General features: G+C 37.6%; 3 protein-coding genes and 2 pseudogenes across 3 annotated transcripts; all 5 read right to left on the bottom strand.

Annotated features, from left to right (window-relative positions):
* Positions 1-3,609: 3,609 nt before the first annotated feature.
* On the bottom strand, positions 3,610-4,536 carry LOC122438012 (olfactory receptor 140-like). The gene has a single exon (XM_043462471.1). The coding sequence runs from the start codon at positions 4,534-4,536 to the stop codon at positions 3,610-3,612; it is 927 nt and encodes a 308-aa protein (XP_043318406.1).
* Positions 4,537-18,222: 13,686 nt separating this feature from the next.
* On the bottom strand, positions 18,223-19,139 carry LOC122437907 (annotated as a pseudogene).
* A 4,742-nt stretch (positions 19,140-23,881) lies between these two features.
* Positions 23,882-24,799, bottom strand: LOC122438013 (olfactory receptor 4A15-like). Its single transcript, XM_043462472.1, has one exon. It carries the CDS (start codon positions 24,797-24,799, stop codon positions 23,882-23,884), a length of 918 nt encoding a protein of 305 aa, XP_043318407.1.
* A 13,569-nt stretch (positions 24,800-38,368) lies between these two features.
* On the bottom strand, positions 38,369-39,994 carry LOC122437908 (annotated as a pseudogene).
* Positions 39,995-48,506: 8,512 nt separating this feature from the next.
* On the bottom strand, positions 48,507-49,424 carry LOC122438014 (olfactory receptor 4A47-like). Its single transcript, XM_043462473.1, has one exon. It carries the CDS (start codon positions 49,422-49,424, stop codon positions 48,507-48,509), a length of 918 nt encoding a protein of 305 aa, XP_043318408.1.
* Between the last annotated feature and the right edge of the window lie 22,665 nt (positions 49,425-72,089).

A 72,089-nucleotide genomic window follows, 5' to 3' on the forward strand; every position in this document is an offset into this window, starting at 1 on the left:
CCACTGGAATTTAAGTTCCTCATAAGCACAATTTTTGTCTCTATTTTTCAGTCTTATATACCCAGCTCCCATAACTCTTTGGCCCACTGTATGCACTGTCCTGTGTTTTGTGATAAATTAACTAAGTGAAAATCTCCTAAATTAATTGACCATGGATTCATATGTTTTTGCCAGTAATTAATGCTACCATTATGTGATAACAATGGAAAATGCCTGTGGAAAGAGGATCTATTCAGCTCTTCAAGGTGTTCCCCTTTTGTCCAAAGTATCAATCTCCTCGATGATTGGGTTGCTGTTTTTCCTCTAAATGTGTTTTTTACCCAAGGTTCATTTTCTTTGAAATTGAAACATTTCAGTGTTGCTTCTTGAGCCTGTTATATCCCACTTTTCCTGATGCCCACAAAGAGCAATATATCTGCAGAAAAAGATCATTAGATGACTTTTTCCTGGGACGCAAGAAGAATCAAGAAAGTGTATGTAACCTGGGAAATGGAGTCAGAGTGTTAAAGGAAGAAAATGCCAACCTCCAGAAACAAGAGAATACTGCCGTGGTGACAAGGTGGCCAATGATCAGATCCATGTTTGGTATATTCACTTCACGATATCAACTAGTATTGTTATTGTGAGGTACAGAGGAAGCTGAGTCTAAAAGACTTGATATTGTTGCTTAACTCCATTGGATCTAATTTTCTTCTTGATAAAGGAAGTATAAACACCTGTAATGATACTTGTTGGTACAATAATGGATTTAAAGTATGTAAAAAGCCTAGTAAAATGCATTCCTCATAGTTGCCTCAATCAATAAGCTCATTCCCCTCACTTAATGCCTAATATTAATGTTTCACTTAATTAAGAGTCCAGATTAAATCAAAATTTCCTTACAAAACAGATCCAAACACTATTTATGTATTTATGTCATTAAGATTCATGACACATATACTCACTAATTTTTTAAACTATCATAAATAATCAGGTTTATTCTCAGGAGAGACTCTTGGTGATGAGTGCCAAGGAGCATCTAAATAAGTTTTACACTTACTCACAAATCAGTAAAACTCTGTCCACTGAGAATATTAGACTGCCTTGCATTTCCTCCTTCAGTTCTTAACGTCTCTCTTGACAATTTATCATTTGCATCTCATTAATCTTCTCACTTTCCCATTGAGCCCTTGTTATAGCCCCTAATACACACACATTGACCTTTGTTTCCCTCTTCAATTCCTCTGTTTGGTCTTAGACTAAAAGCAATATTTACTCAGAGTGCTGTCCTTATTCCTAGGTACTCATAGGAGTACTCCTCTTCTCCCTATTAGTCACTAAACAAAATGAGCCTGGTATCATCTAGTCTAGATTTTGTTGAAATGCTTCATTCTCACCTGCAATTGTAAATACTCATTTTAATAGATTAGTTGCTGATTATTCCATCTTCCAGGCCTATACTTTGTGGGAAAAATTTCTGTTTCTCATTAACTTGAGACAGCTATGTACAACTTAGTAAACACAGTCTAAGCTGTTGGAACCTTGCTTGGGCATTACTATATAGTCAAACTATAAAAGAAATAGCTTCAGTTGATCACTGAGCTTGATAAAGTGATATTTGTGAGAACAAACAGGCACTGGAGTATTGTAGTCAGAGAAGCTCTATTTATAAGATTTATGTCATAATGTGGAATGACCTGATAATTTCCCACATGCATAGGGGAGCATTGCAGGTATCCCCCACTTTGTGAACCTTCAACTTAGCCACATTGCTTTTATGAAGGCCAACATTAATTAACATTTGTATTCACTGCTGAAAGAAATCTAATGGGGACTTTTGTTTTTACCAAAAAAAAAAAAAAAAAATCTTACTATGTTATCCATTTGCTGTGCTGAGATATATTGCTACATGTGAGATAAGACTGCAGCAAATTTTAAACCATCTTCTTGAAATAAATGAATCATTAAGACTGCAGATAATTTATTATCTATAGAGCTAAATATACCATACGACTGTTTCATTTCATAGAAAGATCGAGTTTTAAAGACCTGGGTTGGAAGTTTGTATCTGAAATTTGTGAAAGAAATCTGCACACATGTAAATCCACGGCTGATTCATGTCAATGTCTGGCAAAAACCTCTACAATATTGTAAAGTAATTAGCCTCCAGCTAATAAAAATAAATGGGGGAAAAAAAGAAATTTGCATCCCAGTGTAATAGCTCCTGACACATTTTATGAATGAAGCACCTGTGATGTGAGTCAGTTAACTTAGTAAACCTCTCTTGGCTTCAATTTGCTTCTCTGTAAAATGTAGATAATGATAAAGGAACAACCACTTTTAAAAAAAATTATTTATTTATTTTACTTTACAACATTATATTGGTTTTGCTGTACATTGACTTGAATCTGCCACGGGTGTACATGTGTTCCCCATCCTGAATTCCCCTCCCAACTCCCTCCCCATCCCATCCCTCTGTGTCATCCCAGTGCACCAGCCCCGAGCATCCTGTATCATGCATCGAGTCTGGAGTGGTGATTTGTCTCACATATGATAATTTACATGTTTCAATGTCATTCTCCCATATCATCCTGCCCTTGCTCTCTCCCACAGAGTCCAAAAGACTGTTTAATACATATGTGTCTCTCTTGCTGTCTTGCATGCAGGGTTGTCGTTACCATCTTTCTAAATACTTTAGTGGGTAGATGAATCATCTGAGGTGAATGTGCCTGATAGATACTACAGGGGCCTTGAAATGTATATATAAAATAGACCTGCAATAGTTTTGGATCCCAATATAGGCCTTTTTGTTTAAATTTGGTAAAAATGTTAACCTTTCTTGTTTCAAATGGCTCATCAAGTCTTGATATGGAAAATGAGTACACTGTATTCAATAAAAACTGTGAGGCATTTAAGCAAATAAGATTAAGAGCAATTTCAGAAATTTTGGCTTAATATTTGTGCCACAAATAATCAAAGATAAATTGTGAATTATTATTTTCTCCTTTGTGGGTGCTTCTCTAACTGACTTTGGTAAATTCATAGCACAGAAAAATAAACCAGCAGCAGTTCTTTCACATACCATCAGTCCTGTCCATCCCCAGGTATCAACCTAAAAATCTATTTCCCTTATTGTCTGCACTATAGGCAAAGCAAATTAAAAAAAGTTCTGAGGTCAAGATCCTATGGAAAAGCCACTTTCATTCAAGTAGCATAAAGATAGTAGCAATAAAATTGAAGAAAATCATAATCTACAATCACCAAACCAGGGATTCATAGTTTTTCTTTCCATTGCCAATTATGAATCTATGAAAAGAAATATTGAAGCCATGATAAGTACATTAAAATTTATCAAAATGCCTCATAAATGCCTAGCCATTTGAAATAGTCAACAAATGCAAGTTTCTAGGTTCTTTTTCTGTCAGTTATCTGCAATTTTTTTTTTTTCTCTCACAATTTACAACAGGTATAACACTTTGTATGGGCTTCTCGGTGGCTCAGTGGTAAAGAATCTGGGCTACAGTTCATAGGGTCACAAAGAGTTAGATATGACTAAAGCGACTTTGCTCACACCCACGCAATATCTGTTCTATGAATGTAAATCATCACTTTGTTGGTATTATGAACAACCTATGTTACATTCCTCTTCAACAAACTACTCATGGCATTTTTCACTTCTATATTTCTCACTGTGTAAATTATAGGATTTAACATGGGAGTGAGGATTGCAAAGAACACAGTTACCAACTTGTCCACAGAGTAAGTGGTCACAGGTCGTGTGTAGCTGAATATACAAGGGACAAAGTAGAGTACCACTACTGTAAAGTGAGCACCACATGTAGAAAGGGCTTTGCGTCGTCCTTCAGAGCCATGGGATTTCAGGGAGCTCAGGATGACTATGTAGGAGATGAGGAGCATGGAAAAAATGAGCAAGCACATGGCCCCACTGTTGGCTGCCACTATAATTCCGATCTTGTAGGTGTTGCCACAGGCAATTTCCAAAAGTGAGAAGAAATCACACATGAAGTGATCAATTACATTGGGACCGCAGAAGGTCAAGTTGACCATGAAAAGAATCTGCACAGCGGCATGCAGGATCCCCCCGATCCAGGACACCACCACCAGGAGCCGGCAGAGCCCCTGTCGCATGATGGCCGTGTAGTGCAGAGGCTTGCAGATGGCCACGTAGCGGTCATAGGCCATGACAATGAGGACGATGACCTCTGTTCCTCCAAGAAAGTGTACCAAAAAAAGCTGAGTCAGACAGCCACCCCAGGAGATGGTTGTCCTTTGGTACAGGAGGTCAATGGTTATTTTGGGAGTGGTGACGGAAGTGAAGGAAGCATCTATGAAGGCCAAATAAGTTAGAAAGAAGTACATGGGAGCAGAAAGTGTGGGGCTGAAGGAGATGGTCATGACAATGAGGATGTTGGCCACCACAGTAAATAGGAAAATAAACAAAAAGACAATGAAGAGTATTTTCTGCAAGTGTGGATTCTGTGTGAGTCCCAAGAGAACAAATTCAGTCACGTTGTTGGGAGGCCTGAGGACATCCATTCAGCAAGTAACACCTTCCTGGGGTCTGAATTACCTAAGAAGAAATAATGTATGATACCTGTCAAACATGAAAGACCTGTGGTCTGAACTTCTTAGAACAAAAACAGCAGTTACTGTAACTACGGAGCATATCTTTGGTATTCTTGCCCCACTACTTGTTTCAAGGGTTTCTTACTTCTTCCATGATATCTTTTTATCTCTTCAAACACCTAGTACCTGAGACCTATAAATGATCTATAGGGCAACTTTCAATTTGTAATTTATTGAGAAAATGTGGTACTATGTACCTGAGATCTGGATTCTTCTTCTGGTTCCAACTGCATTTGACTCTGCAAGTCTTCTGAGTGCCCCATGTTTCCAACCCATCCTCTCTGTCTCTAACATTACAATTGTAATTCTCAGATGGATATTGTGAGGGACCCTTACAAAGGTAAGAGTTATTCTTTCTTCTAGGAGAACTTATATTTGAATCCTCAGCTCTAACCATGGAGAGAAAAACATGGCCAAAAAATATCCAAGCAGGCAGTTTAGGGAAAGGTATATAAGTCCTTGGCAATGCACACTGACCAGAAACACATAAGTGAGGCATGTTTCCTCATTGTCCCTACTTCAGTGCAGTGGACACATGATTTCAGCAATACCTGGAACCTGTCAGGTATTGAGTAAATGCTTGATGAATTGTCATCCTCTATAGGTAAAATAGTCCTGCTTCCTTAGACCATAAACTTGGCAAGAATTCAGGTGTCCTCATCCTCCAGCTTTGTTTATCATTACTTTTTTAATAAACATAAATTAATGTTTGAAAGGAAGCTACACTTTAGCTTAATACTTTCTGATACTTTCTGGCACACATTATGGGGTAAGTATGAAAAGAATAATTCTCTTTAGGAAAGAATATGTTACTGGGTCATATTAAAATCAAGATAATTATATTATTTTAAGCATTAGTTTTTGTTCTGAAAAATTATGTTCCACATATAGTCAAATTCAATAAATTTACAGTTTCAGTAGATCTGGAAGGTAAAAAACAAACAAACAAAAAAAACAACAAAAAAACCTCTTGCATAGGTGTTAACTACAATAGGATCTATTAAGTACAGGAAATCCTTATATTCAAAGTTCTAAAGAAAAAACTAATGTGGAGAAAAAAATAGTTTCTTAAATAAGTTAGATAAATAGATTATATAATTTACATATATATATATATATATATATATATATATATATATATATATACACTAACTCAAACACATCTAAAATCTATTATTTACTGTAAGTCCCTATTACAAGTTGACTCATTTAACAAATACTTTTTGGACACAGACTTTGTATGTTAATGTACATGTGTTCACCTAAAGTTGTAAAATGTACCCCTGTTAAATGCCCTTTAATGCCTGAAATTTTATTGCCAAACAGCAACGCATCCATCCATGACAGAAATGACCTTCCCACGCCTTATGTTTCTGTCACATGCATTATTATGCCTTCTCCTAAATCCCCTTAGCATCCATCAATCATCATTCCTGGTTTGAAGCTACTGCATTACTAAGAAAATGAGAAGTTTGGAGGACATAAATTTCCTAAGGAAAAGACATAAATAAAATAAAATGTATTCTTCAAAAATAAGTCTTTTCCTTTAAAAAATAAGTTGATAAAGAGCTTTATTTTTTAGTAATCCAATATGAAAATTTTATAGTTATGGGAAAGCCAAGTACAGCAGGTTATTGCATTCCCTTATTCCGGGGTGGGATCCTCTAGTGTATCAGAAAGAAGTACAGTGTATATAAAATAAGAATTTGACATAATTAATAAAAGTGATTTAGGGATAACTATGAAAAAATAAAAGGGCTTCTCAAGTGGCTAAGTGGTAAAGAATCCACTTGCTAATGCAGGAGATGCAGGAAGCACGGGTTTGGTCCCTGGGATAAGAAGATGCCCTGGAGGAGGAAATGACAACCCACTACAGTATTCTAGCCTGGAGAATTCCATGGACAGAGGATCCTCTCGAGTTACAGTCCAAGGGGTCAAAAAGAGTCAGACACAACTGAACATTCACATACACCCTGATGAAGAAATAAAAATCACTTTTTCCTTTTTCTTTGGCTCCATGAAACTCTTTCTAGGGATAAACTGTAAAGGAAAACATATTTAAAGTAGGTATATCATTATTTACATATATGTTCAACATAATTATTATGAAGTGTGGAAAATTTAGAAACTACATGGGACTGTTCAACATTTAAAAATCTGATAGCTACAATATAGTGCATCTCTTTGATTAATGTACAGTTTTTAACAGAAGTGTTCTAAAAAATTGTACAACATCATAGGAAATTTCTTATGGAGAAAATTTTGTATCTACATTGGAATTAGATAATTATTCTCATTTAATTAGAGCTAATTTATTGATTATATGGCAATAAGACACATATTTTTCTTCTAGTTTGATAATACTTGAATTGGGTCTACCTTTCTTGACGTTTTGCCTCTAAGATTGGTGAGGATGATTTGCAAAATCCACTTGAACCTGAGAGTCTCTGATTATTTGATTTCCTGGAAAAAAAAAATCTCACCTATGAACATGACTGATGTAGGTCCATCGTATGACATAAGTCTATAGTTCCAGCAGATCCCCAGGCAGTTGTTAGTTCCCCAAGAAAGAGAAATTTGTAAGACTGGAAAGTGTCTACTAGCTCAGCTACAATAAGTATCTTTGTTGATTTATAGCTGATACCTTTGCATGAGACCTTTCTCTTAAACTGTAAAAGTGCTACCACATATCCTTTTTGTAAGCAAATTCTGTGAAGTTTCTTAGCTGTAGCTAATTAAAACCCAGGGGTATTTCATCATCCATAGCAAATCTTGCCTACAAGTCAGTTATTTAATGCAACTTAACTTCAGAGGATAATTGTTACATCACTCATCTTTTAGTTTGATCTCCTCCTTAGGTCTACATGAAGACATAATGCTATGAGAAGAGAACAAAATAAGTTAACCATTTATGAATTTTGAGTTTTAAGCCAGCTTTATCAATCTCCTTTTTCACCCTCAACAAGAGGCTCTTTAGTCCCTCTTCACTTTCTGCCATTAGAATGGTATCTAATGAGGTTGTTGATGTGTCTCGCAATCTTGATTACAGTTCACGATTCACTCAGCCCAGCATTTCACATTATATGCTTTGCATAGAAAATAAGTAAGCAAAAAGACAATATACAGCCTTGAGGTATTCCTTTCTCAATTTTGAACTAGTCTATTGTTCCATGTCTGGTTCTAAATGTTGCTTCTTCAGACAAGTTCAGGTTTCTCAGGAGACAGGTAAGGTGGTCTGGTATTCTCATCACTTTAAGAATTCTCCACAGTTTGTTGTGATACACACAGTCAAAAGCTTTCACATAGTCAATGAAACTGAAATAGATGTTTTTCTGGGATTCCCTTGCTTTTTCTATGATCCAGTGTATGTTGGCAATTTGATTTCTGGTTCTGCTTTTTATAAATCCAAATTGTACTTCTGAAAGTTCACTGTTCACGTACTGTTAAAGCCTACCTTGAAGGATTTTGAGCATTTTGCCTTGCTACCATGTGAAATGAGCACAATTGTACAGAAGTCTGAACATTCTTTGGCATTGTCCTTCTTTGGGATTGAAATGAAAACTGATATTTTTCCAGTCCTGTGGCCACCGTTGTGTTTCACAAATTTGCTGGCATATTGAATGCAGCACTTTCATAGCGTCATCTTTTAGAATTTGAAATAGCTCAGCTGGAATTCTATCACTTCCTTTTTTTTTTTTTTTTGAATTCTATCCCTTCTAACTAGCTTTGTTCCTACTAATGCTTCCTAAGGCCCACTTGGCTTTCACACTCCAGGATGTCTGGCTCTAGGTGAGTGACCACACCATCTGGGTTATCTGGGTCATTAAGATCTTTTTTGTGTAGCTCTTCAGTGTAATATTGCCACTTCTTTATCTTTTCTGATTCTGTTAGATCCTTGTCATTTCTGTCTTTTATTGTGCCCATCTTTGTCCATAAGTATAATTATTAGTAGAGACTTCATTAAATTTTAAACTAATCTGTTTATCCATTTAATCAATAGGCAGTATAGTTTATTTTGTTCCAGTTCTTTCCAAGACCATGATATAAGGCTAGTTAAAACATCCTGCCTGACCTCAAAAAACTGATAAGAGTAATGAAGAGTTAAGTAATAAAGAAATATAATTAGAAAAAAGCATATTATAAAGCATAAAATGGTACACAATTATCTTTCCATCTGGAAACTAACAAAATTGTGCATATAATCAACTTCTTATACAAAATTTAATATTGATTGAAGTTTTAGTAAAAGTTAAAACAATATATCTGTTTTACTTTTATTTATTAGGAAGATTATTTTCTCCATTGTAATGGTAGAAAAATCTTAACCAACCATTGATATTCCAAATAAATATATTTAGTAATGTCATCATTTTAAGGAATTTGTGAAAAGAAACTACAACATCAATTAACTAGTTTGGAAAAGATTTGTATTTTAGAGGGTATACACAGAGTTAATATTTAACATAGATAAATATCTAAGCAATTAACAAAATTATAAATGTAAAATGAATAAAAATATAAACAATTAAAGGAAGATTACATATTGATGGTCCATTAATATTATTGGTCCATTGTAATAATTATTACATATTAATGGTCCATTAACATGTGTAAACATACTAATATGACTATTACATATTAATGGTCAACAAATATGTGATAGGATGCTTTAGCTCACCCATGAACAGAAAAGTAGGAATTTTCCCCACGGTCTTCACAGCTCTACATATTGTGATTTTTGAATACATATTGACCAAATACAAAGTTTAAAAAAATCTCATTTTGATATGCATTCATTCAATCCTTCATTCATATAATTTTATTGATGACATAAAAGATACATTTATGATTGGTCTTTAGATAAATTTAAATGAAGTGTAATTTCTATACAGAATGACATAATTTACATACATATCTATATTACACTAATAAAAATAATAAGTTATTTAGTACATGCAATGTACCATGTTCCAGACACTTTGCTAATACTTTATGCACGTTTTCTAATTTTTTACTCACAATTAGCTATACTGAGACACATTTTTAAGTCTGAGAAAAAGGGAAATATAATTTTCTTAACACTATACAGTTTGTAAGTGGATTTAAACTCAAGAAGCTGCCTTTACAGCTGATATGTGTTTCTTGTGTCTGGCTTTCTCATGAAACTAAATGATTTATTCAACAAAATCCTAGATAGCAGGAAAGTAATAGTAGTATATTCAGGAGAGCTTTTGTTTCATAAGTTTTAAGGAGCAACAATGCCCTGTGTTCCTCAGAAGACCCGTGCCCTGAGCATAGGCATCATCAACAGACTATGTCTCCAGTGAAAGGCTTTTAGAAGATTCTTTCTGGTAGTAAGTCTTCCCAACCCACTGTGTTTTCTTAAAAGATGAGTTGAGATGGAATTATTTGCAGTAGCACTTTCTCTGAAAGGAAATTGCTATCTTTGTGGTGGTGGTGGTTTAGTCACTAAGGCATGTCCGACTCTTGTGACCCCATGGACTGTACCCTGCCAGTCTTCTCTGCCCATGGGATTCTCCAGGCAACAATACTGGGGTGGGTTGCCATTTCCTTCTCCAGGGGATCTTCCCGACATAGGAATCGAACCTGGGTCTCCTGCATTGCAGGCAGATTCTTTACTGATTGAGCTACAGAATTTAATGCTTCCTTGGAATGCTTCCAGAAGGAGGGGCTTGATCTTTAAACAATATTTCATGATTCCACCACCCCATCCTTGAGCAGATTATCAGTATCACCCTCAGAACCAACACGAACCCTGTGGACACAGCTGCTCACAAATAAATGTGTGTGGTTACATGTGTGTTTGTGTGATATGTGTATGTCTGTGTGTGTGTAATCCAACTTAGTTGTTTCATTAAATAATTAGGATCAATAACTCATCAAAACAGAAAGAAAAACACCACATAAAGTCTTTCTCAAAGATGATTACTAGAAAAATAAAGCAAAGGAAATCAGTACAAGAGTAAAAAAAAATGTACATAAAGTGCACACAGAAAACTATATGAAAGGAGGGAAACAGAAAATCTCTCTAAAACTATTCTATACATACTAGATAAGCCTGTTTCTCCTTTTTCTAAGACACATCACTGAAACATAAACACAATGTTATATTTGCTCAACTCATGATCAGGGTAGAGACAAAAAAGTAGACACTTATTTTTTGTTATTTTCCAGAAAAGAATAAATCAAGCTAAAATTTGTTGATAATTCAAAACTCTTCATCCTGAGGCTACAACTGGTTTATATAGACAAAGCAAATGAACTACTGACACATTTTAAATATAATTGTCCCTGTGTTACCAAGTCCAAGCTCAATCTGCTCACTACAGGACAGGTCAATGAACTAGAGATGTTGAGGCAAGGAATATAACTTTGTTTGGAGAGCTGGCTGACCTAGAAGATGGCAATCTAATGTCTCAAAAACAAAAACATTATATTAGCATCTGGATGCCAGGTTCTTTTATAGATCAGAGATGGGAGGAGATGAGGAAACAAAGTAAAAAAGGCCATTAATCTTGCAAATATCTCCTGGAATGACAAGCCTCAGGCAGAAGATGTGTTAAATTTCTTTCTACCATCTACTGATGCACAGGGTTCTGAACAAAGGCATTTTAGCTTAACAGTCAAGCAGAAGGGCAGAATTCTCTGAGTCTGAGCATTATGCGTGATTATAATAACAAAGGAAACTAAACAAGAAGTTAGAATTGGCTTTGCCCTGCAAGATTTGTATATAAATGATCCCGCTGCTTCAATGATTTCATAATAGTCATTCAAATTATTATTCTCATTAAGTTTCTAAAATCACCTCAAAAACTTAGTGTCATATCATCTCTGTGACCTTTAAAGCCCAGTTACCTGATGGTTCCTATATGTAGAAGGCAGAAATTGTGTAACTAAAATTTCTAGGATCATGTCAGGGTAATCTAAAGTATGGTTCCATCCAGCATGTACTGACAAGAAATGTTCTGAACAAAAGAGTTAGGAATCATGACAAACCAGAGTTTCCAGTTAGCAAATCCAAGCATTAGTCAAGTAAATCAGGGCCAAAATGGGAGCAAATCATCCAATCACTTAGTGGGGAGTTATTTTTATAGGACCAGAGTTTTGAAGGATTTTAAATAATTAAAATACTTGTTCTAAATGTCTAGCATTTATATAGGAAACAAACCATGCAGAGGAATTCAAATTTCATCTCAATAGAAAATATTGCCAAGAAGACAGCCAGCTAAGTGTTAGTCACTCAGTCGTGTCTGACTCTTTCCGACCCCATGGATTGTAGCTCGCCAGGGTCCTCTGTCCAGGGGATACTTCAGGCAAGAATACTGAAGTGGATAGCCATGCCCTTCTTCAGGGGATCTTCCTGAACCAGGGATTGGACCCAGGTTTACTGCATTGTAGGCAAATTCTTTACTGACTAAGCCACCATCTAAATAGGTGGTGGTGGCTTAGTTGCTAAGTCATGTCTGACTCTTGCGACCCTATGGATTGTAATCTGCCAGGTTCCTCTGTCCATGGGATTCTTCAGGCAAGAATACTGGAGTGGGTTGCCATTTCCTTTTCCAGGGGATCTTCCCGACCCAGGGATAGAACCCAGGTCTCTTGCATTGCAGGCAGATTATTTACGAACTGAGGTACAAGGAAAGTCCCTAATCTAAATAAAAGACATTGCCAAAAAGACAGCCAACTAAGCTGTTTAAAAAATCATGGAACTGTTGTCTGTGACTTAGCTATATTTGAATTTAATTTGTGAAAAGTTTCTAGTCTATGCCTTAGAAAACACATCATATAGAGATGTTCTACTTTAATAGAACCTGGGCTAAAAGAGCACAGAATGTCATTTCCAACGTGAAGACTTGCATCATCTCAACTGTACCCCTTTGAGTCTGTTTCTCTTCTGATTGAGACACTAATCACTATTCAGTGAACTCCCATCACCCTCTGCAATGATCTGCTTTCCCAGGGGCAGAGCTTCACTGGAGTCTGGTCAAGCTATGCCCCACAAATAGAAATCCAGATCTTGGTATTAACCATCCAATTATTTGTTCAACAAGTAGACTCTCTTCTTGAATAGAAGAATGGCCTCACAATGACTCATTTGCCTGATAACGCAGCTGAAGAAAAATCAATAGGGCTTGTTCTTAGTCACCTAGCTAGTACTAGGGAAGAATTCATCTATCGCTTCATCCAATGCTCTCTATTCTTTCAAGACTATTATTAACATTGTGTCACATCTAACTGCAGGATAGTCATCATTATAAGGGATTTGAAAATGTTCCTTAGCTAGAAAATAAGAACCAAATTGCTTCTCAATGCATAATAAGGAGTAGTATCAAATGACATTCTTTCAATTTAGAAATACGGCTATAGTCTTTATTATTTTTCTATCTTCAGTTCTAGAACATATCAATTTACAATACACTTCACAGATTACAACTGGCTCGCTAACAGTTTAGCACATACTCAGGAATTCTCCTGAGAAGGAGGAGTCTCTCAGCTTTACTGAAAGTGAACCTCACAGTTGATGGATCTATCTAGACAAACCAGGGCAGTATTCCTCAATCTTTTTGTCACTATTGGTTTCTAAAGGTGTTTTTAGACATTCTGTTCCCTTATTTATCTGTCCTTTGAAGATAGTAATCCTACAAACATATTACCTACTTATGTGGGTTATTTATATCCATGTGCTATATGTAAAAACAGTAAGAAATTTTAAAATGGAGAAATAAGTTTTTACTTAAAATTAATGACATAAATACATAAATAATATTTGGATCTATTGTGTAAGGATATTTTGGTTTAATCCCTAGAAACTATTGTTATCTAATTGGGAGAGTTATTGCCCCCATTTCAAATGAACATTTTTAAATAACCTACTTATTTTTAAAAAGGGGAGGGCATAATGCAGTATAAACTCAGGCCAAACTGAAATTCTAGCTGTGTTTCAAACAACTACACAAATCTATATCCAATTCTTCTCTCCTGTATTAAACTCTAATAAAATGCTTTTAATCTTACTCATTATTAACAAAATAATACTTTTAGCTTTGTTGTTTGCTAGCTTATCATCGATCTACTCACCACTGGAATTTCAGTTCTGAACAAATATAGCCCATATTTGCATTACTCAAGCTCTATAAATCAGCTGGTAAAGATTCTGTCTGCAATTCAGGAGACACCGATTTGATCCCTGGATTGGGAAGACCCCGTGGAGGAGGGCATGGCAACCCACTCCAGTATTCTTGCCTGGAGAATCCCCATGATCAGAGGAGCCTGGCGGGCTATAGTCCATTGGGTCGCAAAGAGCCGGACACGATAGAGCGACTAAGCACACAATATTTGATATCCACTCCTCATAAATCTTTGGCACACTGTATGGATTGAACTTATTTTTGATAAATAAGTCAAAATTTTCTAAATTGAAGTGGCAATGGAGTATTTTTTCCAGTAATAAATATTAACACTATGTCATAACAATGGGAAAAGCTGTATGGAAAGAGCACCTATTTAGCTCTTTAAGGTGCTACTGCATGCCCCAAATACCAGTCTCCTCAGTGATTGAGTTCTGTTTTACTGTAAACGTCTTTTTTGCCCGAGTATGACTTCCTTTGAAATTCAACCATTTAAATGCAGGAGGATATGCTATGGATGTGCATGAGGGATAGAATGTCTGCAGGATAAAAAAGAGGGTCAGGCGACTTTCCTTTAACATAAGAATAATCAAGAGAGTGAAAGTAACCTAGAAAATGGGGATGAACAGAGGGCTAAAGAGGAAAAAAAGCCCCACCACAAAAATATGGGAATAAAGTTTTTAATATGTGGTCAATGATCCAATCTGTGTTTTGCTACTTTCACATCATGACAATAAGCAGTATTGTCAAGTGGGTGGAGCAGAGGAAGCTGCTCTGTAAAGCTTGATATTGTTGCTCAGCCCTATTGCTGCTGCTAACTCGTTTCGGTCATGCCCGACTCTGTGCAACCCCATAGACAGCAGCCCGCCAGGCTCCAGGCAAGAACACTGGAGTGGGGTGCCATTTCCGTCTCTAACGCATGGAAGGGAAAAGTGAAAGTGAAGTCACTCAGTCCTGTCCAACTCGTAGCGACTCCTTGGACTGCAGCCTACCAGGCTCCTCCATCCATGGGATTTTCCAGGCAAGAGTACTGGAGTGGGGTGCCATTGCCATCTCTGTAGCTCTATTGAGTCTCATCTTTTTCTTTTAGAAAATGGAGTATAAACTTCTCTAATAATACTTGCAGGTAAATGAATAAGCTATACAGAGAATCTATCAAAATATATGCCTCATAGTTCCCTCGAACAATAGTCAACTCATTCCCTTCAATTAATGCCTAATATTTTCAGTGAATTAAAAGTCCAAATTAAACTAAAATATCCTTATGCAATAGATCCAAATATTATTTATGTATTTGTCATTAATTTTTACAAAAAACTTATTTACTTCTGCATTTTTTAGAAATAATCAAGTGATAGTTGATCTTCGGGGCAGATTCTGATAAGAAGTGCAAAGTAGTATCTAAACAAGCTTTAAATATACTCACAAACCAACACAATTCTATCCACTGAGAACACCAGACTGCCTTGCATTTTCTCCTTCAGTTCTACACACTCCATGATTTATGTTGACAATTTATAATGCATGCCTCATTAACCTTCTCACTCCATTGAGTCCCTAGTGCAGCCCCTGAGATACAATCATTGGCCTTAGTTTCCCTCTGTAAATCCTTTGTTTGGTATTAAAGTAGAAACAACATCTACTCAATAGTCTTCCCATCCTTAGCCCTAGGTTACACTCCTCTCCTTTCTACAGTTACAAAACAAAATGAACCATATATCATTTAAGCCAGATTCTGTAGAAATGTTCCATTCACACCTGCAATTGCAAACTTGATCATTTTAATAGATTAGATGCTAATGTTCATGATAATCCCAAAGAACAGCAATTCCAAAGAATGTTAGAACTACCATACAATTGTGCTCATTTCACATGCTAGCAAGTAATGATCAAAATCCTTCAAGCAAGGTTTCACCAGTACATGAACCATGGACTTCCAGAAGCTAGATTTATAAAAGGCAGAAGAAATAGAGATCAAACTGCCAACATCTGCTGGATCATAGAAAAAGGATGGGAATTCCAGGAAAAGATATGTTTCATTGACTACGTGAAAGTCTTTGATGGTGTGGACCACAACAGACTCTGAAAAAATTTTAAAGAAATGAGAATACCAGACTACCTTACCTGCTTCCTGAGAAACATGTATGCAGGTCAAGAAATAACAGAACTGGACATAGAACGATGGATTTGTTAAAAATTGGAAAAGGAGTACGTCAAGGTTGTATATTGTCACCCTGCTTATTTAAGTTATATGCAGAGTACGTCATGCGAAATGCTGGTCTGGATGAAGCACAAGCCAGAATCAAGATTGCAGGGAGAAATATCAGTAACCTCAGATATGCAGCTGACATCACCCTTGTGGCAGAAAGCAAAGAGGAGCTAAAGAGCCTCTTGATGAAGGTAAAAGAGGAGAGTGAAAAGTCTGGCTTAAAACTCAACATCCAAAAAACAAAAAGTCTAAGATCACCCATCACTTCATGACAAATAGATGGGGAAACAATGGAAACAGTGATTTACTTTATATTATTGGGCTCCAAAATCACTGCAGATGGTGACTGTAGCCATGAAATTAAAAGATACTTGCTCCTTGGAAGAAAAGCTACGACCAACCTAGACAGCGTATTAAACAGCAGAGACATTACTTTGCTGAAAAAGGTCTATATAGTCAAAGCTGTGGTTTTTCCAGTAGTCATGTATGGATGTGAGAGCTGGACTGTAAAGAAAGCTGAGCACCAAAGAATTGATGCTTTTGAACTGTGGTGTTGGTGAAGATTCTTGAGAGTCCCTTGGACAGCAAGGAGATTCAACCAATCCATCCTAAAGGAGATCAGTCCTGAATGTTCATTGGAAGGTCTGATGCTGAAGTTGAAGCTCCCATACTTTAGCCACCTGATGGAGATAACTGACTCATTAGAAAAGAACCTGATGCTAGGGAAGATCGAAGGCGGGACGAAAAGGGGCAACAGAGGATGATTTGTTTGGATGGCATCACAGACTTGATGGACATGTGTTTGAGCAAACTCTGGGAGTTGCTGATGGACAGGGAGGCCTGGTGTGCTGCAGTACATGGGGTTGCAAAGGGTTGGACATGACTGAGTGACTGAACTGAACTGAGCTCTGTATTTCATGTCTGAAGCTGGTGGATAGTGCTAAGGCTAACACATGAAAGGCAAGGCCCGTATCTCCATAGAAGGCTATGAAACACCATAAGCAAAAAAAAAGAGACAAGAATATTAAAAAATAGCAGAAGTATTGCCAGATATTCTAAACTATATTAGAAGATAAATGGAATATCTATGAAAATGTGATTCCAATCAAAGGTAATCCACTTGAGATATAGTGATTACCCAATTGGGAGAGTAAGTAGGATTTGATTATTTTTCTGTAATTACACACTGTTTATTCAGATGTTTTATCAAGTTAGACTCTTTATGATTAATACTTAAAAACTCTGAAACATCATTCTATTTCGACACCAACATGTCAAGCAATATTAACTAAATAATGTATGTAATCTTCCATGGTGCCTCAGATTGTAAAGAATCTGTCTTCAATGTGGGAGACCCATGTTTGATCCCTGAGTTGCAAAGATGCCCTGGAGAAGGGAATGGCAACCAACTCCAGTATTCTTGCCTGAAGAATTCCATGGAAAGAGGAGTTTGGCAGGCTACAGTCCATGGGGTTACAAAGAGTCAGACATGACTGAGAGACAAACACTTTCAGTTAAGAAACTAACTTATAGATACAAAAGTAAAACACATACTTCAGATATTAACATTAGCTGTCTTTGTGTGCAGAGAAGTGAACAAAAAATTTACTTTCAGTGTTTTTCAAAATCTGTAATGTGTTCCATTAATTCCAAAACAAAATTGTACTATTGGAAAGAGAAACATGATAAAATTTTCCACTAGCTAAAATAAATTTACAGTATTTACTTTACCTTAACTCATCATATCAGTTCAGTCACTCAATCGTGTCCAACTCTTTGTGACCCCATGGACTGCAGCATGCCAGGCCTCCTTGTCCATCACCAACATTCGGAGTTTATTCAAACTCACGTCCATTGAGTCGATTATGCCCTCCAACCATCTCATCCTCTGTCATCCCTTTCTCCTCTCACCTTCAATCTTTCCCAGTATCAGGGTCTTTCCATCACCTAGAACATAAATTTATAGCCTCCATAGAGGTGTATTATACCCCACAACTATACATATTTACATAAAAAACTGTAATAATCTTCAAAAGTATATTTCAAACAAAATACATATTTTGAACAATGAAGTTATGAACATTTTAATTGTGATCAATAGAAATATTCAAATAATAAAAGTTTTCATCATGTTCAAGTTACTAATCCTGAATAGGAATTTAATACAGATAACCATACAAGGCTTTCCTGGAAAGAGCAATTCTTCTCTGAAAACAAGTGACACATTTCCCTGCTACCTCATGTTCTTTTTCTGGTCCAGAGTTTTTTCATGGCATTGTTTATCTCTCCATTTCTCAGAGTATGGATTACAGGGTTCAACATGGGAGTGATAATGATATAAAACACCGTCAAGTATTTATCAATGGGTAAGGTGGAAGGAGGCCTCACATATATGAAAATACAGGGCGCAAAGAAGAGAAACACCACAGTGATGTGGGAGCCACAGGTGGACAAGGCTTTGTGCCTCCCTTCCTGACTAACATTTTTTAGGGAGTGCAGGATGACCCCATAGGAGATGAGTAAGAGCGTAAAGATGACCGAGGAGATTGCCCCATCATTGGCCAGCACTGTGAGGACAGTGATGGAGGTGTCAGAGCAGGCAAGTTTTATCAAGGGGTACATGTCACAGATGAAGTGGTCAATGACATCGGGGCCACAATAGCAAAGGTTGTAAACAAAGAGAGGATGAAATACCCCATGCAAAAACCCACCAACCAAAGTAAGTTGCAGCAACGGAATATCAATCTGCTTATTCATGATGGTCAAACAATGCAAGGGTGTGCAGATGGCCACGTAGCGGTCATAGGCCATGACCACCAGGAGTATTATATCAGCACCACCAAATAAGTGCCCTATGAAAAGTTGGATCATGCAAGCTTGGAAGGAAATGGTTTTCTCCTCACACAGGAAGCCTATAATCATATTTGGAGTAACTGTAGTAGAATAAACGCCATTGAGAAATGATAAGTAGCTAAGAAAGAAGTACATTGGGACATGCAGAGTTGGGCTGAAGATCGTAGTCAGGACAATGAGTAGGTTGCCCATCATCGTCACCAGGTAGATGAGCAAGAAGACCACAAATAACGTTCTCTGACGTGGAGGCTCTGAGTGAGCCCCAAGAGGACAAACTCAGTTACATTGTTCCTTTGTTCCATATTGCTTCTGTGTATCTTATGTCAGAGTTTCGGAAAAAATTACCTGTAAATATAATTATTACTAGACACTTCCTGAAATTTAAGATAGTTTGTTTACTCACCCAACTACTGAGCTTTATTATGATTCAGTAGTTTCAGACATTATCATAAAAGGCTGATAAAAACATTGTCTTGAATCTCAAAATCTTACAGAGTGGCAAATAACTAAGATACATGTTGGGAAAGGACAATTTAATTATTAGCTAGATGTGTTGCCACAAGTCTCTTTTCATCTGGAAGCTAATGAAATTGTATTTATAGTTAATACCTTATATAAAAATTTTAAAATGAATAAAGTTTTAATTAAAATGTAAAGAAAGATGTTCTTTATTTTGCATTTGACTTATTAAGGAGATAGTTGTCTCCATTCCAGGAGTGGAAGAATCTTTTTAACAAATCACTGACGTTTAAAATATATATATTTGACAAATTGAAATTTCTCTTTAGGATTTAGGAAAAGATACAGCAACATCAATTGAAAAAAGTAGGAATAGTATAATAGTATAATATTTTCAAATTATTTACAAATTAAACAGGATCCTCTTTAATATTCCAACATTCTCAATCTCTCTCTCTCTCTTCTTGTTTTTTCCTTCTCTCTCTTCCCTTCCCACTAAGTCTGCGGGTCTATAATGCACATTATTCCACTCTCAGAGTTCTAGCTGCCTGGGTTTCATCAGATCATCAACTTCATCTTCTAAATTCAGACACTGTCAAAATATTTTGAGCTAGTCCTCGTTGTACCAAAGATGGAAATTCTTTATGATCATCAGCTCAGTTCAGTTCAGTCGCTCAGTCGTGTCTAACTCTTTGTGACCCCCTGAATCGCAGCACACTAGGCCTCCCTGTCCATCACCAACTCCCAGAGTCCACCCAAACCCATGTCCATTGAGTCAATGATGCCATCCAACCATCTCACTCTCTGTCGTCCCCTTCTCCTCCTGCCCTCAGTCTTGCCCAGGATCAGGGTCTTTTCCAATGAGTCAGCTCTTTGCATCAGGTGGCCAAAGTATTGGACTTTCAGCTTCAACATCAGTCCTTCCAATGAACACCCAGGACTGATCTCCCTTAGGATGGACTGGTTGGATCTCCTCGCAGTCCAAGGGACTCTCAAGAGTCTTCTCCACACCACAGTTCATAAGTATCAATTCACTGATGCTCAGCTTTCTTTATAATCCAATTCTCACATCCATACATGACCACTGGAAAAACCATACCTTGACTAGATGAACCTTTGTTGGCAAAGTAATGTCTCTGCTTTTTAATATGCTATCTAGGTTGGTCATAACTTTCCTTCCAAGAAGTAAGTGTCTTTTAATTTCATGGCTGCAGTCACCATCTGCTGTGATTTTGGAGCCCTCAAAAAATAAAGACTGACCTGGTTTCCACTGTTTCACCATCTATTTCCCATGAAGTGACGGGACCAGATGCTCAACATGCTCTGAATGTTGAGCTTTAAGCCAACTTCTTCATTGTCCTCTTTCACTTTCATCAAGAGGCTTTTTAGTTTTTCTTCACTTTATGCCATAAGGGTGGTGTCATCTGCATAGCTGAGGTTACTGATATTTCTCCCAGCATTCTTGATTCCAGCTTGCGCTTCCTCCAGCCTAACGTTGCTCATGATGTACTCTGCATATAAGTTAAATAAGCAGGGTGACAATATACAGCCTTGACACACTCCTTTTCCTATTTGAAACCAAGCTGTTGTTCCATGTCCAGTTCTAACTGTTGCTTCCTGACCTGCATACAGGTTTCTCAAGAGATAGGTCAGGTGGTCTGGTATTCCCATCTCTTTCAGAATTTTCCACATTTTGTTGTGATCCACACAGTCGAAGGCTTTGGCATAGTCAATATGCAGAAATAGGTGTGGTGTTTTTTTTTTTTTTTTTTTGGAACTTTTTTTTCGGATGATCCAGTGGATGTTGTCCTCTTTTTAAAGAAGAAAACCATAAAGCAAAATTCATGACATCTATGGAGATGATTACAAATTTTTATTGAGCCATCAAACAATCCTTCACAATATTTGTTTTACTCTGGATGATAAATCAAGATATTAAAATGTAGTTTTCCTCAAAATGAATATGTATTGTCATATCATCCTAAGTATAATGTTATAGAAAATTTTCAAACTTGGAAAAATGACTCTAAAATTTAGAAAAGGAGGATAAGGAGGTAGAGGAGGAGGAGAAAAATATGTCCCTAAATTGAAGCTTCCAGATGGTGTAAAATCTACCATAGTAAGTGGAAATTTTAAAAATTATCACTGAATTTAATAATTATGTAGACATATTTTTTCTTGTTTTGGATAAACTATTTCTTTATCACAAATAAAATAAATAAAGTTGTTTTGAAAAAAATTAAGTGTTTTAAAAAGTTATTTTTAAAAAAGTTAAAAGTTATAAGAGCATTGGAAGGGTATGGAATTTTCCAAAAATTATATGATAAAACTAATCAAAAAGTAAAATAATACTTAACCATTTTTATATTAAAAATAATATTTATAACATAAATGTTATAATGAAGTAAATAGATATAGAGAGCTAATCAACATTTATCAGTAAAAATTCTCACTCTAATGGGTTAAGAATTCAAGTAATTGACAGGTCTGAAGAAGGAATTCTATGTTCCATACATTGTGCAAGAAACCAAGAACAAAAAGAAAATGAAGTAACTTTCCCTGACTTCAAAGCAATTACAAACCAATAAACATGGACTTAATAAATTAACAAACAAATCTATCTCATCACTTGAAATAACTAAACAATTTTGAAAACTAAATTTCTGTCTTGGTCCTTTTGTGCCGTTATTAAAAAGTATCATAGACTGGATGGTTTAAACAACAAATATCTATTTTTTGAAGTTTTGAAATCTTATAAATCCAAGATTAAAGTGCCGGCAGTTTCCATGTCTGTTAAGGTTACCTCCTTGGTTGGTAGACGGCCATCTGTTGCTGTTTCCTCATTCGGCAGAAGGCTCAAGTGAACGCTTGGAGTATGTTTATAGAGTATTAATCACATTCATTACCTGAAAAAACCCACCTCCAAATGCCACCACATTTTAAAGGAGTTAGCAAGATTTTGGACAACACAGACATTCAGGTTTATATAGCAACATTCAGAAGCGGAAAGATACATGTCCTGAGTTCTGATCCATTCAAATGCTTGGTGTTATTCTGTGAACAGTATTGTGCTTGAGGGAGTCGTCTGGTGGCTCAGTGGTAACGAGTCTGCCTGCCAATGCAAGAGACACAGATTGGATCCCTAAGTCAAGAAGATCCCCTGGAGAAGGAAACGGCAACCCGCTCCAGTATTCATGGACCCATGGACAGAAGAACCTGGCAAGCTAGAATCCATGGGGTTGCAAAAGAGTCTGATACGACTTAGCAACTAAACAACAATTTTGTTTGAGAAGACTTTGAGATAATATAAGAAATCTCCATGTAACTGGAATAAAAATCAGGATATGAGATTTCTTACAGTGTGAGTTACTACTGAAAAGAACTCATTGCCCCATAGCTTTAGCCCAGTATGAATCCAGACAAATTATGAGAGGCAGCATAGTGTTTCTTTGATCACATGCTTTCATCATTTTGAAGCACATATTATTTAATTTCAAGCTTGACTGAGAAAGAGAGAGGACTCTATGAAGGATATCTCCATTAAGTAAAACAATATATTCTGGCCTATTTATTTCCTAGTAGCCTATATCTCATTAATAAAAGGAATAAGAATGGCATATATTATTGGCATCTTTCTTAAAAATTGGTATTGAGCTCTGTAATTCATGTCTGAAGCTAATGAATTATGAGTTATGCTAAGCTTAACACATGAAAGGCAGAACCTGGATCTCTGTAGAAAGCTGTGAAACACTACAAACAAAAAAAGAGATGGAGATATTGAAAAATAGCAGAGGTATTACCAGACATTTTAAATTATCTGGGAAGATTAATGGATCATCTTTATGAAAATATAATTCCAAACAAAGTTGTTCCACCTGATATATTATGATAAAACAATCTGGAAAATAATTAAGATTGGTTATTTTTCTGTATATAAACCTTGCTCATTCAGATTATCTTTATAAACTTAGACTTTTTATGATTAATACTTTTAACTCTGAAGTGTCATTCTACTTTGATATTAACATACTAAGCAATATTAACAAAATAATATATGTAAGCAAAATTACATACATAAAACTAAAATGCATGCTTCAGATATCAATATTGGTGATCTTTGTATGGAGAGACATGAACAAAAGGTTTAATGCCATATTACTGACATTATTTTTCAAAATCTGTAATGTGTCCTACTAATTCTGAAAAATATTACAGTATATGAGAAACATTAGAAAATCTTCTACTGACTAATTTTACAGTATTTGCTACACTTTAACTTATTATAGAGACCAAAAATCTATAGTCCCCAGATAGACAATGTTACACTACCATACTATACATAATTTCATAAGAAATTGTGATAATATTAAAATTACATTTAGAACAAAATATATACTTTGAATTACTAAATGATGAAATTCTTAAAATTCATATTTTGATCATTAAGTATTCAAATCATAAATATTTTCAAAATATCCAGGTTATTAATTCTGAGTAGAAATTTAATACAGTTAAATAATCATACAAGACTTTCTTGGAAAGAGCAATTCTTCTTTGAAAATAGATAGTATGTTTCCCTGCTGCCTCACTTTCCTTTTCTGATCCAGAGCTTTTTCATGGCATTTTTCATTTCACCATTTCTCAGAGTATAGATTAGAGGGTTCAGCATAGGGGTGATAATGGTATAAAACACAGTCAAGTATTTATCAATAGGTAAAGTACAGGGGGGTCTCACATATGTAAAAGTAGAGGGCACAAAGAAGAGGAGCACCACAGTGATGTGGGAGCCACAGGTGGACAAGGCTTTGTGCCTCCCTTCCTGACTAACATTTTTTAGGGAGTGCAGGATGACCCCATAGGAGATGAGTAAGAGCGTAAAGATGACCGAGGAGATTGCCCCATCATTGGCCAGCACTGTGAGGACAGTGATGGAGGTGTCAGAGCAGGCAAATTTTATCAAGGGGTACATGTCACAGATGAAGTGGTCAATGACATCGGGGCCACAATAGCGAAGGTTGTAAACAAAGAGAGGATGAAGTACCCCATGCAAAAACCCACCAACCAAAGTGAGTAGCAGCAACAGAATACAAACCTGCTTATTCATGATGGTCAAATAATGCAAGGGTGTGCAGATGGCCACGTAGCGGTCATAGGCCATGACCACCAGGAGTATTATATCAGCACCACCAAACAAGTGCCCTATGAAAAGTTGGATCATGCAAGCTTGGAAGGAAATGGTTTTCTTTTCACACAGCAAGTCTATAATCATATTTGGAGTGACTGTTGTAGAATAAACACCATCAAGAAATGATAAGTAGCCAAGAAAGAAGTACATAGGGACATGCAGAGTTGGACTGAACACCACAGTCAGGATAATGAGTAGATTGCCCATCATCATCACCAGGTAGATGAGCAAGAAGACAACAAATAATATTCTCTGACCCTGGACACTCTGTGGGAGCCCCAAGAGAACAAATTCAGTTACATTATTCCTTTGTTCCATAGGTTCTTCTGTAGGTCTTATTTCAAAATTTGGGGCAAAATTACCTTCAAATATAATTACTAGAGGATTTCTGAAGTCTTAAGTTAAATTGTTTATTCATTCAAACAATGAACCTTAAGGTTTATTATGATGCAGTACAGTCAGATATTATAAGGTTGATCAAAACATTGGCTTGATCTCAAAAATCTTACAGAGTGGCAAATAATTGAGACTTATATACACGGAAAAAAGGACCCAGTATTAAATAAAATAGGTGCCACAACTAGCTTTCCATCTGGAAGCTAATGAAATTGCAAACATAGTTAATATCTTATATAAAAGAAAAACTGAATAAAGTTTTAGCTAAAAATGTAAAGCAATATTTTCTTTATTTTATATTCGATTTATTAAGGGGATGACTGTCTCCATTCCAGGAGTGGAAGAATCTTCTTAACCAATCACTGAAATTTCAAATTGATATATTTGACAGTTTGATATTTCTGTTTTAGATTTAGGGAAAGATCCAATAACATCAACTGAAAAAAGTATTAATAGCTTGAAAAACAATTTATGTTTTAGGGAGTATACATAGAGTAACTTTCTAAAATAGACAAATATCTATAAGCTATGAATAAAATTATAAATAAAATATAAAAATATTTAAAGGAAGAATACATCTATCTAAATGACCAACAAACATACAATCAGATGCTGAAACTCACCTGTGAACAGAAAAGTAGATATTTTACCTTGGGTTCTTGAAAGTTACTGAATCAACATTTACAGATGCTACATCATCTTTTAATTTTGAACAGTTTAACAAATAATGTTTAGAGAACATAGCGAATGAATCTAACATCAAATTTATAAATATATGTTCATGAAAATATTCCCAGATAGTTACACTTGAAATTAATTTCTATTAAAACTTTATGTTATGGAAGGAAATTTTATTTTAGTGAATTAGAACATGAAGATATCTAAAAAGTATTACAAAATGGAATCACTATTAATATATTTTAGTCATCACAAAAGATTCCTAATATGGCTGATTATGAAAATCACAAAGGAAAACTCTTAAACGACTGAATTCTCACACCACCAATGTACTCTTGCAAAATGGAAAGCCTAAGGCAGAATCTTGTGTGTAAGTGCAATTCCAGTTTACCTGCATAAGAAGATAATCATGTAATCCATATTCTGGGCTCTGATGCTTTCTCCTTTTCCCATCGTAACTGATGCCAACTCTGTGAACACAAAAAGTCAGATACATTCATTATCATTTGCCTTTCCATGTGACCAACTCTTTCCATGTTTGCAGAAAATCTAATTCATCTCAGTATTTCAGAAAGACATTATCTTTCAAACTATTTGGATTTTCAACGTGAATATGAATGTCCTGTTACCTAAAGAACTCTGACTCAATTATGAAGAAAGACTCAGAATATTCATAGTTATCAGGATTTTTTCTGAACACCAACGATAAATCAACACTTTAATTGGAGAGAAAAATGGAAATTATGTATGAATTATTTACATAAAAATGTTGCTCTATGTATTTTATACCAATCAAAGTAAAATAGTGAACTAACATTTATAGTGTTTTGATTCTGAACCAGTTTGAGTGTTTTCTCTTCATTGTTGAACTTTGGTTTTCCTGAAGGATGGAGAATAATTTCATATACTTAGTTGATCATGATTTGAGTCTACTGTTTAAATTCATAAAAGTCTGACATGTGAAGTGAGAGAAAAGGTCCATAAACACCTTATCTATATTTGAAAAGTCACACATATTATTGAGTCATTCAATTGGTGCTTCTCCAGGGATAATTTTGGACTAATTAAATTCCTTGGGAAACCATAATCATAACTTTGATAGTACTTTCTTTACCTCTAGAGATGCCACGAGGGTAATCATCATGTGGAACAGGACTTGGAGAAACCTGTCCTCTAGGAGAAAAGCTATAAAAAAAAAATTTTAGGCCATTTTACCAAAATGGAAAAGCCCAGTCTAGACAGTAGTAAAATATCTAAAAATTTCCTTGATTAAATTATGACCTACAAAATAGGTAAACCTACTTCAGTTTAAACTCTTTCATTGAAGATTATATCTGATTTGATTTCTGGAAAATGATGGATGCTGATATCAGAACAAGTCATTCAAAACCTGTTTCAAATGCAGATAATTTTTTTTCACATAGTTTGTCACATAGTTTCAGAAAGGCAAGTTGATAAAATTGGTGCTAGTAGGGAAGTGGGGATAAAGAAAACATTTGTGAAACTATTATTCCATTCATCTGAAAGTATTCATTAGCCAGATACCAAAGTAGACAATTCCTATGCCATTGCCTAGCTGCAATACATTGCAAAGGATTTATACAGTGTAGGTAGAGAGATATATGGATAGGTAGATTGATAGTAATGCACTACACTTATATTTTTATATATAATTTTTATATATCATATTATAAAGTACTGGAGAAGGCAGTGGCAAACCACTGCAGCATTCTTGCCTTGAGAACACCATGAACAGTATGGAAAAGCACAAAGATATGACACTGAAAGCTGAGTCCCCCGGGTGTATGAACGTGAGAGTTGGACTGTAAAGAAGGATGAACACTGGAGAATCGATACTTTCAAACTGTGGCTCTGGAAGAGACTCTCCAGAGTCTCTTGGACTGCAAGGAGATCAAACCAGTCAACCCTAAAGGAAATTAGCCCTGAATATTCGTTGGAAGGACTGATGCTGAAGGTAAAGCTCCAATACCTGATGTAAAGGGCTGACTTATTGAAAAAGACCCTGATGCTGGGAAGACTGAGGGCAAGAGGAGGCGGGCCATTGGTGTGCTTTGCTGCACACCTCAAACCAGCACGACACTGTAAATCAGTGCTGGAAAGCATCGGTATGCCGTCTCACCAAGTGGTACCCTCTGCACTGTGATTCGTCAGACACAAAAGTTACAGTTTCTCTCTCATCGCATTCAGATTACTTATGGACAACTTTAACAAAATCTGTTGTCTCTACTTTCAAAATATATCATTTATTTATTCATTCCCCACACCCAATCTCCACTTTTTCCTGGCCCACTGCTTATACAACAGCATCTTGACAAGTCTCTCTACTTACATAATCCCTTTGAAGATGTTATTCTCTTCAAGTAGCACAAATTACACTCTTTAAATCTTGTTCTAATTATATCTCTCAACAGTTCAAAACTCCCACAGTAGATTCCAATCACACACCCACAGTTGAATGTCTCACATTAAGTAAGAATGCTAATCCTCATTTTTACCTGAAATCATTGAGGCTGAGAACGTCTCATTAATTGACCAAGAGCACATATTTTTATGTAACAAAGGTAGGATATGAATACAAGTTTGAATTGTTTCAAAATAATTTAATATCTTACATTATAAAGATGGCAATACTCTTGTGAATCCTAATTTCCACAATTTTCTGATAGTCTTCCTGATGAAGGCTTGTTCACAATCTGAGTTGCTCCTAAGTTACTTACAAAGACTTGGAACTCTTCTTTCATCCAGTATGAACACAGAGGGCAAAAGACTGCATCATTGCTTGAGTAAATACCTTCTTTAACTGTCCATTTTCTCAGTGGAATCTTCTGACTATTCAGAAAAATATTTTTATTTCCACTCGTGCTTAGTTGCTCAATTGTGTCCAAATTTTGCGTGGACTGTAGCCCTGCAGGTTCCTCTGTCTATAAGTGCTTTGTTTATAGGATTCTCTGGGCAAGAATACTGGGTAGCCATTCCCTTCTCTAGGGGATCTTCCACACCCAGGGACTGAACTTGGGTCTCCTGCACTGCAGGCAGGTACTTTACCATCTGAGCCACCAGGGAAGCACTTTAATTTGCACTAAATATTGTTTAAGAGAAATTCCATGGTGACCATGAAAATACTAAAGCTTGTCATGTTAGGATAATTCATCAAAAAGAGCAGCAAATCCTATGTTTAAATAAATAAGACAGCAATTAACCATTTTCCAGGAAAGTGCATCTCAAGTAGCTTCTTTTCCTACTAATTTCAAGGTATTATAATAGCATTCAATTGTTTACTCTTTCTTATTCTGTCATGTTAGTGTGACCAGACCACTTGACTTAAGATTTTGAAAGACATTCCTGTATATGTAATGCTATACACTTTTTTTTTTCCAATGCCACTTTAAGCCTACCAAGGACTTCCAAGGTGGTTCCATGACAAGGAATCCACCTGCTATTGCAGGATATGCAAGAGACTTGGTTTCAGTCTCTTGGTTGGGAAGATCCCTGGAGAAGGGAATGGCAACTCCAATATTCTTGCCTGAAAAATTCTATGGACAGAAGAGCCTAGCAGGTTACAGTCTATGGGCTAAACAAGGAGTCGAACATGACTGAGCAACTGAGCATGCAGGAAAACACAAGTCTAAGAAAGGGCCTAAAAGGGTATAATTTTTCCCTGTAGGTGTGAAGATAATTGGACATTGTCTCCCTTCTAACATCATTAGAATCAAAATTGATCCAAGACTGATTCTTGCTTAATTAAATTCGGTGTCATTTTCCACTAACATTTAAAAGTACATATTTATGCAAAGATACTACTAAATCACATCACAGAATTAGTATAAGAAAGATGTCCATGGAGAAAAAATATCTTTAGAATCATTTTGAGATTATCACCAGTCTCAATTTAAAAAAAGTAGTTATAGTCTTATTAAGTGCTTCTAGACAAAAAAAATAGAGGGCAGACATAGGAGGGACAATTCTACTATGAATAAAGTAATCATTGAAGTCCTTTCCTAAAAGGTGATTGAAAGGGCAGAAAGTGGCTACCAGTGGGAGTACTGTTACAGAGAGCAAAATTAAGTAAAAATTAACTAAATAAAGTTATCTTGTTTCAGAGATGACCTGATATATATGTAGAAATCTCTAAAAGAATTTTAGAGAATTCTTTGGAATTCATTGGAGTACTTATGTTGCAAAGAAGTGGTGCATTTACTCTTGTCTTGACTTACATTTTAATTGAAAAGCTTTCAAAATTTCATTGCTGAGTATCCTGTGACCTGTGAATTTGTCCTATTCAGCCTTTATTATGTTCAGGTATCTTTTTGTGACTAATTTGCTCTAGAGGTGTTTTTTGTTTGTTTGTTTGTTTAATCATGAAAGGATGCTGAATTTCTATATTTTCAATAAAGAACACAAAGGAGAAATTAAGAAAAAATTCCCATCTGTACTAGCATCAAAGAAAATAAAATAATTAAGAGTAAACTTAATCAAGCAGCAAAAGTCTTATGCACTGAAAATTACAAAATGTTGCTGAACAATGTTATAAATGACATTTTTTTTGTAAATAAAAATAAATTACAAAAATTAAAAAATAAATTAAAAAAATACAAGCTAGATTATTTATTATTAAGATATCAACATTATCCAAACTGATCTACATGTTCAATGTAATCTCTATCAAAATGTTATTGCAAACAGAGGAAAATCCATCCTGATATTTATATAAAATTACAAGAGATTGCAAATAACCAAAATTATTATGCTTTCTGATTCTGAAGTATACCATATAGCTACTGTAGTGAAGAGAGAATGGTATTGACATAAAGAGAAAGACATATAGTGTGGCATGACCAAGATGGTGGAGTTCCACCCACCAGTTGACCAACACTGGCCCTGGTACCCTGGGACTCCAAAGTCAGCTGTTTTGTGACCCAGAGCTACACAACAGTGGACCTACCACACAGTCAGTCAATTTCATTCCTGAGTATTTACCTTAAAAAATGGAAAATGTTAATTAGAAAAGACATGCACTCCTATGTTCACTGGAGCATTTTTTTTTCCAATAGAAACATTGTGGAAGCAACCTAAATACCCATCAAGAGAACATATGTATGTAGGTGTGTGCAATGAAAGTTTATATATAAAGAAATATTGCCACAATAAAAATTAAATATTGCCATTTGTTACAACATAGTATTAAACCATTAATAAGTGCAACAAAGTAGAGAAAGAGAAATATCCTATGATTTTATTTACATGAGGAATACAAAAAACAAATGAACAGAAACAAAGTAATAGAATAAACAGCTGCTTGAGGGATGGGAGTGGCTGTGGAGAGAAATGGATGAATGAGATAAGAGAAATGAACTTTCAGGTATGAAATAAATGAGCCATGATATGACGTGTACAGTATGGGGAACATAGTCAATAGTCACATTCTTGTATGTTGAAGGTCAATAATACTTCAGAAGATAATGGACAAACTCAGAAAAAGAGCTCATATTTCTGGTTACCAAAGAAAACAGGAGAGGGGAAAGGGGAATCGGATGAAAGCAGTCATTAGGTACAAAATCCCAGTTATAAGATATCTAAGTACCAGGGAGGTAATATACAACATGAAAAATATAGTTAGCATTGTTCTATGTTACATACGAAGGTTGTTAAGAGAGTAAATTTAAAAAATTCTCATAAAAGGGAAATTTTATTTCTATTTATTTAAGTTTATATCTATATGAGATGATGGATGTTTACTAAACCCATTGTAATCATCATTTCATGACGTATATATGTCAAAACATTATGCTATACATCTTTAAACTTATACAGTGCCCTATAACAATTATATTTCAATAAAACTGGAATGAAAAATAATGTTGTTGTCACACTCAGTTGCTCAATCATGTCCAGCTCTTTGCTACCCCCATGAACTGTAGCCCACGAAGCTCCTCTGTCCAAGGAATTTTCCAGGCAAGAATACTAGAGTGGGTTGTCATTTCCTCCTCCAGAGGATCTTCCTGACCGAGGAATCGAACCTGTCTCCTGCAACTCCCGAGTTGGCAGGCAGATTCTTTACCACTGAGCCACCTGGGCTTCAGTGAAATAAAATAGAAAACCTAGAAATAAACCTGTGTGTATGTGCCCAGTGATTTTTCAACCAGGAAAGGACATCTTGTTCAACAAATGGTGTTATGAAAGCCTTATATTCACAAAGGAGTGAAATGGAACCCTTACCTTACACCATATGCAAAAAAACAAATCAAAGTTTATCAAAGACACTTAAAATAGTGGGCTTCCCAGGTGGACCTGGTGATAAACAATATATCTGCCAATGCAGGAGATGCAACACAGTAGAAAATATAGAAGTTCATAACTCTGCATTTATTGATGATTTCTTGAGTATGACACAAAAAACACAGGTAAGAAAGGAAAAAATAGAAAACTTTACTTTATCAAATTTTAATTTTTTTGCATCAAAGAGACTATTAATAGAGGCCAACAGCAGCCCACGAAACTGGATAAAATATTTACAAATATATCTGAAAAGAAATTAATATCAGAATAAATAAAGATCTATATATCAACAACAATACAAACCAAACTATGAATCTATGAATCCATCACAAATTTCCATTGCCTACTAGTTCACATCGCAACTTCCCTGTCTAAGACTCAAGACCCTCCCCCACGATAGTCAACCGCATGTTTTTCTAAGAGTCCCTCCCACTCAGTCAAGCCTGTCGCTTATTCCTGAACACACTTCAGTCTATTTTATGCAGTGGGAAAGGCCCTGGGTTTCAGGGTGTGCAGATTTAACTCTCCACTGCAGTCAGGTCGCTTACTGATCATGCAAAATACAAATCCAAAAAAAAAACAAAACAATGCAATGGTCAGTCAGTGTGTGTCAGGGAGTTGTTTGCGAGACTGTGATAAGATCTTAAAGATTTTTAGTTTTTAAGTCCCACAAAACCCATATGAAATAGGAACTAGCATTATCTTGATTGTTTAATGAAGTGGATAAGGCTCAGAGAACTTGTGTAATTTGCCCAAAGCCTTTGGTAGCTATGTGGCTAAATTTGTAGCTCAGGCTACTAATCACTCCCTTCTCAACCCCTCCAAGAATTTTACGCCTTGCCTCACAACACTTTCATAAGAATCAAACAGGCATGAGAATGTTTGGAGAGCACTATCCAAATAGTTATCATGATTATTTTCCATTCCTGTAAGCTCTGGGCTTCCTGCTTCCTTTTGTTGTTGTTTAGTCACCAAGTCATGTGTGACTCTTCATGACCCCATGGACTGTAGCACGCCAGGCTTCCCTATACCTCAACATCTCCTGGAGTTTGCCCAAATTCATGTCCATTGAATCATTGATGCTATCCAACGATCTTATCCTCTGTTGCCCTCTCTGCTTCTGCCTTCAATTTTTCCTGCTCCCTATGTCTAAACTTCATCTGTTAAACTAATCCATGACCATGTGTCTTTCAGTCTCACTTCATCCCGCAAATCCCCTTCACTTGTTATCCTATATATCATCCAATCACTTAGTGGGAGTTATTTCAATAGGACAACAATTTCTAATGATTTTCAAGAAATATTAAAACAGATGGTATAAGTGTCCAAAGATTTAAACAGAAAAACATGCTTGTGGCTGCAGAAGAATTCATATTTCATCTACATAGAAAAGGCTACCAGAAAGACAGTCAGCTAGGCCATTGTATAAAATGATGGATCTGTACCTTTCACTTAGCTATACTTGAATTTAATTTGTAAACTGTTTCCAACCCACACCTTAGAAGAAGCATCATTACTAAGATGTTCTCCTTTGGTTAACAGACCTGGGCTAAAAGAGATCAAGATGTCATTTTCCAATGGCACAGAATTTCAAAGTATTCAGACTTTCATCCTTTGAACTGCCTCCCTTTGAGACTGTGTCTCTGCTGACTGAGGCACGAATCACCATATAAATGAATTTCCATCCAGCCCTGCAATGATTCACTTTTCCTAGGGGCAGAGGTTCACTGGAGCCAGGCCAAGCAGATGCCCCACAAACATAAAGTCAGCTCATGGTATTATTCATTCAATCAGTTTATCCGCAACTAAGATCTCTTTTTCAGTAAAATGTCCACACAATGATTCATTTGCCTGATAATATAGGTGAAGAAAAGTCAATAGAACTTGTTCTTGGCCATCTGGCTAGTACCAGGACTGAAATATTCTATTGTTTTATTTGGTAGTCTCTACATCTTTCAAAACTGCTATTAATATTGTGTCACATCTAAGTGCAGGGCAGTTGTCATTATAATGGGTTTGAAAATATTCACCACCCAGAAAAAATGAATAAATTCTTTATCACTGCATAATGGTGGGCTTCCCAGTTTGTGCTAGTGGTAAAGAACCCACCTGCCAACCCACCTGCCAATGCAGGAGACATAGAGATGTGGGTTCTATCCCTGGGCCCAGAAGATCCCAGAGTTGGACACGACTAAAGCCACTTAGCATGCATGTATAACAGTGGTGGTGGTGGTTTAGTCACTAAGTCGTGTCTGACTCTTGCAATCCCATGGACTGTAGCCCGCCAGGCTCCTTTGCCCATGGGGTTCTCCAGGCAAGAATACTGGAGTGGGTTGCCATTTCCTTCTCCAGGAGATCTTCCCAACTCAGGGATTGAATCCAGGTCTCCTGCTTTGCAGGCAGATTCTTTACCAACTGAGCTATGAGGGAAGCCCCGTAGGAGGCTTTATATCTAGAAATGTTTGGAGTTAGAGCCTTCATTTTTTTTCTCTTATTGTGGAAAATGTATCACAGATTACAACTGGTTCATTAATGGAGTTGACCACTGACTTTGGGAAATCTTCTAAGAAGAAGGAGTCTCTCAGTTTTACTGAAGATGATCCTCGTAGATGATGGGCCAACATCTGTGCTTGGATGCACTTTACTAACATTCTAGTTACTCCATGGTCTTACCTGACCATATAGACATAAGCTAAGGCAATATCCCTCAATCTTTGTCCACTATTGGCCCCTAAAAGTGTTTCTTAGATACCCTGTTTCCTTAATCATATGTCCCTTGAAAGTAGTTATATCTATGTGAGTTATGTATATCTCTGCATTATACATAGAAACAGTGAGAAACATTTGTCCCCCAAGGAACTATTTGTACCTTATTGGTAGAGGCATTTCTCCCATGTCAAATGCACATTTTAAAACAACCTACTTAGTTTTCAGAAAGGAGGAAGCATAATGTGGTTATTTACTCAGACCAAATTGAAATTCTAGCTGTATTTCAAACAACTACATGAATCTCTATCCAATTATTCTATCCTGCATAACCCTCTCATAAAATGATTTTATCTTACTCATTACTAAAAATATTATATTTCTAGTTAATCATTTACTTGCTTATTATCCATCTATGCCCACTGGAATTTAAGTTCTGCACAAACACAACCTTTTTATTATTGTGCTGGATACCCCAGTTCCTATAACTCTGTGGCCCACTGTTGCACTGAATGGTATTTTGTGAATAAAATAAATAAGTCAAACTTACCTAAATTAGATTGGCCATAATGACATTTTTTCCCAAAATGAATGTTAATACTGTGAGATATCAATAGGAAAAGCCCTGTGGAAATTACATCTAGTTAGCTCTTCAAGATGCTACCACATGTACAGAGTATCAGTCTCCTCAATCATTGAATTGCTCTGTCTTACTCCAAACATCTTTCACACAAGTGGAACTTCACTTCTTTTGAAAATCAACAACTTGAATTTCATTCCTTGAACCTATCACAGCCCACTTTTCTTGATACCCATGAAAGCAAATATATCTGCAAAAAAGATCGTCAGGTGATGTTTCCTTGACACAATCAAGAGAGTGTACATAGCATAGGAAATGGAAGTCAACATAGAGCTAATGGGAAGAAAGTGCACTCCACACAAAAGTAAGAGAAAAATCCCTCAGTGTCAACCTTTGCAATGTGACCAGTGATTAGATTTGTCTTTGGCATTTTTCACACCAGGACAACATGGAGTATCATGAAGGGGAAGCGACATTCTAGTCAGGTGGCGGTTGTTCCTCAGAGAAGATTCTTGGTGATGAGGGCAAAGGAGCATCTAAGCAAGCTTTAAACTCACAAACCAGCAAGATTCTATCCATTGAGAATGCCCGCCTCCCTTGCATTTCCTTCTTCTTAGGCTTTCCCACTTTGCTGTTGACAGTTTATAATCTGTGCCACCTTTATCTTCTCACTCTTCCACGGAGCCTCTGGTACAGCTCTTAAGACACAACCATTAACCTTTGTTTCCCTCTTCATATCTTCTCTTTGGTCTTAGAGTAGAAACAACATTTACCCAGTACTTTTCCTATGTAACTCATGGGTTACACTCCTGTCCTCTCTAATAGTCACAAGACAAAATGAACCACATATCATTTAGCCTAGATTCTATTGAAATATTTCGTTCTCACCAGTAATTACAAACCTGGTCATTTAAATAGATAAGTGGTAATTATACACTCTTTCAGATCTAGACTTCATAGAAAAAGGTTCTCTTTCCTAGGATTTTGAGACAGTCATACACAACTTAGTGTATACACATACACAACTTACACACACTTAGACAGTGACAACACTGTCACCCCAGGACCATGCTCAGGTGTTAGTGCATGTTCAAATTATGGAAGAAATAGTCCCAGTACATCATTGAGTCTGAGAAAGTTACTTTCTTGAGAAATAACAAGAGTAGGAGTGTCATAGTCAGAGGAGTTCTGATTTATGAGTTATGTTATAATGTAGAATGACCAGATATTCTTCAACTACATAGAGAAGCATTGTAGGTATCTCCCACTTTCCGAAAATTTGCATCAGTCACATTGTGTTTATGAAGACATACTTTAGTCCTTCTTTTCATTAATGAGAAATAAATCTTAAGGGGGGGTTAATTTTTTAAAAAAAGTTAACATGCTACCAATTTCTAGTACTACATTTGAGATAAAGCTAAAACCAATGTAACACAGCAGAAACAACACATTTGTCTCCTTGAAGGACAAATTGAATCATTAAAACTGCAGATAATTTTATTATCTATATACTTAAACATAAGACAGACAACTGTATTTCTTTTGAAAGAAAGTAAGACTGAGTTTTAAAGACCTGAGTTGAAATATGTAGCTGAAACTTGTGAAAGACATCTGTGTTTCAGTGTGATAGTTCCTGACACATTTTATGGTGGAAGCATACGTGAGCTGAGTCAGTTAAGTCAGTAAGCTTTTCTTGTATTCAATTTGCTTCTACATAAAATGGGGATAATAATAATGGAACTATTAATACCTGTTTAGTTTGTGAATAAATCAACTGAGGTGAATATGCCTGATAAATAATAAAGGGTTTATTTAATGTAAATATATGTAGCAGACCTACAGAGCAACAGCTCTGAAAAATAAACGTATGTCTTTCTATTGAAATTTGATAACAGGTGTTTCAGTTCAGTCGCTGGGGCTCAGTCCTGTCTGACTCTTTGTGACCCCATGGACTGCAGTATGCCAGGCTTCCCTGTCCATCACCAACATCCGGAGCTTGCTCAAACTCATGTCCATCGAGTCGGTGATGTCTCCAACCATCTTATCCTCTGTCATCCCCTTCTCCTCTCACCTTCAGTCTTTCCCAGCATCAGGGTCTTTTCAAATGAGTCAGCTCTTCTCATCCGGTGGCCAAAGTATTGGAGTTTCAGCTTCAGCATCAGTCCTTCCAGTGAACATCCAGGACTGATCTTCTTTAGGATGGATTGGTTGGATCTCCTTGCAGACCAGAGGGCTCTCAAGAGTCTTCTCCAACACCACAGTTCAGAAGCATCAATTCTTTGGTGCTCAGCTTTCTTTATAGTCCAACTCTCCACACATGACTGCTGGAAAAACCATAGCTTTGACTAGATAGACTTTTGTTGGAAAAGTAATGTCTCTGCTTTGTAATACATTGTCTAGGTTGGTCATAGCTTTTCTTCCAAGGAGTAAGCATCTTTTAATTTCATGGCTGAAGTTACCTTCTGCAGTGATTTTGGAACCCCCCAAAAAATAAAGTCTAGTTTCTAGTTTCTAATGGCTCCTCAAGTCTTGATATAGCAAAATAAAACATTTCCTTTATATTCAAGAAAATCTGTAAGCCAAAAGGATATTTAAGCATATAAGAACAAGTTAACAGTAATTTCAAATTTTCTGGTTGAATTTGTGCAACAAAAAGAGTTAGAGATAGATCAACAATTATCATTTTCCCTTTTAGTGGCTGTCTCTCATTTTGCTTTTGATAAATACATAGTGCAAAAAAAATAAAATCAATGATTGCTTCATTCAACAGTTCTTTCCCCATGTATCTATCTAAGAATTTCCATTTCTTACTGGATATACCACAGGCTAAGCAAAAATAAACAAATAAATAATTTCTTACATCAAGATCCTAAAAAAAATCAATTTCATCCAAATAACATATATGAAGAATTTAGTAAAATAGAACTAACACTCTGGGAAGAATCTTCTTCTACAGTGATCAACAGAAGCATAAATATTAATAGCTGTTCTCTCCATTGTTTATTCTGAATCTATAAATGTGAACATTGAAGCCTTGTTAAAGTACAAGTTATCAAAATGTCTTATAAATGCCTAGTTATAATTAAATCTTCAACAGATGTTAGTTTCTAGGTCTTTTTTTTTTTTTTTCCTTCCAGGGATCTGCAAAAGTTTTTTTTTTTTTTTTTAACCCCACAATTTACATATATAATCATTCCCACACATATCCTTTTCTTGGCATAGTGGATAACCTAAGTTACTCTCCGCTCCAGCGTCAACAAACCGTTCATGGCATCTTTCACTTAATGTGTTTCTCACTGTGTAAATGATAGGATTTAAAATGGGAGCGAGGATTGCAAAAAACACAGCCACCAACTTGTCCCCAGGGTAAGTGGCCACAGGACGTGTGTAGCCGAATATACAAGGGACCACTACTGTAAAGTGGGCGCTACACGTAGACAGTGACTTGTGCTGTCCTTCAGAGCCATGGGATTTCAGGGAGCTCAGGATGACTGTGTAGGAGATGAGGAGCATGAAAAAAAAAAAAAAAATCAGTGAAAGCATCCCCACTGAGTGCGCTGCCACCACCATTCCCAACCAGTAGGTGTCGCTGCGGGCAAGTTGCAACACAGAAGAAATCACACATGAAGTGGTCGATGACCTTGGAACCACAGAAGGTCAAGTCGACTGTGAGGAGAATCTGCACAGTGGCATGCAGGATCCCCCCAATCCAGGCCACCACCACCAGGAGCTGGCAGAGCCCCTGTCGTATGATGGTCGTGTAGTGCAGAGGTTTGCAGATGGCCACGTAGCGGTCATAGGCCATGACAGTAAGGAGTATGATCTCTGATCCTCCTAGGAAGTGCTCCAAAAACATCTGAGTCAAACAGCCACCCCAGGAGACGGTTCTCCTCTGGTACAGCAGGTCAATGATCATTTTGGGGGTAATGACAGATGTGTAAGAGGCATGTATGAAGGCCAAGTAAGCGAGAAAGAAGTACATGGGGGCAGAAAGTGTGGGACTGAGGGAGATGGTGATGACAATGAGCAGACTGGCTAGCACAGTGAAAAGGAAAATGAAAGACAATGAAGAGTATTTTCTGCAGGTGTTGGTTCTGTGTGAGTCCCAAGAGAACAAATTCAGTCATGTTGTTGGGAGGCATGAGCAGATCCCTTCAGTAAGTAACACCTTCCTGGGACCTGAATTACCTACAAAGGAATAAAGACTGATACTTCTGAATCATGAAAGGCTTGTCATCTAAATTTCTTAGAACAAAATTAGAGCAGTAAGTGTGACTGTGGAGCATGTCCTTGGAATTTTTGCCCCAGTACTTTTTCCAGTTCTTTCTAACTTCTTCCGTGATGGCTTTTTATTTCTTTAGACATCTAGTACCCATCACCTGTAAACTCTCTGTAAGATAATAGCTGATGCGTAATTTACTAAGAAAACACCAGGCTATTTACATGAGATCTGTATTCTGTTTCCAAATCTGTTTAACTTTACTAAGTCATCTTGGTGTCCCATGCTTTTGCGTTCTCCTCTGTTTCTGTGAGCTTAGAAATAGTAACCACCTAAAGCAGAGGATATAGGCAATCTATAGTTCATAGGGTTGCAAAGAGTCAGACATAACTGAAGTGAGTTAGCATGCATGCACGCACCTTGTAAGCTAAGCGATCAAGCCTGCAGGTAAGAGTTGTTCCTTCTTCTATGAGGATTTACATTTGAAACTTCAGCTCTAACTGTGGAAAGAAATACATTGTCAATACATATTTATCACAAACAAGAAGTTTAGGGAAATGTATACATCCTTGGCAACACAGGCTAGCTGGTACCTTGCAGAACATATATTATTAGGGTGTGTTTCCTCGCTTACCATAGCGACCTGGCATAACGTGTGCAGTGCCTGAAATCTGTTAAGTGATGAGCAAATGCTTGCTGAGTCACCGTTCTCCACGGGAGAGCATAAGGCAGGTTCCCCAAACCATAAACTTATCGGGAATCAATTTCTCCTGTCTGCTAGCTCTATTTTCCATAATTCTCAATGAGAAAAATAAATTAATGTTTGAAAGAAAGCTACACTCCAGGTTAATATTTTCTGGCACACAGTAAGGTGTACATAGGAAAATAATTATGACCTCTATTAGAAATTATCCTACTAGGTCATATTATTGTCAAGATAATTGCAGTGCTTTTAAAATAACAATTTTATTCTTCAAAACTCAGTTTCACATACAATTTAAAAGTCATCTTAAATAATTATACAAATTCAGTATACTTAGATTAAAAAAAACTATTTGATATTTGTTTATTGCAAGGTAGTCTATTAAGCAAAGGAAATACTTATTTTCAATGTTTTAAAAGAAAAAAAAGTTAATATGGAGAATAAAATAAATAATTTTCTGAAAAAGTTGGAGTAATAACTAAGCCAACATATTTATAAGCATATATATATCAACTAAGAAAAACACATTTAACATCTATTATTAAATGTAGCTACTGCAGTTCATTCATTAACAGATATTTATTAGACACTTATTGTGTATATGAATGTATATTTGTTCACATAAAGTCATGAAGAGTGTCCCTCTTAATGCCTGCAATTTTATTACCAAACAGCAGCAGCTCATCCATCCATGGCAGGAATGATCTTCCCACTCTGTTATGCTTCCATATACATTACTATACTTTTTTCTCCTATCTTCCCATAGCACCCAGCTTCCATAATTCATGGTTACAGAATACTACATTACTAATAGAATGAACCTAGATGGCACATTAAAAAGCAGAGACATTACTTTGCCAACAAAGGTCCATCTAGTTGAAGCTATGGTTTTTCCAGGGGTCATGTATGGATGTGAGAGTTGGACTATAAAGAAAGCTGAGGGCCAAAGAATTGATGCTTTTCAACTGTGGTGTTGGAGAAGACTCTTGAGAGTCCCTTGGACTGCAAGGAGATCCAACCAATCCATCCTAAAGGAGATCAGTCCTGAATGTTCACTGGAAGGACTGATGTTGAAGCTGGAACACCAATACTTTGGCCACCTGATGAGAAGAGCTGACTCATTTGAAAAGACCCTGATGCTGGGAAAGACTGAAGGCAGGAGGAGAAGGGGATGACAGAGGATGAGATGGTTGGATGGTATCACCGACTCAGTGGACATGAGTTTGGGTAAGCTCCAGGAGTTGGTGATGGACAGGGAGGTCGGGCGTGCTGCAGTCCATGGGATCACAGAGTCAAACACGACTGAGCAACTGAACTGAACTGAATAGAATGAAAAATTAATGAAGATAAATTTCCCAAGGAAAAGAGAGGATTAAACATAAATATAATACAATGCTTTCTGCAAAAAAAAACACAAAAAAACAAAAAAAACTTTTCATTTAAAATAAGTAAAGATTCCTTAAAAAACTGGAAATAGAACTGCCATATGACCCAGCAATCCCACTCCTGGGCATACACACCGAGGAAACCAGATCTGAAAGAGACATGTGCACCCCAATGTTCATTGCAGCACTGTTTATAATAGCCAGGACATGGAAGCAACCTAGATGCCCATCAGCAGACGAATGGATAAGGAAGCTGTGGTACATATACACCATGGAATATTACTCAGCCATTAAAAATAATTCATTTGAATCAGTTCTAATGAGATGGATGAAACTGGAGCCCATTACACAGAGTGAAGTAAGCCAGAAAGATAACCACCAATACAGTATACTAATGCATATATATGGAATTTAAAAAGATGGTAATGATAACCCTATATGCAAAACAGAAAAAGAGACACAGATGTACAGAACAGAGTTTTAGACTCTGTGGGAGAAGGCAAGGGTGGGATGTTCTGAGATAACAACATTGAAACAAGTATACTATCAAGGGTGAAACAGACCACTAGCCCAGGTTGGATGCATGAGACAAGTGCTCAGGGCTGGTGCACTGGGAAGACCCAGAGGGATGGGATGGAGAGGGAGGTGGGAGGGGGAATCGGGATGGGGAACACATGTAATTCCATGGCTGATTCATGTCAATGTATGGCAAAAATCACTACAATATTGTAAAGCAATTAGCCTCCAACTAATAAAAACAAATGGAAATAAATAAATAAATAAATAAAGATTAAGTGCAAGGGGGAAAGAACAGTAGGAAAGGCAAACAAAGGAATAAATGTAGAAAAAAATATAAGCAAATATAAAATAAAATAAGTAAAGAGATTTTTAAAGATTATCTGAAATGAAAATGTTACACTTAAGTGGAAACAAAGTTCTGCAGCTCCACCCCATTTCCTTATACTGAGATGGGGTCCCCCAACAGATCAGAAAGGAGGCTAGTGTATATAAAGTAGCAATTAGACATAAGTATTTTAGAAACCATCATGAAGACATAAAAATCAGTTTTTCGTTTTCTTTGACTCTACAATACTCTTTCTAGGATAGACATTAAAGGAAAATACTTTCAAAAGAAAAAACTCATTACTTGCACAAATGTTCAGCATAATTATTAAGATCTGTGGAAAATTTAGAAACTACATGGAATGTTCAACTTTGGAGAAATCAATTAAAATATACTTCATATATTTGATTAGTGTGTAGTTTTTAATAAATGTTTTCTTAAAATTGTATAAAATCATAGGAAAATTCTTATGTTATATCATTAATTGGGGAAAATTTTAGATGTGAACATAAATTTATGATTATTTTAATTTATTTAACTAATTATTTTATTATTCTATTTCTATTGATATATGATTTCTATACATATAAATTAAAAGCAATTATTTCACTATTAAATTGATAATGTTGTAATTGAGTTAACCTTTCTTGATATTTTACATGCTGAAGAAGTGATTAAATCTGAATGGTGAGAATGAGAAGTGATTATATGGTTTCTAAGATCCATTTAAACCTGAGAGTCAACATTATATGATTTCCTGAACAACAGAATCTTACCTATGAGTGTGTCTGATGTGGGTCCATGGCCAGAACCCTAGGTAGTTGTCAGTTCACCAAGAAGTAAGTTGTAAGAATAAAAATGTCAACTAGCTCAACTACAGTAAATGTCTTTGCTGATTTATAGATGGCACATTGCCATAAGGCTTTCTTTTGAACCTCAAAAGTACTACCACATTTCCTGCTTGCAGACAAATTCTATACAGGTTCTTAGCTCAGGCTAATAGGACCTCAGGGGTATTTCACCATCATTAGTAGATCCTGCCACCAACCCAATTATTTCATGTAACACAGCTGAACTTTAGAAGATAAATTTTATAGCATTCATCTTTCATTGTCATCTCTTTCTTGTTCAACATGAAGACAAAACAGTATGCCAAGAGAAAAAAATAAGTTAACCATTTATGATTTTAGGTATTTGAAAGCAAATGAGCTTAAGTTGTACCCTGACTATTGATTATTGTATAAAGTCATCATTTAGGGGGGTACTATTTAATGCTTTTCTTTATGTACTTCAGTGTTTTTTTTTTCCATTTATTTTTTTATTTGGAGGCTAATTAATTTACAATATTGTAGTGGTTTTTGCCATACATTGACATGAATCAGCCATGGAATTACATGTATTCCCCATCCCAATTCCCTCTCCCACCTCATATATATATATACACACATACATATAGTTTTCTATGTATAGGTCTTTTGTTTCTTTAGGTAGACATACTTCAGTTTTTTAATTGAGCTACCATTTACCAAATCATAACTTTTAAATACTGCTTTCTAATACACAGTAAGTGCATGATATGAACCCTATTATAATACTGGCACTTCACATAAGGTGATCTTTATAAATTTTTTCATTTGTATCTTGTTTGTCTCTTGCTTCACTTCTGGAATTAGATCAACATGACAATGATGAAAATAATTCTATTTTTCAATTATATTCAGAGTGAGTAGAATTCATTATTTCAGTCATTTAAAATTATTCTTATAATATTCTTATGGAATAGAAAAAATATGTATGAATGCATAATTTACAACAGGAAATATAGGACATGGAATCTGAATACTGTTTTCAAAGGCAAAATAAGAAGCAGACCACTAAATCCTGGGTCAGGATATTTACCTTTAAACTACTGTTTTATAAGCTAAGTGTTATTACAAGTTTAGGCTGCCACCAACCATGAGGCCTGTTATAACTACGTACTAAAAGAAATAAATTATGATACTTGAAATTTTCTAAAAAAATAAATTTAATTCAATTAACTTTGGGTGTTCTCATGTTCACATTTGCTTGTGCTAATAAGACAAATAAATTGTACAGAACTCCAGATTGAATCTAGAGAATGTGTCATGAAGGAAAAGAGTTTATGAATGCTGAAATCACATGACCAAACCTAGTTTGACTAGAGCCTTTAACATGATAGTGCTATAAGAACATTTGTGATTGCAGATGCCAAAGAAAATCTGAATGAGGATTTAAAACCATCTAAACAATTGTAAGAAATATGGATTTTGTTAAAGTATTATAGTCAAAATCTCTTGACTCTTTCATATCTGAAATGAAAGCCAGGTTCATATCAGAGAATTAGCAGTACTGCCAGAGTCATCATTCCCAACCTGATAGAAAGTTGAAATCCATTCACAATGGCCCATTGAGTGGTCATCCAGCCTCTCCTTAAATAGCTACTGTGCTGATAGAGTGGTTGCTTTAGAATCCCTACACCTGCATATTCCAGCTCCCCAGAGACTAGAGTAGCATGCCATGGATAGAGACTCTGCTTGATCTAAATCTGAAAATGTTCTCTATGAAAGAAATTTTTCAAAAAAAGTAGTGCCTGGAATTATATCAGGAAATTCTGTTTTTAGAATACAAATTCAGGGGCAGAATGTAGTAAAGCCCTGGACAAAGAGCCACTCAGACTCTCAAACTTGAGCAATAAACTGGAATGAAAGTAAAAGTTATTACATAAATGGATCATATCACAGTTGATCAGAAACTAGTTGAGGGATGATATGACTTTTGGTAGGTCCTAATTTCAAAAAAGTCCATCTACCTGCCAAAGTGTTCTTCTGGGCATCTTCATGCTTTTCAATAGGCAGAGAAACCTGTCCTCAAAGAAACAAAGCACCCGAGAGTAGAGTTCATATCGTACTAGTCCATCTGAAGATCCTAGTGGGGTATCTAAGCTGTTACCAGGAATGGAAAAGTCTGGGGAGGTGGGCCGTGGTCTCATAACTCCTCCAATTTTACTGCTAACTGAAGTAGAAGTTAATATAAATATTTACAACAATAAACACACTGACTTGGCAGAATCACAGAACTTGGAAACACCTTCCAATTACTTAAGTAAACCTCATGTAGAAATAGGGAAGTCTGCTAAATTTATAGAGGAAGATGAGGGCATAGTGTGAAATAATACTCATGTCTCCTGATCCTGAAGGTAGTGTTCTTACTCTTCGTCACAACTTCATAATCTTAAAATGTTTGCTAAATATTGTTAGATCACAGAATCCATTGACTTCTTAAATTAGACATACAGTACCCATGAAGTGAGAAGTTAGATCATTCTGTCAAAAGAGGCATGGATGAAAAAGACACTAAGCCTTTTCTGACTAGCTCATTGTTAAGTGTAAGGTCAAATGTAGATAAAAGTGTCCTCCTTTTAAAGAATAAAATCATAAAGCAAGATTTACGTCCATTTTGTGGAGAAGAATACCAAATTTTTGAGACATCAATCAATCCTTCACAATATGTGTTTTATTCTGGATAGGAAAACAAAATTTTAAAACATGCAGTATTCCTCAAAATAAATATTTAGTGTCATGACATTCTAAATATATTTTCACTGGACGTTTTCTACCTTTGCCAAATGAGCCTAAAGCTTAGAGGAAGAGGAAACTGTTGGGGAGAAGAGTAGAAATTGTCCCAAAATTGAACCTTCTAGATGGTGTGAAACCTGGCAGAATAAATGGAAATATTTCAAATTATTACTGAAATCAATATTTATATTACCAGATTTTAAAGTGTACTTAAAAAATGTTTGAAAATTAAAAGTCACTGGAAATGTATAGAATTTTACCACAGTGATATGATAGAGCACATGAAAAAGTGGAAGAAAAATATAACACCTGTATGTAAAGCACTCATAACTATAACATAAATAACATAACAAAGTTAATATTTGTATCAAATTTAAATATATGTTATATATATATATACATATATATATGTATGTATTTAATGTAGATAGAGTCAATCATAATTTTCAGTAAAAATTCCCACTTCAATAGATCAAGAATTCAAGTAGTTGACAAAATCTATAGAGTTGTTCCTATGCTCCATACATTGTGCAAGGAAAAAAGAACACAGAAAACTAAGTAACTTTTCATGGTCTCAGGGATATTACAGATGAATGAACATAGACTTTAGCATATTAACAAAGACTTTTATCTCTTCATTTGATATCTACCCAAAGTTGAAAATTAACTAAAGTTCAAGCTTGGTCCTTCCGTGTTGCTGTTACAGAATACCATGGACTAGATGATTTAAACCATATGCACTTATTTTTCACAGGTATGGAGGCTCAGAAGCCCAAGATTAATGTCCCAGCAGATTCCCAGAGCTGGGGAGTTCCCCTTCCTAGTTCATGAAGTGAAGTGAAGTGAAGTTGCTCAGTCGTGTCCAACTCTTTGCGAGTCCATGGATGGAGCAGCCTCCGTCCATGGGATTTTCCAGGCAAGAGTACTGGAGTGGGTTGCCATTGCCTTCTCCAGAGGATCTTCCCAACCCAGGAATCAAACCTGGGTCTCCTGCATTGTAGGCAGACACTTTACCATCTGAGCTATCAGGGAAGTTTATAGACTGCCCTTTTTTCCTATGTCCTCACATGGCAGAAGGGTCAAGTGAGGTCTCTGAAGTCTCTTTATAAGGACATTAACTTCACTTGTCAGGGCACAACCTTCATTAGTTAATATTTCCTAAAGCTCCTCTCCAACTTCACCACATTACAAAGGAACTTATTTACAATTTTGGAGAGGGACACACATATTCAATCTACAACAGTACCTGAAACTGGAGACATAAATTATAGAACATCTGGTAAACCCAAATGGTTGGTTTTATTTAGTGAATAGTATCATGTTTGAGAAGTCGTTGAGATCATGTAAGAAATCTTCATGTAACAGTGACAAAAAAATTGACATAGGATGTTTTTCTCATACAATGTGATTTATTAAAAACACCCACCACCTCATAGCTGTAGTCCCTCACGAATTCTAAGTGAGGGAGGAAGAATAATAAGCTTCTTTGACCACATGATTCTATCTAGAAGTGGATAATATTTTGCTTCAAAGTTCATTCAGAGAGGCAGAGAATTTTATAAAAGAGGATTTTGCTAAATAAGGCAATATATTCTGACCTCTTTATTACCTAATAATTTGTATTTTATTAATGAACTATAAGAATAGCATATGGTGTTAGCATTCTTAATGTCTACATCACCCAAAATATCTTGTATCAAGCTTTGTAGTTCATCTTTGAAGTTCATGGATTATGGTTTATGCAAAATTTACACATGAAAGTCAGACTCTGTCTCTCCATAAAAGCCTATGGAAAACTATAAGCAAAAAAGGAGATGGAGATACTGAAAAATAGCAGAAGTGTTATTAGATATTCTAAACTGGATGAGAATATAACTGGGTCATCTCTATGAAAATATAGTGCAAACAAATCTGTTCCACTTGAGATATTATGATTACCCAGTTGGGAGTATAAGTAAGATTTGGTTATTTATCTATATTTTCACTTTGTTCATTTGGATTATTTTTATAAATTTAGCCTCCTTATGCTTAAAATATACAATTATGAAACACCATTCTCCTTTGATGTTAACATTTTAAGCAATATGAAGAAATATATATGCAAAATGTGTTGTAGATACAAAATACAATATATATCTCTTATATTAATATAGGTGGCTATGTGTAGAGAAGAGTCAAGGAAATTTTTATGTCATATATTTTGTTTTCTGAAATCTGGAATGTGTTCTATCAAATCTGAGAAAGATTATGATATTTATTTATAGGAAAACCATGAGAAAATCAGTAAGAAAAATAAATTTAAAGTACTAACTATTGTTTACCTTATCATATAGAAGATAAATCAATGAAATGAATAGTGATGTTTTATACCCCCACTGTATGTATTTTCTAAGAAACTCTGAAAATCTTAAAAATGCTATTTCAAAATCAATACATACTTTGGACTAGGAAATAATGAAAATCTTTAAAGTATGCTGTGATGATTGCAAGCATTCATGTAAATGTTTTGACATACTTCTTTTTACATCTGAGGAGACACTACAGTTAAATAATCACAAAAGGCTTTCATGGAAAGACTATTCTTCATTGACAATAGGTGATATGTTTCTCTACTGCCTGCCTCATTTTCTTTTTCTGATCCAGAGCTTTTTCATGGCATTTTTCAACTCTCCATTTCTCAGAGTATAGATTAGAGGGTTCAGCATAGGGGTAATAATGGTATAAAACACAGTCGAGGATTTATCAACGGATAAGGTGGAAGGAGGCCTCACATACGTAAAAATACAGGGCACAAAGAAGAGGAGCACGACAGTAATGTGGGAGCCACAGGTGGATAAGGCTTTGCGCCTGCCTTCCTGGCTAAGATTCTTCAGGGAGTACAGAATGACCCCATAGGAGATGAGTAACAGTGTGAAGATGACCATACAGATCGCCCCATCATTGGCCAGCACTATGAGGGCAATAACATGGGTGTCAGTGCAGGCAAGTTCTAACAAGAGGTACATGTCACAGATGAAGTGGTCAATGACATTTGGGCCACAATAGGGAAGGTTGTAAACAGAGAGAGGATGAATTACAGCATGCAAAAGCCCACCAACCCAGGCCAAGAGCAGCAGCAGAGCACACACTCGCTTATTCATGATTGTCAGATAATGCAAGGGTTTACAGATGGCCACATAGTGGTCATAGGCCATGACCACCAGGAGGCATAAATCAGCACCGCCAAATAAGTGTCCTATAAACAGCTTGGTCATACAAGCTTGGAAGGAAATGGTTTTCTTCTCACACAGCAAGGCTATAATCATATTTGGAGTGACTGTAGTTGAATAAACAGCATTCATAAATGATAAATAGCCAAGAAAGAAGTACATAGGGGCATTCCGCATTGAGCTGACCACCACATTCATGACAATGAGTAAGTTGCCCACCATTGTCACAATGTAGATAAGCAGGAAAAAGACAAATAATATTTTCTGACCCTGGACACTCTGAGTGAGCCCCAAGAGGACAAACTCTGTTACATTGTTCCTTTGTTCCATAGATCTTTCTGTATATCTTTTTCCACTGTTCAGGACAAAGTTTTCTGTAAATATACTTATTAATTTCCTAAATCTTAAGATATTTGTCTATTCATTTAACCATTGGGCTGTATGGTTTATCATGATCCAGTATTTTCAGAGATTATAATACAAAGTGCTTAAAACACTGGGTCCCAAACCTCAATCTACACAGAACAAGTTTCAAGATACTTAGTGAGAAAAGCAATTTTAAGTAAATATTTTGCAACGTCTCTTCTATCCAGAAGCTAATAAAATTGTACAAATAATATTACTTATAAACATTAAATTAAAATTCTTTAATTACAAAGGTAAAGCAAGATTTTCTTAATTTTTCTTCCATTTTATAAAAAAGATAACTTTCTCCATTATAGGTGTGGAAAAATCTTCTTAACCACAAATAGCTATATTTTGACAATCAATTTCTATTAGGATTAGAAAAATACAATAATGCCAACCGCAAAGTAGTATTTTTTTGGAAAGATTTCATTTTTAGAAGATATACCATAGAGTTAATATCCAACAGATACACGTTTCTAAGCGTCCACAAATTAAAAAGTCAATAAAAATATAAATAAATTTAAATTATCAAACCATCCATTAAAGAGAATACATCTAAAATGGAGCAAGAAACAGTATTATAGGATGATGAAAGCTTATCTTGACGAAAAGTTTGAACTTGAAATAATGGCTTGTTGCTACAGTATTGTTCGTGTTCTTTAAAATCACTGACTCAGGGTTTACAGATGCGTATTATCATCTTTAATATGAATATATAAATGAATGAAATAATGAATAAGATAAATGAAATAAATGAAAACATGAACAGAAATATGAAGAACTAAAGAGACCATAGCAAAAATCAACAAAGCTAAAAGCTTGTTTTTTGAAAAAATAAACAAAATTGACAAACCATTAGCAAGACTCATTAAGAAACAAAGAGAGAAGAACCAAATTAACAAAATTAGAAATGAAAATGGAGAGATCACAACAGACAACACTGAAATACAAAGGATCATAAGAGACTACTACCAGCAGCTCTATGCCAATAAAATGGACAACTTGGATGAAATGGACAAATTCTTAGAAAAGTATAACTTTCCAAAACTGAACCAGGAAGAAATAGAAGATCTTAACAGACCCATCACAAGCAAGGAAATCGAAACTGTAATCAGAAATCTTCCAGCAAACAAAAGCCCAGGACCAGATGGCTTCACAGCTGAATTCTACCAAAAATTTAGAGAAGAGCTAACACCTATCTTACTCAAACTCTTCCAGAAAATTGCAGAGGAAGGTAAACTTCCAAACTCATTCTATGAGGCCACCATCACCCTAATTCCAAAACCAGACAAAGATGCCACAAAAAAAGAAAACTACAGGCCAATATCACTGATGAACATAGATGCAAAATCCTTAACAAAATTCTAGCAAACAGAATCCAACAACATATTAAAAAAATCATACACCATGACCAAGTGGGCTTTATCCCAGGAATGCAAGGATTCTTTAATATCCGCAAATCAATCAATGTAATACACCACATTAACAAATTGAAAGATAAAACCATATGATTATCTCAATAGATGCAGAAAAAGCCTTTGACAAAATTAACATCTCATTTATGATTAAAACTCTCCAGAAAGCAGGAATAGAAGGAGCACACCTCAACATAATAAAAGCTATATATGACAAACCCACAGCAACATTACCCTCAATGGTGAAAAATTGGAAGCATTTCCTTAAAGTCAGGAACAAGACAAGGGTGTCCACTCTCACCACTACTATTCAACATAGTTTTGGAAGTGTTGGCCACAGCAATCAGAGCAGAAAAAGAAATAAAAGGAATCCAGATAGGAAAAGAAGAAGTAAAACTCTCACTGTTTGCAGACGACATGATTCTCTATATAGAAAACCCCAAAGACTCTTCCAGAAAATTACTACAGCTAATCAATGAATACAGTAATGTTGCAGGATATAAAATTAACACACAGAAATCCCTTGCATCCCTACACTCTAACAATGGGAAAACAGAAGGAGAAATTAATGAAACAATACCATTCAGCATGGCAACAAAAAGAATAAAATACATAGGAGTATATCTACCTAAAGAAACGAAAGACCTATATATAGAAAACTATAAAACACTGATGAAAGAAATCAAAGAGGACACAGATAACTGGAGAAATATACCATGTCCATGGATTGGAAGAATCAATATTGTGAAAATGGCTATACTACCCAAAGTAATCTATAGATTCAATGCAATACCTATCAAGCTACCAACGGTATTTTTCACAGAACTAGAACAAACAATTTCACAATTTGTATGGAAATACAAAAAACCTCGAATGGCCAAAGCAATCTTTAGAAAGAAGAATGGAACTGGAGGAATCAACCTGCCTGACTTCAGGCTCTACTACAAAGCCATAGTCATCAAGACAGTGTGGTACTGGCACAAAGACAGAAATATAGATCAATGGAACAGAATTGAAAGCCCAGAGATAAATCCACGTACCTATGGACAACTTATCTTCGACAAAGGAGGCAAGAATATACAATGGAAAAAAGACAACCTCTTTAACAAGTGGTGCTGGGAAAACTGGTCAACCACTTGTAAAAGAATGAAACTAGAATACCTTCTAACACCATACACAAAAATAAACTCAAAATGGATTAAAGATCTAAATGTAAGACCAGAAACTATAAAACTCCTAGAGGAGAACTTAGGCAAAACACTCTCTGACATAAATCACAGCAGGATCCTCTATGACCCACCTCCCAGAATATTGGAAATAAAAGCAAAAATAAACAAATGGGACCTAGTGAAACTTAAAAGCTTTTGCACAACAAAGGAAACTATAAGCAAGGTGAAAAGACAGCTCTCAGACTGGGAGAAAATAATAGCAAATGAAGAAACAGACAAAGGATTAATCTCAAAAATATACAAGCAGCTCCTGCAGCTCAATTCCAGAAAAATAAATGAGCCAATCAAAAAATGGGCCAAATAACTAAACAGACATTTCTCCAAAGAAGACATACAGATGGCTAACAACACATGAAAAGATGCTCAACATCACTCATTATCAGAGAAACGCAAATCAAAAACACAACGAGGTACCATTACACACTAGTCAGAATGGCTGTTATCCAAAAGTCTACAAGCAATAAATGCTGGAGAGGGTGTGGAGAAAAGGAAACCCTCTTAGACTGTTGGTAGGAATGCAAACTAGTACAGCTGCTATGGAGAACAGTGTGGAGATTCCTTAAAAAAACTGGAAATAGAACTGCCATATGACCCAGCAATCCCACTCCTGGGCATACACACTGTGGAAACCAGATCTGAAAGAGACACGTGCACCCCAACGTTCATCGCAGTACTGTATATAATTGCCAAGACATGGAAGCAATCTAGATGCCCATCAGTAGACAAATGGATAAGGAAGCTATGGTACATATGCACAATGGAATATTACTCAGCCATTAAAAAGAATTTATTTGAATCAGTTCTAATGAGATGGATGGAACTGGAGTCCATTATACAGAGTGAAGTAAGCCAGAAAGATAACCACCAATGCAGTATACTAACGCATATATATGGAATTTAAAAAGGTGGTAACGATAAGCCAATATGCAAAACAGAAAAAGAGACACAGATGTACAGAACAGACTTTGGGACTCAGTGGGAGAAGGCGAGGGTGGGATATTCGGAGAGAATAGCAATGAAACAAGTATACTATCAAGGGTGAAACAGACCACCAGCCCAGGTTGGATGCATGAGACAACTGCTCAGGGCTGGTGCACTGGGAAGACCCAGAGGGATGGGATGGGGAGGGAGGCGGGAAGGGGGATCGGGATGGGGAACACATGTAAATCCATGGCTGATTTATGTCAATGTATGGGAAAAACCACTACAATATTGTAAAGTAATTAGCTTAGCTTCCAACTAATAAAAATAAATTTGAAAAGAAAAAAAATTAAAAACAAATTAAAAAAAGAAATAATGTCTTGTTGACTACAGTATTGTTTGTGTTCTTAAAAATCACTGATTTGCATTTCTCTGACAATGAGTGATATTGAGCATCTTTTCATGTGTTTGTTAGCCGTCTGTATGTTTTCTTTGGAGAAATGTCTGTTTAGTTCTTTGGCCCATTTTTTGATTGGGTCATTTATTTTTCTGGAATTGAGCTGCAGGAGTTGCTTGTATATTTTTGAGATTAATCTTTTGTCTGTTGCTTTGTTTGCTATTATTTTCTCCCAGTCTGAGAGCTGTCTTTTCACCTTGCTTATAGGGTTAGGGTCAGGGTTAGGGTCAGGCTCAGGGTCAGGGTCAGGGTTAGGGTTTAGGGTTAAGGTCAGGGTCAGGGTTAGGGGTCAGGGTCAGGGGTTAGGGTCAGGGTCAGGGGTTAGGGTCAGGGTCAGGGTTAGGGTTTAGGGTTAGGGTTTAGGGTTAGGGTTAGGGTTACTTTAGACAAGAATAGGGGCTAAAAATCAATGATCTAATAAGTATCCATATCAGGAAACTAGAAAAGAAAAATCACCAGCAACTTCCAAGGAAAACAGAAGGAAGAAATAATATAGATAAGAGGGGAAATTAATGAAATAAGAAACAAATCTATAATAGAAAGGGACAACAAATCAAGAAAATGTTTTCTTTGTAAAGACTAATTAAATTTATACATTTCTAGCAAGACTAGTTAAAAAAAGAGAAAGAAGCACATAAAACCCGTATCAGAAATGAAGCTGAATTTTTAAAATTATGAGAGAAATTTGACCAAATTTATGCCAGTAAGTTCAAATATTTAAATGAGCTATCTAAATTCCTAGGAAATCTGTTTTACTCAATCTGACATGCAAAAAATAGGAAATATCATTAGTCCTATAACTATAAAAATTATGAATTTACAAGATAAAAAGCTTCCTATAGCCCCATGAGTTACTAGTGTTGTGGTCTTGGCAAGCTATGTACCTATTTCCCCATCTCAGCAATGAAGATAATAACATAGTGTTAGGGCTTCCTTGGTGGCTCAGTGGTAAAGAATCCACCTGTCAATGCAGAAGACATAGATTCCGTCTCTGATCCAGGAAGACCCCACATGCCTTGGAGCAGTGAAGCTTGTGTGTCATGACTATGGAGCCTGTGCCCTACAGCCTGGGAACCACAGCTACTGAGCCCACACACTAGAGTCTGCAGCCTGTGTTCCGCAACAAGAGAAACCAGCACAATGAGAAGCCTGAACACCGCAACTGCAGAACAGCTCCTGCTTGCTGCAACTAGAGGAAAGCCCTCGCAGCAATGAAGACCCAGCACAGCCAAAAATTAAATAATTAAATTTTAAAAGGTAGCCTCATGTCATAGGTAGTACTTTGAGGATTAAATTCTGATAGAAGTACTTTGCACATGGTCTGGTAGTTGACTCATTCTCAGTGTATGCTGGCCGTTGAGTCTCCTTTACGGTCTGGGTGTGTACCACTAAATGTAAAAATGTGTCCTGTAGGCACCCTGCTGTGCCTGTTCTGAAAGGTAAAAGGGCCTGGTTTCTCTTTTTCTGAAGTAAAAGTGCTCAAGGGCAATAGATGCATCTTAAATTTTAAAATAAATCTTTTTCAATTCTGGTTTCCTCCAGAATTATATGGGCTTCCCTTATGGCTTCCCTCCTTTGTGGCTCAGCTGGTAAAGAATCTGCCTGCAATGCTGGAGACCTAGGTTCGATTCCTGGGTTGGGAAGATCCCCTGGAGAAGGGAAAGGCTACCCACTCCAGTGTTCTGGCCTGGAGAATTCCATGGACTCTATAGTCCATGGGATTGCAAAGAGTCGAACATGACTGAGTGACTTTCACTTTCAGGGTATATGCCCAGTAGTGGGACTGCTGGGTCATATGGTGGTTTTATTCCTAGTTCTCTCTCTCTCTCTCTCTTTCTCTCTCTCTCTCTCTCTCTCTTTTTAAAGGAATCTGCATACTGTTCTCTATTATTTGATAAAAATGAAAATATAGGCATGGGTAAATGTAACTAGGAGAAAGGAGAGAGCTCAAGTGGACTCACAGGGTATCACTGCCCTCGCAGTGAGGAAGGCTAGAAGGATGTCTGTTTCCTAAATTGGTATGGAATCTGCTTCTTGCCCTTTAAGCCACGGTGACTGACCCACACTCATTTCATGCTCCAGGTAACTTGGGCTTCTTTTTTCCTGGGTCAGCTTCTCTTGCTCTGGTCTTCTTTTTGCCAGATGTGAGTCCTGGCTCCTCACTCTTGTTCTGATTCTGCATCTGGATCTGCTGTTTGTAATTAGATCGCCCCGAGGTCTGAAGAGTCTTTAGAATGTAGAATGCATATAACTTGACATTCAAAGAAGTCATAACTCTGCAGATTAGGCAAAGAAATCTAATGTCTTCTTGGTGGATATAGCCTCATCCTTTCCCTTGTTGAGTGGATCACCCTTGGCTGTTGCCACAGCCCTTTTAGCTGACAACTGCTCTGGTTCAGCCACTGCCCCGCCATGAGTGGGGAACTGGCCCCTCTGAGGGTCAAATGCTGGAACCAGCCTTTCTGTAGGATGAGACAGTAAACATGGATTGGCTCTGTAGAAGGATGTGAGTAGAAGCCTTAATGTTCTGGGATTTTCTCCATTCCAGTGATTTCCCAACTCCCTTATAAGTCTACTCAACCTCAGCAGAGATGTATCCTCAGTGTGGGAGCAGATGCACACAGGAGCCATCTGACATGAAGGTGTAGCTTGATGTGCTAGACAGGGCAATAAGGGTTTCTGTGATAGACCCAGATTTTATAGTTTTAGCTGCAGATTTCATCCTAATTATCAGTGTCTGTAGAGACCTTCCCTAGTTCTTTGCCTCTGTTTTGTGAATATTCTTATCATTCTGTCTTCTCATCTGCACCTTAAACTCTTTCAGTTGGATCCAGTTCACTGGGCATTTTTGAGTCTCTTCCGTGTTCCAGGCACTGTGCGGAGCTGAGTGACGTCTTGTAGTAGCTGGTGGGTGGCCAAGTGTGTCTGGTGGGTATTTCCTTTCTTCCTTCTCTAAAACTGGCCAAGCACTGGGTGTGAGAGAGCTCTATGTTTCACAGAGTCAGGATATGATGGGGATGGTGATTCTAGACCTCATTCTGGGAGAATTTGGGATGATGCACTTCCATTCTGTGTGGCACCTGCGGCTGGGTAGGGACACGGAGAAGGAGGAATGAGAATGGCCGCCCGATGGGAGGGGGGACAGAGTGGCTGTCCCAGTTTACAAATACCTTACAGTTTCTTACTGTGTGCAGAGCTCTCCCACATGTATTCCAGTACTTTATCACTCCCTGTGAAATGATATCCCTGGTCCCTTTTTACAGAGGAGGAAACTAAGGATTTAAAAGGGCTACAAGACAGCTCACAACCTCATAGTTAAACTGCATCTTCTACTTTTGGTAACCCTTCCTCATGCTGCTCCAGCCACAGTGGCCTCCTGGCTGTCTCCCAAACAAGCCCAGCGTTCTCCTGCTTTAGTGCCTTTGTTTTTGCTATTCTTTCTGCCCGGAACGCTCTTCCCCCATTTATCTACCACATATATACAAATGCCCTCTGCTCCAGGACACTTGATCCCCCTTCCCATTTTTACTTTATCCACAACAATTTCTACCCTCTAACATATTTCACTTGTTAATTTTATTTATTGTCTGTCTACTACCAGATAGTTTGTAAACACCATGAAGGCTGGGATTTTTGTCTTTTATTAACTGTTGTGTCCCTAACGCTTTGCCCTACTCTTGGCATGGAAGAGGTCCTCAGTAAATAGTTGTTGAATGAATGAATGAAGGTAAAGATCCAAGGGCCAAACCCAGTCCAGCTGACTTCAAGTCCTGCCTTCTATTGACATTACATGAGGCCACTGGATTCTGAAATGATATACAGATTGATGCAGATGTGTGTTGGCATGACTGGTGGAGATGGCAACTTACCATCCTGGAACGCCTTCAAATAGGTTGATTTCTTTTGGCTCTAATATTTTAGAATGTAGAATGCATATAACTTGACATTCAGAATTGCCATAGCTCTGAAGATTAGGCAAAGACATCTAATGTCTTCTTGGTGGGTATAGCCTCATGCCAACGTGCAATCTACACAACTGTATAAAGAGACTTTATCCCAGTCCCAACTGAGAAAACACAGCCACATGCTGAAGTGGGTCTCAGGTCCTGTTGGCTGCTGAGTTGCAGGAGTGCGAGTCACTTTGGTTCTCTTTGCACAGTGCTCATTGTGGCCCTCAGAGCTGCCAGCCAGCTCTGGGTGGGTGAGAAAGAGAGAAAGGAGTGTGTTATAGAGAAGAGGAACATTTCACTGTGTCTCCTGCCTCAGAAATGCAGGGATCAAGGAACCTGTGGAGCAACATGGGAGCATAGGGGTTTGTGTGCTCTGAGAGGCTCTTGTGAGAGACCATGACTCCCTGCTCCAAAGGAAGTTAGGGAACTAGATTTCTGAGTCAGAACAGTGGATGCCAGGGAGCTGATGGTGTACTAATCTCATTATGAATCTGAGAACTCAAGGGTGAGTGTACAAAAGGTCATGGTGTGACTTTGGACCTTGGTGGGGGCCCTGGGAGTTTGGCCCTTTTAAATCCTTTGGGCCAAGGTATTTGCACTGGGGGAGCGAGTGACTCCTTTGTTCTCTGGCTGCCTCCTTTAATGAAGTCTTTTTTCCTCAAGTGAAACTGACTGACTGGAAACAAGTTTCTAAAACCCTGGGCACAGGATCCACCATGTTAGCTGGCCTGCAGAGGGCACGTTTTATCCAGAGTTGCATGTTCAAGAGAAGGTCAGCCCAGGAGAAGGGAACAGTTTGTGTTCAGTAGCCCAAGGTCACTGTGTCACAGACTCCTCAGAGCTGGACCCGAGATGGGCTTAGATCTGCTAAGACCTTTCCCGCCTAGAAAGTCCTCAGAACTGTAACCGCCTCATGGTGGCACATGAACAAAGAGGCAGGAAAAGGAGAGGAACCAAGGGTTCTTGAGATCCCGCAAGTACCCTCTCAGTTACTTTATTATTTCCTTAAAAAAAATCTATTTATTTATTTGGATCTGAAGAGTCTTAGTATGAGGGATCCTCAATCTTCATCGCAGCATGTGCGATCTAGTTCTCTGACCAGGGATGGAACCCAGGCCCCCTGCATTGGGAGCACAGAGTCTTAACCACTGGACCACCAGGGAAGTCCTCCCTCTCAGTTACTTTAAATAGTAATTTCTTTTCAGTTGTTCAAAACCTTATCAAGTGTGTTTTTTCTCTTTCTACTGATGAAGGAACTAGACCCAGACCAGTAGACTCAGCTATGAAAGTTACAGAGCTCATCAGGGGTAGAATTAGATTGCAAACTTGAAGCTGACTTTCTTCTGGGATACACATGGCCACCTCCTGATGAGGCTAAGTTAGAACCAGATACACACCCACTTGAAACTTTCTGAAACTGGGCCTGGGCTCCAAGTTCCACATAGCTCAGTCCTGTGGTTGAGATTTCCTTGAGAGACTGAATATACAAACAGATAACACCCAGACCATGTGTAAAATAGAACTCTGACTCACTATCTGTAGAAAGCAACCCAGGAAACTAACTTACTATCCACAACTCAGACTTGTAGGAAGTAAGCCCTCTGTCTCCTGCAGCCAGTCTAGGAAGCCAAAACCCCTGTGACCAATGACCCAAAAGGCCAAGACTTGATTCATAACTGACCACTTCCCTCATCCCCCACCCCTCACTTCCAACTTAGGGTCATCTGGAGACAGTCAAATATACACCCCTACCCAGACAGTGTCCCTTGTCCACCTCGCTCACCTACAGCTTCCCTAGTTTGGCAGCCTCTAGCCAGGGCATACATGAAGCCTTCGTCTTTTTCCACAGTGAAACTTTCCTGCTCCTCCACCTGCTTTTGAGTCCCTGCCAAATGCAAGTGATGGTGGATAACTCTCTTGCTATAGTTAGCTTTGAATAAAAAAAAATGAAAATGTTTTAATTCACAAAAAAGATGCCCATCAACAGATGAATGAATAGAGAATATGTGGTACATATATACAATGTGATACTACTGATTCCAGAAAAGAATGAAATAATGCCACTTGTAGCAACATGAATGGAACTAGAGATGATCATACTAAGTGAAGTAAATCAGAAAGAGGAAGACAAATACCATATGATACCTTCATATGTGGAATCTAAAATATAACACAAACAGACTCACAGACATAGAGAACTGACTTGTGGTTGCCGAAGTGGGGTGGGGAAGGGTTAGTGGGAGTTTGGTGCTAGCGGATGCAAACTAGTGTATACAGAATGGAGAACAACAAGGTCCTACTGAATAGCACAGGAAAATATCAATATATTAAACATCCTGTGATAAACCATAATGGAAAATATATATATATAAGAATGTTTATATATGTATAACTGAATCACTTTGCTATACAGAAGAAATTAGCACAACATTGTAAATCAACTATATTTCAATAAAAAACTAATTTAAAAAAGCCTTCTCTTGTTTGCATTTGAATGACCTTCATTTATCCTTGCTCTTAAGTAATTTCCTGCAAGGAGGTTGCCTAACTCTTCAGGATACACTAATATAGTAGTTTACTTTGATATGAATCTTTTTGGTGTTTGTGTGTCTTATATCCATAATGAAGCATTAGACTTTTTGACAGAAGATACGCTAATATTTTCTCTAATGTCTTCTCAAAGAGCAGCACAATCCTATACTTAGTTAGTTAAGTTGCTCAGTCGTGTCCAACTCTCTGTGATTCTGTGAACTGTAGCCCACCAGGCTTCTCTGTCCATGGGATTCTCCAGGCAAGAATACTGGAGTGGGTTGCCATTTCTTTCTCCAGGGGCTGTTCCCGACCCAGGGATTGAACCCAGGTCTTCTGCATTGCAGGCAGATGCTTTAACCTCTGAGCCACCAGGGAAGCCCTACTTAGGCAACACTAATTAATATGTAGTTGATGAATTTATTTTACTTCCATATTTCCATTTATGTGGCAAAGTCAAGCAAGAGGTTCACAATTCTTTGCTTTTTGGGGGAGCATACAAGAAAATGGTATTTCTCAGGTTCCATGAGGTTAGCCTGGGAATATTGGATTGAATTCTGGTCAATGAGAACATGAGCAAAGGGCTTCCTTTACTCTTTCTCCCCTCCTTGTGACTAGAAGCAAAGAACTCCAAGATGCTAGAGTTAGAAGGTGGAAGCTCCAGAGATGCTCAGAGTAAATCATCAGGGGACTGTTGCCTGACCTGCCTCCAACGGTGAAATGAACAAGAGATGGACCTGAGATGAACCTCTGAGATATTGTCTCCCCTCACCAAAGTGTTCATGGAACCTTGACCAATAGTAAAGTCTCCTTGTTTCATACACCACTGGGGAGATCTGTCTACTGTGCCCTGTACCCTCTACTAAAACTTTTACCAACATAAGCAATTTAATGATATTTTCGCCATTGCAAAATGTGTAATTGGTATGATCACTTCAAATACACATGCCCAGGATCAGTTTCACAGGCACACAGGCTATGCGGCTGCATGGGGCCAGTGTGCTTAGAAGGGCCCCACATTTAATTTCAAGCTCTGATATTGCTGTCTTAAAATTCTTAAGTTTTGAACAAAGGGCCCCATATTTTCATTTTGCACTGGTCCTTGCAAATGATGTAGCCAGTTCTGATTGGGTGAACTGAGAAGTGAATAGAAATCAGGATCAGTTGTGGTAAAGGTAGGGTAGATTGCTCTTTCAATCAAGACCCAATATTGAAATCCCAGAATTTGGGGTTTCCCTGGTGATCCAGTGGTTAAGAATCTGCCTTCCAACTCAGGGGACACAGGTTCGATTCCTGGTCAGGGAACTAAGCATTTAACATGCAGTGGGTCAACTAAGCCCAAGAGCAGCAACTACTGAGCCTGTGGGCTCTAGAGCATGTGTGTCCCAGCTATAGAAGACCATGTGTTGCAGTGAAGACCCAGCCCAGCCAAAAGTAGAATAAATTTTTTTTTTAAAATCCTAGAACTTAATGAATTTGAGAATAGCATTTTCATGTTAAAATTTTTCCACGGAGCTTCCCCGGTGGTTCAGTGGTTAAGACTCCGAGCTCCCAATGCAGGGGGCTCAGGTTCAATCCCTGGTCAGGGAACTAGATTCCATGTGCTGCAACTAAAGATCCTGTGTGCTGCAACTAGGACCTGGAGCAGCCAAAAAAAAAGATAAATAAAAATAAATATTAAAAAATAAAACTTTCCCATAGCCCTCCATTATGTAAAATTCATGCTAAGATCAGAAAATCATGACCCAGAAGAAACTAAGGAAGTCCTGGTCTTTGTTCTCCACAAGGCTGGTGCTGTGGGGAAACATCTCTTCTGGAACACCCATGAGTGTGGGAAAAACTGGCATATATCTTGTAGGTCAATACATTTTCTAAATTTACTTTTCATGTTAATATATACATATGGATGTCTTGGGCTTCCCAGGTAGTGCTAATGGTAAAGAACCCACCTGCCAATGCAGGAGATGTAAAAGATACAGGTTCAATCCCTGGGTCGGGAAGATTCCCTGTAGGAGGGCACGGCAACCCACTCCAGTATTCTTGCCTGGAGAATCCCATGGACAGAGGAGCCTGGTGGGCCATGGTCCATAGGGTTGCACAGAGTCAGACATGACTGAAGCAACTAGGCATGAACACATGGGTATCTTAAATTTGACTAAAGTGAAATAAGGTATAAAAATATGAACATGGTATCAGTTCAGTTCAGCTGCTCAGCCGTGTCCGACTCTTTGCGATCCCATGAATCACAGCACGCCAGGCCTCCCTGTCCATCACCAACTCCTGGAGTCCACTCAAACTCATGTCCATCAAGTCGGTGATGCCATCCAGCCATCTCATCGTCTGTTGTCCCTTTCTCCTCCTGTCCCCAATCCCTCCCAGCATCAGGGTCTTTTCCAATGAGTCAGCTCTTCCCACAAGATGGCCAAAGTATTGGAGTTTCAGCTTCAGCATCAGTCCTTCCAATGAACACCCAGGACTGATCTCCTTTAGGATGGGCTGCTTGGATCTCCTTGCAGTCCAAGGGACTCTCAAGAGTCTTCTCCAACACCACAGTTCAAAAGTATCAATTCTTTGGCGCTCAGCCTTCTTCACAGCCCAACTCTCACATCCATACATGGACCACTGGAAAAACCATAGCCTTGACTAGACGGACCTTTGTTGGCAAAGCAATGTCTCTGCTTTTTAATATGCTATCTAGGTTGGTCATAACTTCCCTTCCAAGGATTAAGCGTCTTTTAATTTCATGGCTGCAATCATCATCTGCAGTGATTTTGGAGCCTCCCCAAAAATAAAGTCTGACAATGTTTCCACTGTTTCCCCATCTGTTTCCCATGAAGTGATGGGACCAGATGCCATGATCTTAGTTTTCTGAATGTTGAGCTTTAAGCCAACTTTTTCACTCTCCTCCTTCACTTTCATCAAGAGGCTTTTTAGTTCCTCTTCACTTTCTGCCATAAGGGTGATGTCATCTGCATATCTGAGGTTATTGATACTTCTCCCAGCAATATTGATTCCAGCTTGTACTTCATCCAGCCCAGCGTTTCTCATGATGTACTCTGCATATAAGTTAAATAAGCAGGGTGACAATATACAGCCTTGACATACTCCTTTTCCTATTTGGAACCAGTCTTTTGTTCCATGTCCAGTTCTAACTGTTGCTTCCTGACCTGAATACAGGTTTATCAGAAGCAGGTCAGGTGATCTGGTATGCCCATCTCTTTCAGAATTTTCCACAGTTTATTGTGATCCACACAGTCAAAGGCTTTGGCAAATACCTTAGTTCATTGAAAAAGTGACTTGCATTTTGGAAATTGATTTCTTATATATTTGTTATAAATTTTCAATAAATATTTATCTTAAACTCAATTTATCTGTCTATAAAGTGGTAGTTATTACCAAAATAAAAATTGCTTGTAACTCTAAAAGATATTTCTGTCTGCAGTTATACAGTTGTATATAGGTTAACAAATAGCAAATCATTCGTTTGGGAATTCTGTAACCTTATTGTGAAATGTTCTCTTGTGGTAAGAACTTTAGACAAGAATTGCTATAACAAGCCCAGTTGTAATACAGACTCAGTTATATAACTTATTGGAAAGTATATTATTCATTTCCATAGAGTTGTTGCAGAAATTTTTAAAACTAAGTTGGTAATGGACCTTAATTAAAATATTACATATAATTTGGCCTAGCAATTATTCTACAGGGAAATTATTTCTTAGAGTAAAAATCACCTTTTATTGGGAATGTAGTTTAACAAATGATGCTGCACAATGATATTAATAAATATTAGGCATCATTTATGTGTATATCAGAGTAAATAATAATATGGTTTGTTGAATTTATAAAACAAAAGATATCATTAAAATATTTGCATGTATAAGATGAGACTGGAAAAATATTCACAAGTCATGGTTTTTTAATACATTTTCCTAGAGATGATAGTTAGGAAAGTTAGGGGGTAAGGGAAAGGATTTAAATTTTTGTAAAAGTAAGTATCTGCTATAAAAGCACAAGTGTTGTACACCTCAAACCTTACATATATACTCATATTAGAAATGATCAATATAAAAACAATCATTATTGTTAATTATGGAAACCACAGAGTAAATTGTTCTATTCCCCCCCCCTTTTTTTTTTGAGATTGTTCAGTTTATTATAATAAGTTTGTGCTATTCAGGTAATCAAAATAACAGACAATAAATTTGGACATGGAAAATTGCAATTATTAGTTGTGTGTTCTATTTCTAGAGTTATATAAGTTTCAAAATTCCATGTTTATATAATAATCCTTCATATAGACAGGCAACAGTTCATTGCAGAAATATGACCTGTCACCAGTACTCAACGTTAAAAAATATGATGAAGCTTGAACCTGCTTTTTAAGTTTATTCCCACGAAAATATATGTAAGTTCTGCTCACATTTATGTGGAGCTGGCTACTTCCACGTGGATAGGGGACTGTCAAGAGTCTTCTCCAACACCACAGTTCAGAAGCATCAATTCTTCGGCACTCATCTCTCTTTATAGTCCAACTCTCACATCCATACATGACCACTGGAAAAACCATAGCTATATCTTAAATGCTTCCTCTTCATGCTCTCACATCTCCTAATGGGTCTAGTTCTTCAGGGAATGTCAGCCTCTTCTCTACCACTCAGAGAAGTTGACCTCCCATGGGTCTGGGTAGCTCTCTCTTTCCTATCAAGCCCACATGGACATTCTGGTCCCTCAGTTAGATCTGAAGAAGAGCAGCTGGTTTGGAGAAACCTTTCCCAGAAATCTCTTCACATACTTAATCAGATATTGACAAAGTGGTGGTTTAATTTTAGCTTTTCTCTTAATGTTCAGTGTAAAGCTGCCTTAGGTACTTTTTCAGAGGCGGAGGGTGACTGACAGAATGGGATTTGAGCACTCCTGCCTCGGTCCTTGCCCATAGTACCTTCCCATATCAACATTACCCTCCCTTCATGCCTAAGCACCCCAATTAACAATGACTACATCTCAGCTGACCCGGGGGTTCTTTAGTTGTCTACTTCCCTGAACCTCTTCAGAGAAATACTAAGTGAAGTGAAGTGAAAGTCACTCAGTCGGGTCTGACTCTTTGCAACCCCATGGACTATATGGTCCATGGGCTTCTCCAGGCCAGAATACTGGAGTGGGTAGCCATTCCCTTCTCTAAGGGATCTTCCCAACCCAGGAAATGGACCCAGATCTCCCGCATTGCAGGCAGATTCTTTACCGTCTGAGCCACAAGGGAAACCCAAAGAGAAATACCAAAGAGACTGTGAAATGAAACAACAGAGCTCTAAATCTCAGCCTTGTTTGGAGGCATGCATGCTAAGTTGCTGGAGTCAGGTCTTACTCTTCGTGACCCTATGAACTCTAGCCCACTAGGCTCTTCTGTCCATGGGAGTCTCCATGCAGGAATACTGGAGTGGGTTGCCACGCCCTCCACTAGGGGATCTTCCCGACCCAGAGATTGAACCTGTGTCTCTTATGTATCCTGCATTGACAGGGGGGTTCTTTATCACTAGCACCCCATGGGAAACCCTAGTTTGGAGGGGCCTTTGCCTAAAGATACAACCATTCAATTCTCCCTATACCTCCTCCCCTCAGGTTCCAGAGGTTACTGTGGCTCATGGTCAAGGGCAGTGACCTTTATCCTGACCTCTGAAGCAACCTCACAAGACAGATTTGCCCCTGGAAAGATGATAACGCCCTTCTTCCCCTAAAAAAAAAAAAAAAAAGAATTCTCTCTAAAATTGGAGGTGAGGGTCTGGCAGAAAGAGTATGGGCTTTGGGGACTGGAAGATCCCAGCTCTGGTCCATGTGCTTGAGAGGAGCACTCAAGCTCCCTGAACCTCATTTCCTCCTGTGATATGTCCTACTGTTGTTGTGAGAATTATATGAAATGCTTTCTGTTAAGAGTTGGCCCAGGATGAATGCTCTGTATTCATTGGGTCTCCCTTCCCTTCTTTTATCAGCACAACCTTGGTGAAATCTTTTTTCAAGTCCCTTAGGTCTTAAAGCTCTTTTTGGCATGTTTTACATGGCCTTCTTGAAAACAGGCACAAAGCCTTTCCTTTTGATGATTTTCTAAGGAAAAGAAAAAAGCAAAGATATTCTGGTTTTGATTCATAAGAATGAATTTATAGTTTTTCTTTTTTCTTTTTTTTCTTTTTTTTTTAATTTATTTATTTATTTTTTCAGTGGGTTTTGTCATACATTGACATGGATCAGCAATAGATTTACACGTATTCCCCATCCCGATCCCCCCTCCCCCCTCCCTCTCCACCCGATTCCTCTGGGTCTTCCCAGTGCACCAGGTTTGAGAATGAATTTATAGTTTTTATATATGTCCAACACAATTTCATTCTGTCCCACCCCTTTGTATGTTTTGTATGTATGCTGCCCTCTTCACATAGTTAATATCTGTCCACATGCACTGGTCCACCCCATTAGCCTGTGGGCTCCTGGGGAACTGGCACGTGTCTAAGTTGTTAGGATGTAAAAGAACTGTTTTTCACCCTTGTAGGGTCTTCTGGCTGGTCTAAGAATTAAATTGACATGAGACAGATTAACAGGAGAAAATGGAATTTAATTTCTTGGGTACAAGAATCCCACATGTGTGAGAGGTTCAGAGAAAAGTAAAACCAGGTAAAAATGCCGTCCTGAGCTAAGGAATGGGATAGGGACTTGGGGCTCTCAAGGACAGGAGGGTCAGTCACAGGGCAGCAAGAAGAAGAGCAGATGTTTGGTAATTAAGTGTTTGCCCTGCCTTACAGACAGTAACTTAGATCAAATTTATCCCTGAAAAGAACTGTTTTCCTGGGAAAAATCTCCAGTTTAAATTCTTCTAGGTTAGTTAAGGGAGGGAAAGTAGCTTCTCTTGGGTCCAGAGGGTCTAAATGGCCACATGTCAAGGTGGCATATCTTGGGGAGGCCTGTTCTGAACCCCCACAAAGTACCTTCACATTCTCAAGTTCTGGCACAAGGGCCTGACTCAGAACAGAAGGTTGTGCAAGTTTGCTGAGGGAATGAGGGAATGCCTGGAACGTAGCTACAGCTACATGACCTGGAAAGATTTTGTTCACATCTTCCCTGGCTGACAGTTGGCTGCCTTGAATTTTATGCTGCATTTAGACATTTCTTTTGCCTGGGTTTTCCAGGAAGAAATAACATCAGTTGTAAGAAATGAATATATTCATTTGCAAGTTCTTTGGAAGAAAACACTCATCCATGATCAATTCTGTTGATCTGATCAGATCAGATCTTCCTTATTTAGAGGGCAAAGGCATATAGGAAATCTACCCACCCCACTCCCCTCCCTATTGCTTGCCACATTCAGTTCAATTCACTTCAGTTGCTCAGTTGTGTCTGACTCTCTGCGACCCCATGAACTGCAGCACGCCAGGCCTCCCTGTCCATCACCAACTGCTGGAGTCTACCCAAACCCATATCCATTGAGTCGATGATGCCATCTCATCCTCTGTCGTCCCCTTCTCCTCCTGCCCTCAGTCTTTCCCAGAATCAGGGTCTTTTCAAATGAGTCAGCTCTTCGCATCAGGTGGCCAAAGTATTGGAGTTTCAGCTTGGGTCTTCCAGAAAGTTTGACCATCATGAAATCTTCCTAGGTGACTGTATGCTAAAGTACCTAACACTAATAAAATGCAAGTCTTTGTACTTTGCTGGTGGCCCAGTGGTTAGGAATCCACCTGTCAGGGGACACAGGTTCGATCCTTGGTCTGGGAAGATTCCACATGACACAAGGTAACTAAGCCTATGCACCACAGTTGCAGAAGTCTGCACACCCTAGAGCCTGTGTTCTGCAACAAGAGAAGACTCCATCTATGAGAAGCCTATACATAGCAACTAGAGAAAGCCCATCACCACAATGGAGACCCAGAACAGTCAAAAATAAATAACTTTTTTAAAATAAGCTTTTTCCCAAGACACAACTCAGAAGTAGATGTAAGTTCTCTAATCACTCAAGTTTCTACTCCTCAAGTTTAAATTTCATTGCATCTCAAGATAGGGCTCCAAGTTTAACTATAGCAGGATATGAAATGGAATATCTGGCATCCAAGTTGGAAAGATGTGGCTAAAAACTCAAAGAAAAGTTTGTGGAAAGGAGAGTTCTAATCTACTGCAGGCTGGGAAGGGATATAATTTAACTTGTCCACTAAACAAAGCCCAGTGCCTTTCTTGCTCCATGTGGATATCTCCTCACCCTTCAAGGCACACCTCAAAGTCTCTTTGTACCTTTCCTCCTCCCAACAGAAGCATGCTCAGTCCTTCCCTCTCCTGTGATTCCTCAGCCTTTAGCTGGTGCAGCGGTTTTAGCAGAGCAATTCTTCCCTGGCTGGGAGTATTTGTATCTGCTTCCCCCAGTAGGAGAGGATATGGGGTCTTATTCCTCTTGGATCCTCCCATATTACTTAGCATATTTGAGGAAAAAGACAACAGCAGTTTGCATTTACTGAATCCTATAGCACTCCACCTCATGTGAAGAATTGACTCATTGGAAAAGACCCTGATGCTGGGAGGGATTGGGGGCAGGAGGAGAAGGTGACAACAGAGGATGAGATGGCTGGATGGCATCACTGACTCGATGGTCATGAGTTTGAGTAAACTCCAGGAGTTGGTGATGGACAGGGAGGCCTGGCGTGCTGTGATTCATGGGGTCGCAGAGTCGGACACGACTGAGCAACTGAACTGAACTGAACAGAACTGACAGCACTCCAACCACGCCTATGTACCTTATAAACACCATATCCTTTAATCCTGAAAACAAACCTGCAAGATTGTTGTTTGATTTGCTCCCCCCGCCCCAATATACTATTATGAAAAATTCTAAACATGCAGAAAAGTTGAAAGAATTTTTTCATGAATACCCATAGACTCACCACCCAGATTCTACAATTAACATTTTGTCATACTTGCTTACAGACTTCCCTTGTGGCTCAGTTGGTAAAGAATCTGCCTGCAATGCAAGAGACCTGGGTTCGATCCCTGGGTTGGGAAGATTCCCTGGAGAAGGGAATAGCAACCCACTCCAGTATTCTGGCCTGGAGAATTCCATGGACTATTTATGGGGTTGCTTGCTTGTTTTATCACACACTCTCCATCTGTTCATCCTTCTATATATTTGTCAATCCACCTTATTTTTGGTGCATCTTAAAGTAAGGACAAACATATTTTCAGTCTTTATTTTACAGACTCACAAAGTTTTAGAGAGGTTAAACATTTTGCAAAAGGCAACATGACAAAGTTGTAGGTAGAAATAACATTTAAATTCCCCATCTGCTTACTGCAGAATCCATTGCTCTCTCTGCTCTACCATCCTTCATTTGGTCAATACTTGTTGAATGAATTAGTGAATGATGTCATTTGTGAAGAGCATCAGTAAAGAAATGCTGGTTTACTGGCAAAAGAAAAGTTCTGTGTCCACATTTTGAAGGTTCCCTTTGTTAATTAAATAACTATTACTTACTGAACTATGAATTTACATTAGTATTTACATTAATATGGGGGAGGTAGACAATTTAGAAAAAACAAATTTAAACATTGGAAAACTTCAGAAAGTGATTATTCTATGAAAGAAATCAAACAGGATGAGGATCTCGGTAGGGTCTGCATGCTGAAGCTGACACTGGCTGGGCAGGAGGGAAAGGGGAGCACCCAGGAAAGTGATAGCAACTCTGGGGTGAACCAGAGTGTGAGCAGATGCCAGCCTTGAGGGACAGCTGGAGGAAGGGTGCTTTGCCCAACAGGAACAGTGGGTGCAAAGTCGCTGGGGTGAGGATGATTTAGGCATGTGTGGGGGAGAGAAACGAAGCCAGAAGGGCTGAGCAGACCAGGGTCAGAACAGATGAGCTTGAAGAGGGTAGGGCTGGCCTCACAGGCCGAGGAAGAAGTCTTAAATGTAAAGAAAGTGAAGTCACTCATGCTAAGTCGCTTCAGTAGTGTCTGACTCTTTGTGAGCCCATGGGCTGTAGCCTGCCAGGCTCCTCCATCCATGGGATTTTCCAGGCAAGAATACTGGAGTGGGCTGCCATTTCCTTCTCCAGGGGATCTTCCTGACCCAGGGATCGAACCCAGGTCTCCCATATTGCAGGCAGACACTTACCATCTGAGCCACCAGGGAATCTCTGGTGTAAATACAGGTGCAATAGGAAACCACCAGAGAATTTTCAGAATGGCAGAGTGCCAAGATATGTAAAGATTACTCTAATTCACTATGGGAACCAGACTTTAGGAGTCAAGAATCAAAGCAAGGATACCTGTGTAATGGGCAGAATTGTGTCCTCCCAAAATTTACATCTTGAAACTCTAACCCCTAGTACCTCAGAATGTATTTGGATCTTTACAAAGGCAATTAAGTTAAAAGGGGTCATTAGGATGGCCCCTATTTCCATGAGATTGGTGCCCATATAAGACGAGATTGGGTTTCCCTGGTGGCTCAGATGATGAAGAATTTGCCTGCAATGCAGAAGACCAGGATTCAATCCAGGGTCAGGAAGATTCCCATGGAGAAAGGAAAGGCTACCCACTCTAGTATTCTTGCCTGGATAATTCCATGGACAGAGGAGTGTGGTGGAATACAGTCCATGGGATCACAGAGTCGGACAGGACTAAGTGACTAATACTAACTACAAAGAGATTAAGACACAGACACGTAGGGATGATTATGTGAAGACACCGGGAGAAGATAGCTATCTACACGCTGAGGAGAGAGGATTCAGAAGAAATGAACCTTATCGAAAATTTGATCTTGGACTTCCAGCCTCCATAATTATGAGAAAATAAATTTCTAATGCTACAGACACACAATTTCTGGTATTTTGTTATGGCAGCCCAGCAAACTAATACAAGTAGTTCATGGTCTATTTGAGTGATGATGGTGTTGCAAAGAGAAGTGATAAGATTTAGGATCTATTGGAAGCAGAGCCAACAAAATTTGCTGATAGACTGGACATGAAGGAGAGAAGAGTCAAGGTCAGGGGTGACTCTTAGGGTCAAGTTTGAACCATTGGTTGAATGGAGGTAGGGAAAACTTGAGGAAGAAGTAATTGGGGTGGAAGTCTAGAGTTCTGTTTTGGACAAGCTAGGTTGAGCAATTGAGCAGGCAATGGCATATGAACTCTGTTGAGCCCTCATGGTAACTACAGAAATAACTGATTCCACTGAGCATCTGATAGGTGCCAAGAACCATGGGAGGAACTTACGCTAAAAGAGAAGAATACAAGGTAGACCTTGTGGTCCTAAAAGCTAAGAACTTGTTTTAAATCCTCAACCATGTCCCACAGGATTGAATTTTTCTAATGGCCAAAGTCAGAAAAAGAAGTCCTGACCAGAGCTTCAAAGATAAAACAAATCTTCGGGGTGTTTTTGGGACCAGGTGTATGTAATGCTTGTCTGAGTAGGAGTCAAAATGTGACACTGCCTACATAGTCATGTTAAATGATCAGAACTTAACTGAACATGTTTTTGTTAAGATGATTTCATTTGTCTAGGACGCTGCATTCTTAGAACAAAGAAAGTCAGGGACAGAAATGTATTATAAGTTTTCCACCTTCAGACTCAACCCACGCAAGTCAAGTTTCACTAGGTTCTTTAGCCTGTTATTGTATTTTACCTTATTTTAAATTTGATTTTACTGTAAATTACTTCATATCTGTTTTTTAAATAAGTGGTAATGTTGAGAAGATGTAATCAAAACCCATGGTTTAAATGACAGTAAAAAAGCTGCATTACCCCTGAGATCATGAACAAATGGTGCTTGACACCCATTAGAGTGGTGCCAAGATGATGGAGATGTAGTCCTCTTTTTGTCTTCTTAGGAATGGAGAAGCAGAAATCCATACTGCTTTGGCTTCTTGCTCTAGGCCATAGAAACTTGGCCAACATGTTTTGTCCCAGGTATGGTTCTGGGTCTTGGGCAAGGTCCTAGCCTAGCCCCTGATGGCAATTCTTGGGTTTAATTTTTTTTGGCTCAATTTTTTTTTAGCTCAAATTCTTTAACTCAGTTTCCCCCTTTTTGTTTTCCATGGTTACATTCGGTTTACTTTTCCCAATCTTTT

Source organism: Cervus canadensis, chromosome 3, assembly GCF_019320065.1.
Source record: "Cervus canadensis isolate Bull #8, Minnesota chromosome 3, ASM1932006v1, whole genome shotgun sequence".
NCBI classification, from domain to species: Eukaryota; Metazoa; Chordata; class Mammalia; order Artiodactyla; family Cervidae; genus Cervus; species Cervus canadensis.

Excerpts from the sequence above, each read along its gene's own strand:
- LOC122438014 (XM_043462473.1), bottom strand. The coding sequence starts at position 49,424 with ATGGAACAAAGGAACAATGTAACAGAGTTTGTCCTCTTGGGGCTCACT.
- LOC122438012 (XM_043462471.1), bottom strand. The coding sequence starts at position 4,536 with ATGGATGTCCTCAGGCCTCCCAACAACGTGACTGAATTTGTTCTCTTG.
- LOC122438013 (XM_043462472.1), bottom strand. The coding sequence starts at position 24,799 with ATGGAACAAAGGAATAATGTAACTGAATTTGTTCTCTTGGGGCTCCCA.